At 47.7% G+C, this 70,951-nt stretch overlaps 1 protein-coding gene across 2 annotated transcripts; it reads left to right on the top strand.

The window, feature by feature from the left end:
• Positions 1 to 36,227: 36,227 nt before the first annotated feature.
• On the top strand, positions 36,228 to 63,271 carry LAPTM5 (lysosomal protein transmembrane 5). 2 transcript variants are annotated; one of them, XM_058040304.1, is made up of 8 exons: positions 36,228 to 36,352; positions 42,392 to 42,485; positions 49,987 to 50,063; positions 51,099 to 51,227; positions 53,756 to 53,878; positions 54,528 to 54,623; positions 59,127 to 59,219; positions 61,720 to 63,271. In XM_058040304.1, exons 1-8 carry the CDS (start codon positions 36,266 to 36,268, stop codon positions 61,792 to 61,794), a joined length of 774 nt encoding a protein of 257 aa, XP_057896287.1. In that variant the 5' UTR covers positions 36,228 to 36,265; the 3' UTR covers positions 61,795 to 63,271. The 2 variants fall into 2 exon arrangements, with proteins under 2 accessions (XP_057896287.1, XP_057896286.1); XM_058040303.1 differs by having other exon boundaries at positions 53,753 to 53,878.
• The last annotated feature ends 7,680 nt before the right edge of the window (positions 63,272 to 70,951 follow it).

The raw sequence follows: 70,951 nt of genomic DNA, 5'->3' as shown, positions 1-70,951 counted from the left end.
CCAGGCCATGAAATCCAAGGAATTGGGAATTCCTGAACTCTCTGGGCTGGATCTCGGGCTCTCCCACCAGCGCAGGGATTTTGGGGAGCTCTGCCCCGTGTCCCAGCCTGTCCCACACCCCAGCACCCGCATCCCACCCTGGGCTCCTCATCCCCGATCCCTCTCTCCCGCTGCCCCCGCGGCTCCAAGGAAGGCTCCAGGAGCCGTTTTGGGCTGAGATTCCAAAGATTTGGTGTTTCCCGGCTGGGATCCCTCCTACAGGAGCCTCCTTCCCCCTCTGCTGGTGAGGGGCTGCAGACACCGCCTCACCCTCCAGGCAGGAACATTCCCCTGAAAAGGGGAAAAAGCGCGTTTGAGAGCGGACTTTAGGGCAGGGACCCATCCCAAATAAATCCCCGCTGTAAAAATCCCAGGCGAGCAGCCTTAGGTCAAAATCCAAGGAAGAACAAAATCAAAGGAAGTGGAAAACCTGGATTTTGCTGGAGTCAGCTGAGATGGAACCAGGGGAATCTCTTCCAATCACTCTAATAATTGCGTCGTTAATTGCCCATTGATTTAATGAGCTCGTGCTGTCACCACTTGACTCCCACCGATTGTGTCACTGCCATTCCCGGGATCGGTGACACCAGAGCTGCTCCACGAGGGGATTTGGCCTTGCCAGGGGTGGCTCCAGGCTGGAATCCCTCACAATTCCCTGCAAACACAGGGCCCTGCAGCCTTGCCAAGGCTCATTAGGGCCCCTGGACAATTGGATATTTTGATCTGAGATAATTAAGTAATTATTGTGTGTAATGGAGAGAGCAGTCAGTTGGACCCAGGCTGCTTCTATTTCCGTTGTGGTAGGGAAAAGGAATATTTCCATGGATTTCCCTTCCCTTCCCTTCCCTTCCCTTCCCTTCCCTTCCCTTCCCTTCCCTTCCCTTCCCTTCCCTTCCCTTCCCTTCCCTTCCCTTCCCTTCCCTTCCCTTCCCTTCCCTTCCCTTCCCTTCCCTTCCCTTCCCTTCCCTTCCCTTCCCTTCCCTTCCCTTCCCTTCCCTTCCCTTCCCTTCCCTTCCCTTCCCTTCCCTTCCCTTCCCTTCCCTTCCCTTCCCTTCCCTTTCCCCTTTCCCCTTTCCCCTTTCCCTTTCCCCCCCCTTTTTCCCTCTGTCTATTTGGTGCCAAATTAACCTCGACCACACCAAAATCTCAGTGAAACAAAAGCAGCCAAAGCAGCCAAAGCAGCCCCTGAGCTGGGGTTTCACTCCCAGCCTGGCCCGAACTCTCCCCCGCCCCGGGAATGTTGAATCCACCTCCGGCCTCTCCCGGGGCCGTTCCCGGCTGTCCCGGGACGGGGAGGATGCTCAGCCCCGGTTCCCGCTCCCCGCCAAACCTTGGGAGCCTCCCGGTGCTTTCCAGAGCTTGGATCTCCCTCTTGTGGCTGCACCGGGTGGATTCGGGATGGACATTCCAGGCTGGGAGCCTCAGAGGTCTGGGGGGAGAGGGGCTGGAGTTCCCTGGGTGCTTGTGCCCTAATCCATGGGAAAGGGACTTGGAATTAGTTTAGTTCAAATTAATTTTAATTTTAATTATAGTTTTTAGTTTTAATATTTCTTTAATTTTAATTTTAATTTTAATTTTAATTTTAATTTTAATTTTAATTTTAATTTTAATTTTAATTTTAATTTTAATTTTAATTTTTAGATTTTCAATTTTTATTTAAAAATCTTTAATTTTAATTGGTTTGATTGGTTTAATTTTAAATTTTTTTAAATTATTTAAATTCTTTTTTTTTCTTGAATTCTTCAAATTCTTGCTTTTTCCCTGATGAAATTCTGCTCGGTTTCTGTCTTGCTGTATCCAGGTCCTGGCACAGGGAATATCCAGGGACCCAAACTCAGGCCTTTTCTGCATCACCCCCATTTCCACAGCCATTCCCTGCAGGAATGCAGAATGGTTTTTTTTGTATCATCAAAAAGCAGAGCTGTGAAGGCACATTCCCACTGTGGAGAAATCCAGGATATTCCCAAGAGAAGGGGAAAAAGGAGGAAAAAAAAAAAAGGCAGCAAATAAACCCAAACAATGGAAAAGAGCTATGAAATGTGAAGAATTAAAACACAAATCCTGGCTCAGGTTACCCAGAGCAGCTGTGGCAGCCGCTCAATCCCTGGAAGTGTCCAAGGCCAGTTTGGAATGGGATGATCCATAAATTCCCTCCCAGCCCAGCCAGCTCTGGGGTCTCTCAGGGGTTTCCAGGCCGGCCTCTCTGACACTGGTGGGATTCTGCTGCATCCCAGGAACATCTCCCATCCCCTCTGCCTCCCATCCCACTGAAATTCCCACATTTCCTTTGCACCTCAGATCCTTTCCCAGCCCCGCTTTTCCCATTCTGGTTCTCAGCTGGGAGCGGCTCCCGAATGGGCCAGACACAAAAATTCCTTTATTGGGGAGCGGGAACCTCCCACGACATCCCTGGCACTGGGCCGCCCTTCCCAGCCCCGAGGGGAGCCAGGATGGGAAAGGGCTGGGATGGGGAAGGGGCCAGGATAGGAATGGGGATGGGAATGGGGATCAGGATGGGGATGGGAATGGGGATGGGGATGAGGATGGGGAATGGGGATGGGAATGGGGATGGGGATGGGGATGGGGATGGGGATGGGAATGGGGATGGAAATGGGGATGGGGAATGGGGATCAGGATGGGGCCAGGCTGGGGAAGAAACTGGGATGGGGAAGCAGCTGGCATGGGGAAGGGGCCAGGATGGGGATCAGGAAGGAGCTGGGATGGGGATGGGCATCAGGAAGGGGCCAGGATCAGGATGGGAGTGGGGAAGGGGATCTGGATGGGGATCAGGAAGGGGCTGGGATGGGGATGGGGATTGGGAAGCGCCTGGGATCAGGAAGGGGCAAGGATGGGGAAGGGCCTGGGATGGGGATGGGAATTGGAAAGGGGCCAGGATGGGTAAGGGGAAGGGGCCGGGATCAGGAAGGGGCCAGGATTGGGAAGGGGCCGGGAAGGGGATGGGGATGGGGATGGGGATTGGGAAGAGGATCTGGATGGGGATGGGGATGCAGATGGGGATTGGGAAGGGGCAGGGATGGGGATGGGGAAGAGGATCTGGATGGGGATGGGGATGCAGATGGGGATTGGGAAGGGGCAGGGATGGGGAGGGGGAAGAGGATCTGGATGGGGATGGGGAAGGGGCTGGGATGAGGATTGGGATCGCGATGGGGATGGGGTTCTGGAAGGCGCCAGGATCTCAGGTGCCTCTACAAACACCTTTCCCCCTTTCCCGATGCCTGGACCAGCCGGGAGCGTTGCCAGGGTGACGCTCCTCGTTGCCATGGCTCTGTCACTGTCACCCCCTCCCGCTGCCACCTCCTCCCGAATGTCCCTTTGACGGCGGGGACATCAATGGGGCGATGGAACTGCGGCCCTGGATGGGATCTGTGGGACACAAACCAGGAATTCCCATTTCCTCGGGGTTTTCCCTCCCAGGATCCCTCTGCCGGGGGCTCTCAGGTGGCACCAGGGGTGGGTTTGGCCCTGGTCACCTCCAGTTCCTTCCAGGCACTTCCAGACTGCAGAAATTTGGGATAATCCTGGATATCCTTGGCTAAAAACATGGTTTGATGGATGATGGCCCTGCTCAGAGAATCGGGGAATTAGAGAATTAGGGAATCAGAGAATTAGAGAAAATAGAATAATAAAATTATAGAATCAAAATTATGGAACCATAGAATTATAGAATAATAGAATTTTGGAATTCTAGAATTAGAGAATAATGTAATTATAGAATCACAAAATTACAGAACCATGGAATTATAGAATCAGAGAATAATGAAATTATAGAATTACAGAATCATAGAAATATAGAATCATAAAATTATAGAATTGTAGAATCAGAGAATTACAGAATCATGGAATTACACAATCCCAGAATTATAGAACCACAGAATGACAGAATGATAGAATTACAGAATCACAGAATTACAGACTTGACAGAAGAACTAAAACTTCTTTTATTCCATGGACAAATGCCAATAATTTTAAAATATCCAAATCCCAAATCCAGTAATTTTAGGGCATTACAAGAATAAACAGAACAGGGGATCTCCTTGGCTCCACAGAATAGAAATCTTTCATTAAGGATAAATATTTTAATCCCTATAAAATAATTACATTAATAATGTCCTTAAAAGGGGTTTGTGGGGTGCTTTTGAGAAGACCAAGCCTGATTTAAACAAAATGAGCACTTTCCATCCTGCTGCAGCTTATTAAAAACATAGCAAAATAAAGAAACAAATGGAAATTCAGCTTTTCTAGGTAAATATTCCTTTAGTCCAAAAAAGAACCAACTTTGAGGAGCCCCCTCCTCTCAGGGAGCTGTGCAGAGCCACAAGGGCCCCCTGAGCCTCCTTTGCTCCAGGCTGAGCCCCTGCCCAGCTCCCTCAGCCTCTCCTGGGGCTCCAGACCCTTCCCAGCCCCTCCAGGTCTGTTTCTGATGGGCCCAAAATTGAGTTTTAGAGCTTGACCTCAGACTGAGGAGAGCCCAGAACAGCCCTAAACCTGTGATAATCCTGTCTCTGACTGGAATTTAGGAAAAGGATCAGGAAAAGCCTCATTTGATTCCAGTTATGTGGAAATCCAGAGCAGCGACTGATCCACAAAAGTTCAGGAGCCAGCGCAGCTCTGGACAAGCAGCAGGACTTCTGTCACCTCCAGAGGCTCACAAGAACTTTCCCAGGAAAACAAGGATTCCCATGGATTTCCATCTCAGACCCATCTCGAATTGCTGAGCACACCCTGGGATTTTTTTCCTTGCTCAGCTTGGGAGGAAGGGATGGAAAATTCAGTTCTCGGGATGGAAATTCCAGTTCTGAGCTTGTGAAATCCTGGGAATTCATTGAACCTCACCCCGTTTCCATGACTGGATTTCTCAGAGGCTCCCAGTGCATTTCCCATCCCAGGAAGCAGCAGTGGGATGAATTCTCCTGCTGGCCCAGGTGTCCTGGTTTAGGGCAAATCTGGGAGAAAACTTCCAAAGGGGCCCCTCCAGAAAGCAAACCCACACGGCCCCTCCCCACAACCGGGTCATGAAGGATTCCTTGGAGAGAAGTGGAAAGAACCTGTTTATTTAACAGGCACAGCACCCCCAGCACACAGAATGAACAATACCAGGTGCCACCACTCTGTCACCGCTCTGACAAAGATGACAAAGTCAGAAAGTCTCTCTGGGGGTGGTCGCTCTGTTCTCAGTCCCTCCTGCGCTGGGGCAGCTGCTGCCCAGAGTAGGCCCCACTAGGCCCAAGGTGCAAACTCTCGGTGTTCCCAGGGCCCAGCCCGGAGCAGGTTCAAGTGGGTCCACAAAAGGGAAAGGAGAAACAGCCCAGGGAAAATTTGGACTGCTGAGCTAAACTAACTAATGATCAGGAGCAAAAAGCAAGAGCAAAGCAGGAGCAAAGCAGGAGCAAGAGCAAAGGGAAAAGCAAAGCAAAAAGCAAAAGCAGCACCATGCACTGCCCTGTCTGTGTGTCCCACCAGCCGTGGGGGAGCGGCTGAGAGCAAAACCAAAACAAAACATTCGCTCTGCAGAGCCAGTCTGGAAGGCACAGAACATGATATCCAGCATGAACAGAACACAGGAATGGGGATACAGCATCAGAACATCACCCTAGGGCACCAGGGCTGGATTAGACCTGAGAGATTCAGAGCTGAGGGATCCAGATGTGGAGCACAGCTGGATCAGATCCAGGTGTGTTTGGGATCTCCTTGTGTCTATAATGAAACACTTTGGGATCAAGATGGGAATTTGCTCCATGATTTTCTGGCTCCCTACTCTGCTGGAATAAGTTCCTTTCCATCTGGAAAAGCTGGATTTGAAGTTGATTCACTCCTATCACAATAATTCTTTCTTTTTTTGAGGATCCTTTGTGTTCCTTCACTGTCCCTGAACTCGGCTGCCTGCAGGGATTGTGTTCAGCTCGTCCATACAAAACAATCTCTGAGCATGAAAAATTCACTCCAAAAGATGAAAGAGTGGGGAAATGTTCGGAGTTCATGGAAAAAGGGATTTCTGCAGGATTGCAGCCTCCCCTGGAGCTGCCCTGGGCTCCCTCACACTCACAGGGCCAAAGCTCCAGCAGCTTAATGGATCAAACTTGGAGCCTAAAGCCTTGGGAATAATCATCCCATGGGATCCTTCACCTCAGAGGAGCTGGGATAATTCCCCAGGAATGGGAAAGGCCTGATGTGCAACTCCCACTGAAAATCCCAATGGAGGAGTGGTGCCTTTCCCCCTCCGTGGCAGGGAGCAGAGCTCTGGATTTGAGGTGGATTTGGGGCTGATTTTGGGCTGCTTCACTTCAGAGGAGCTGCAAAGTCAGCAGGATAATTCCTTGAATGGCAAAAATAGGAATCTGGAATGGGAAAGGCCTGATGTGCAATTCCCACTGAAAACCAAATGGATGAGTGGTGCCTTTCCTTCTTCGTGGGAATGAGCAGAGCTCTGGGTTTGAAATGGATTTGAAGCTGATTTGAAGTGGATTTGAAGTGAATTTTAAGTTGTTTTGAAGCTGATTTGAATCTGATTTTTAGATGATTTTAAGCTGCATCCCCACCCCAGATCCTTCCAGATATCCTGGACAGGGATTCTGAGCTGCTTTCAGAGCTGATTTTGGGCAGCTTCACTTCAGAGGAGCTGCAAAGTCACGGGGCTAATTCCTTGAATGGCAGAAACAGGAATGTGGAATGGGAAAGGCCTGATGTGCAATTCCCACTGAAAATCCCCCTGGAAGACTGGTGCCTTTCCCCCTCCATGGCAGCTAGCAGAGCTCTGGATTTGAAGTGGATTTGAACCTGTTTGGATTTGAAGCTGATTTGAATTGGATTTTAGGTTAATTTGAAGTGGATTTGAAGTGAATTTTAGGTTGATTTGAATTTGCTTTTTAGATGATTTTATGCTGATTTTAAGTTGCATGCCCACCCCAGATACTTCTGGATATCCTGGACAGGGGTTCAGAGCTGCTTTTCAGGAAACCCTCAGAAAGAACCAGAGGCTCCAGCCATGAATAAATGTGATTTATGAAGCACTAAGAGCCTTTTGGGAGCAGCGTGAACGATTCAAATCCAATCCAATTAGAGCCCAATCCCAATTAAACAGCTCCTGGGGCTCAGGCAGCCCCTCCCATGGCCAGGGGAGGTTCAGCTCCTTTGTTTGTGGCATCAAACCCTCCCTGTGAGCAGATCCTGAGGCTGTGTGGGCTGAAGGATTTGGATTAATAGAAATAAGAATTATATAAATAATCAGAATAATAATTATATAATAATAATAATAATAATAATAATAATAATAACAACAACAACAACAATAATAATAATAATAATAATAATAATAATAATAATAATAATAATAATAATAATAATAATAATAATAATAAAAATAAAAAAATTAATAGGAATAATCAGCAGAGCAGCTGGGAGTGGAATGGGGGGCAGGGAGGGCTGATTCCTGTGGCATTCCAGTGCTGGTCCTGTCTTTGGCACACAGCTCCAAACCCTTTTATCAGAGTGTGGTTTAATTAATCAGGTTTAATTAATCACGTGACAGATTAGTTTTAGGGTGGCCCTGGGAGTGGCACTTTCAATTTTTGGGTTGGTTTTGTGAACAGAACAAACTCCTCAGCATTTAAACAACAATTCCCAAATGAGTGTGACCTCCTGAGGGAAAACCGGGGTTGTTTGGGGCTTTTCTTGCTGAAGTTTGCTCCAGGAATGGCAAAATGAGGATTGGGATCGATTTGTGTCCTTCAGGTCACCAGGGCTGGGCTGGAGTCCCAGGAACAGGTGGGACAGAGGGCAGGTCCTGCTGGGGCAGCACTGATACCACAGAGCTTGGGAATTCCCAATTCCTTGGATTTCATGGCCTGGCATGTCCCTGCCTGGAGCAAAGGGGGCTCAGGGGGCCCTTGTGGCTCTGCACAGCTCCTGCCAGGAGGGCACAGCCGGGGGGGTCGGGCTGTGCCCCAGGGAACAGGGACAGGAGCAGAGGGAACGGCCTCAGGCTGGGCCAGGGCAGCTCAGGGTGGGCACAGCAGGAATTTCCCCATGCAAAGGGGGCTCAGGCCTTGCCAGGGGCTGCCCAGGGAGCTCTGCAGTGCCCATCCCTGCAGGTGCCCCAGCAATTCCTGGAGGTGGCACTCAGAGCTCTGGGCTGGGGACAAGGTGGGATCAGCTGGGACTCGATGTCCTTGGAGCTCTTTTCCCACCTCATCTCTGCATCCTGAACACCAGAATCCCAAAGGCTTTTCCCACAAGGGAATATCCATCCAATGCAAGCCCAGCAGCAGAGGTGTCCCTGCCCCAGCCCCTTCTGGCAGGGAACATTTCCTGTTCCCCACAGCTCCAAACCCCTCACACCAACAACAGAAAAGGAGCCCTGAATGTCCTTAAAATCCCATTCAAAGTCCCATTTCCATTTTAGAACAATTAATGTCACCTGCTTAAAATAAACAGCTTAATTAGCAATGATCCTTATTAACATCTGCCTGGGCAAGGCCTGGGGGTTGGAGGTTGAGTGAGTGCTGCACATTTTTCATCCCCAAATGCTGTTTGGAGGACACTGGGTGAGCTCGTGTCCTCACTGATTATGCACAGGGCTGTGATTTGCATAGGGAAGTCAAATTTCATTTCTTTTTTCTTTTTTTTGGGGGGAACATTTCCTGGCAGGATGGAATTGCACAGGCAGCAGAGAAGGACTTGGGGAAGGAGAAGAAAAAAATTAAAAATTAGGACTGGGAGAGGTGGGGCTGCTTCAACCCGTGTTGGCAGGGCAGAATGAACTCCCCATCACATCCAGAATTTTGAGGGATGTGGGTTTTGAAGGGAATGTTAAGCAGGGATGGAGCCCCAGGAAATGAAGTGAAAATGTCCTGTTGTTGGAAAGAGACTGGGCTGAGCCTGGGTGGAGGTTTCAGTTTGGAGGTTTCAGTTTGAAACCAGGTGGAAACACCAATTTTGTGTAGGGGTCTTGGTTTGCCAATTTGAGATTTTACCAATTTGAGATTTCCTGGCCAATGCACCGAGTGTGTGCATACTGACAGCCTGCTCAGAGAGATAAAGCCAGATAAACTTTCCCAGGAATTGTTCTGAGGAGTTGTCACAATCTGCTAGAGCAAGTGAGGTCATGATGGTTCGTTTCCAGATCCCTAAAATGCAAAAGACAAAAAGCAGGGGACTGTCAGTTTAATCACAACAAATGCACTTTTATTGTAGGCCAACAGCAAATGCGATGGAGGGATCAGAAAAGGAAATAAAGGATAGAAAGAAAAAGAGGGGAAAGGGAATATAGCTACCAATGAGACAGAATCCTCAAGGTCCAGCCACACAGATTCACCATCATCCATCGGGGTTCACCAAAGTGATGTCAAAAGTTACAGTTTATACAGTCTCAATCCAAAGCGAGTGGCTGCAGCCACATTTCTCTTCACAGAGAAAAGCAAGGCACAATTCTTCCCAAGAATATTTCTGGGTTTCACATTCTCTGAACGTCAGAGAAAGAAAACACAATTCTTATCTCATTTGCTGTGCCTGTGTTTGTGCCAAAGTAGAATGCAATGTGGAGATTGTTCACCCACAGTGATGGTGTTTTGGTTCCTTGGCCTATCTGGGCCAGGTGTGTGAGTGTGTGTGTGTTGGGACTGTTGGGTGACAGTCATGAGATTCAGTGCAGTGTGTGCAGGGTTGAGTACTTGGCAGATTCAGTTTTAGATGTATAGAATAATATAGTATAATAAAGTAATTAATTAGCCTTCTGATATCCATGGAGTCCTCCTCATCATTCCCTCCCCTCGCTGGGGCCATCCCAGCATTGCTGTGTCCTCATGGTCCAGCCACACAGATTCACTGTCGTCCCTGGGCGTTCACCAAAGTCATCTCAAAAGTTACAGTTTATACAGTCTGTATAGTTTATATAGTCTCAATCCAAAGGAGTGGCATCTGGCCAAAAGGTGGGGAAGATTCATGGCCCATTGTATTGAGAGCCCTGGGTCTGTGAGGCAGGTGTGAGCATGTAAGGACAAACCACTACTTGCCAGAACTTGTGGGGCAGGTGCAAGTGTGTAAGGACAAACCACAATTTATCAGAACCTGTTCAAAGCAGTGTCCTGTGAAAGCACAGCGAGCACACCTGCAAACAATCAATCACTTGGAAATGCCCAGCTCAGCCAGACCAGAGCTCCTGTTGGGGTCTTCAGGGTCCTTGGACGATCGTGAGGCAAATGCAGGAAACCTCAGACTGTCTCTTACAGGAGTTTTGAGAAGGCTGAGAGAAAGAATTAAAGCAATCTTGCAGCTGGTGTTTTGAACAGTTGTTTTCTCATAAGATGTTTACCAAAGGGGGTCTTCTTAATTAGCCGACAATGACAGTATGTTGATTAAATGACCAATTAGGTCTGTACGACTCTGTCTGGACGGGCTGTTTGGGTCCAACCTGGCTAGCTACGGACCTTAGCCCACATGAGCTTACATGGATGAAAGCAAAGGACTGGAAGTGCTCTTCTCCATGTGGGGATGAATGTCCTCTGCTTATTGACTTGAGTACCACCAGATGGAAAAATCCACATGGAAAGAGGACAGCTAGGTGCCTGTAGGGGGCTTTTATACCTGGGGAATGGGGGTGGAGGAAGAGGACCATGGCCAATGGGATACCAGTGAGGAATGGTGAGGGGGCACTAAATGAGGGAAGAGACCACCAGGGCTGACACTGGGGTGGGGAAGAGGAAGACTGTGTGGTCATAGGATACAAATCATGTGAACACTGCAAATTACCAAACAGCCAGTGCAAACAACTAAATAACTAGTTAGTGCAACACAACAGAGGTCCACCTGTATTGGCGCAGTGTATAAAAAAGAATGAGTTTCTAATAAACTCAGTATTAGCCTCCTGAAGAGAGTTAGACTTTATGTGTCACCTGACTCCTGTTCCTGACCCAACATGACATGACTGTGGTGGTTTCAGTGCTGGCCAATACCCAGTGCCCTCACCAGGACACACTCACCCATTCCTGCTGTGAGCCAGGACCAGGAGAAAGGCAAAGCAGGCTCAAAACTCTAAAAGGGTATAAAGAAAAATTTATTAAGTGTAACTAAAAGAAAGAGTAACAAGAATCAGAACAAAACCTTCAGAGCACTTCTCCTCTCCCCACAACCTTTTCTTTCCCATTGACAATGTATAGAAATAAAATTTAAAATTTCAGTCAGTTTAGAATAGTCTAGAATAGTCTAGACCTCTAGAATAGTCTTTCTTCAGTTCACTTAGGGAGAGAAGTCCTTCTTGTTCCTGTTATGGAGACTTCTCCACAAGAAAAAAAAAATTCTCTCATGGCTCCCTCACAAATAGCAGCCATGTGGGGAAATCTGGAATTGTGAAATCCCTCCCATTCTCCACAAGCTTTTCCCACAGCTGTGTTTATGGGCCGTGTCAACTTCTGGGGTACCGTTTTAAAGATGAGCTGTTCAAAGGCAGAATTCTCATTATCTATCTCTAAAATCATCTTCATCCCTGGGAACAGAGATCTGCTTCTCATGGGGGCACAGCATTTTCATTACTCTTCTTCCTCTCTGCTCAAACTTCTCATAGATCACAAATACTTTAATAATATCTGCTCACTCTGGCATGGGGGGCCTTTGCTCGACGTCAATTTAAACCCTTCAACTCCCCAGGCTTTTGTGTATTACAGTGAAACAGAGCATCAACAGAATATCAGTGAAGTATCAATAGAGTAGCAACTGGGTTTCAACTGAGTATCAACTGAGTATCAAAGCCAGAGATGTATCCATTATATCTTTCTCCAAGGCTTTACAAGAGGATTTCAGCCTGCAGCTCTGGATCTTGGTTCTGGAGCGGAATTTGAGAGATTCTGGAGCTGAATTTGAGAGATTCTGGAACTGAATTTGGGTTTGAGGGCTGGCCCTGTGTGGTAACTCAGTCTGAACTCCTTCAGAACCCCATTAAAAAGGTGGGATTGCTCTACCCAGTGCTCCAAAGGTTTATCCCAAGCATTTCTCTCCACCTGAGCTACCACACAGCACAACTGAGAGTTAAAATCCCTTTTTTTTTTTTTTTTTTTTTTCCCCTGTGGAGCCAAGAATGGAGCTGATCCTACAAGTGGTTGGGCTGTTCACACTGAGGGAAAACCCCACAGCGTGATCAGCCAAATTTTAGGTGTCACATAATTTCATTGGAGCTCAAATTATTCTTACACAGGAGCTGGATAACCCAATCCAGCTGGAATTCTGCTCTCCTGTTCACCCAGGACCGGGGGGCATCACTTCAGTCCTTAAACCTTGGGTGCTGGAGGAATAAATCTTGAAAATCTGACCAAAAACAGCCATGAAAAATTCCCTCCTTCTCCCAAAACTCTGAAAGCTTTTGCAGCAGTGGAGAAATCAGGTGATTGATGATATCAGTGCTTCTGGAACTGGGGCAAGATAAATATGGAGAAAATGAGTGAGAGATGGACAATGGGGAATCCTAAAGCAAACAGGATTTAGGAGGGAAATTTATTGGGTGTTTGGAGCATTTCTGGGCTCTTACAGAGCACCTGTTGTTTTATTTCCTTGAAAATTAATATCCAGGGTTTGCTGCACTCCTCAAACAGAGCCTGGAGGAATTTTGAGACCTGAAACTTCATCAACAGGACTTGATTGAGAGCTGGGACTCTTCTATGTGGAAAAACTCATCCTAAACTTTATTTGGCTCATTCATCCCTATTTATTAATTGGCTTTGGGGATTTTCCTGCAGATTTAGGGAGTGATTCTTTCTAATGTTCCGCCCCAAAATGATGATTTTGCTGTGTCCATGAAGAGTTCCTTGGTCCAGTCAGCAGAGGGAATACTTCCCTCAGCAGAGAGGCTACAGGGATCAGGGCTCATGGAAAGGCTGGAATTATCTCTGCCCTTGGAATTTTGGGAGCTCTCCCCTTGGCTCCCTGCTCTGGCTGTGCTGGAGACCCCCAGGATTGGGGCAGGTTCAAAGGTTGTGGCATTTCCCAGATTTCCAACTCAAAACCAGATCTGGAAATTCTCCATGGAAATTCCTGCTCCCCCTGGAAGGGTGCAGAGCTGGCCTGTGGCCTTCAGGAATCCGACTGAAAGATTGGGAGGATTAAATTAAATTAAATTAAATTAATTGATTTTAAACAGATTTCTCCTGGATTTTCCAAATCCAGCTCTATTTAATGAACACAAGTTTGAGAGCTCCAGCTCCAAAGGCAGATAAAGGGAATGGGGATGGGAGAGGGATTGAGTGACATCAGAAATTGCAGTCTGAGCATTTTTCATGGATTGAAGGGTGCCTGGAATAACAGGGAGAGTCCTGGATACAGGAAACTTTTCCTGCAGGAAACAGGGATTTTGGAACTGTCGTTCCACAGCCACTTTTTATGCAGGGTTCTCATTTTTCTCCAGAAAAGCAAACACACAAAGAAGAATTTGGGTGTTTTGGTGAAATTTTCCTTATTCTGGTCCGGCCCTAGTTGCCCAGAGCAGCTGTGGCTGCCCCTGGAGCCCTGGCAGTGCCCAAGGCCAGGCTGGACATTGGGACAGTGGGAGGTGTCCCTGCCATGGCAGGGGTGGGTGGGATGGATGGATGGATGGATGGATGGATGGATGGATGGATGGATGGATGGATGGATGGATGATGGATGGATGGATGGATGGATGGATGGATGGATGGATGGATGGATGGATGGATGGATTTAAGGTCCATTCCAACCCAAACCATTCCAGCATTCTGGGATCTCCAGGACAACTCAGATTCCCAAAGGGATCTCTCAGGGCCTCCCAGTGCCCCTCCAGAGGAGAAGTGTTCTCCTGACATCCCCTCCTGCATTTCCCAGACACTGAGGCCTTGGGTGCCCTCAGGGTGCTCCAAATGAAATAAATTCTCAATAAATTGAATTGCACCCAGGATCTTTGGGGACTCTCATGGGAAGTTGGACACTTGTGGAACCATGGGCCTTAAATCCCCTTAATCTGCAGGTAAATCCTTTCCAAGTCCCATGGGATAAATGGGTTCTCCATGGAGAGGGACATTTTGTGTCCCTTTGAAACCTCTGACCCCACAGTGGCAGCTTTTTAGCAGAGGAGCTGCTTCCCAAATTCTCCCTTCACAAATCCTTTGGGGAGGGATCCCATCCAGGCATCACTGCTGCCATTCCTGCCTCACAGAATCCCAGAATGGATTGGGTTTGAGGGACCTGAAATCCCACCCAGTGCCACCCCTGCCATGTCAGGGACACCTCCCACTGTGCCAGGTGCTCCCAGCCCCAATGTCCAGCCTGGTCTTGGGCACTGCCAGGGCTGGGAACCCACAGTTCCTCCATGCCAGGGCTTCCCCATCCAGGTCTGGAGACTTTTCCTGGTCCCTGAAGTGCCCCCAGAGCTTGGATGCTGCAGAAACACAAACTGGTGCTTTCAGAGCTGGCCTAAAGCAATTCCTGCTTTTTAGGGCTTTTCCTGATGTTCAGCAGCATTTCCAGAGAGCCTGAGAAGGATCTGCCCTTGTTGTCTGCAAAGGGAAGTGATTTTGGGCAGCTTTGGTTGTTCCCATCTGAGATCTCCATGGAGGATGCCAAATATCGCCCATGGAAAAGCGGAATGTGCATCAGCCCAGGATGAGGGCAGAGCTTGGGGTTCAGAAAAGGTTTGAGCTCTTTGGGGAGCAGAACCAGCTCAGGATGAGAGCTTGGCCCCAGGAGAGGCTCAGCAGACATGTGGGAGCAGCTGTGGAGCAGCAAGGAGCCAAAAGAGAAGGAACCTTTCCCTGGAAAATGACAGGATCGAACCCATCTTTGACCTTTCCCCAGATCAGGAACATTTCCCTGGAAATACAAGGGGATTGAACTCTGTTTCTGACCTTTCCCCAGAGAAAAATGAGGGGATTTAACCCATTTAGACCTTTCGCTGGAAAAATTAGGGTATTGAACCCATCTTTGACCTTCCCTAGGAAAAGGAGGGGATTGAACTCATCTTAGACCTTTACCCAGATCAAGATCCTTTTCCTGGAAAAAAAAGGGGATTGAACCATGGCTCTGACCTTTGCCTAGGAAAATGAGGGGATTTAACCAATTTTGACCTTTCCCTGAGAAAAGGAGGGGATTGAATCCAGACTTCGACCTTTCCTGGATCAGGAGCATTCCTCAGGGATTGAATCCAGCCACAAGTCCCTGTGAGGTGACAAATTCCCCCGCTCCTTCACCATCCCAGCCTTCTGCAGTGTCCTCAGCCCCAAACTGGGGGATTTGGGCTCTCCAGATCCCAAATCCAGAGGCAGCTGGATCCAAACCCTCCCAGTGTGAGTTCGGGGCTGAACAAGAGGCTCCTTTTTCCTTTTTCAGCCAAACCTGGATGAGCTTCACCTTCATTCCCTGGGAGTCATTCAGGATTTGTTTTCCCAGATGTGTCCCATCCCTGTCCACACTTCCTTCCATTCCCAAGGAGGGGCTGGAATGAGAGCCCAGGCTCTGGGAGTGAGGTGGGAGCCAGCCAGAGCTTGTCCTCCTGCAGATTCCCAAAAAAACAACCCAGGGACAGCCTGTCCTCCCGGATCCAGGTATGCCATGTTTACATTTAGTCTGGAATTAATTCAGTCCTGTCTTTCAAATGCAAATATCCAGGGAAGAAATAACCCCAGATTTTTGGGGAATGTGTATAAATAACAGATATAAATATATGTATTTTTTCTCCCCTTCAGAAATGGGTTGTGCTGGAGCTGTTTGCAATCCCTCAACCCCACAGCATTCCCAGGTGAACAGGACATGGAAATGTTCCTTTTTCTCCTCTTTAATAAACATAAATAATTCAAAACTGGCACTGGCTGAAGCAAATTCTGCTTTAAAAGTTACTGCTTACTCGTGTTTTGATTTTTCCTGGTGACCTTCCCAAAAAACAGAAATGCTGAGACAGAAGGATTCAGGAATCAGCAGAGTGTTGGGAAAACCTTCCAAAAACAAGGAAAGATCTGTTAATTAGTGATTTTTGCACCAGGAGCTGAATGTCCTTGGCTCTTCCCACTGGAGCTCACCTGGAATTTTTGGAGGCTCAGCAGCATTTCCTCCCCATTGGATGTGATATTCCATTATAAACCCATTGATACATGGAATTCCTGGAGGCGCAGCAGCATTTCCTTTCTATTGGATTTGTGTCTTGGTTTGAACAGACAGGTGCCTGCTAAGGAAGGCAGGAGCCTCCCCTGAAATGGAGAATGTAACACCCCTCCCTCTAAATTGCTGTGAATTTTAAATTAAGGGTCTTTCAGGCAAAAAATAATATGGGAGCAGGAATAACAGTTCTTTAATAGGGAAGAAAAATAAAAGGATGAAATAAGCAATGCAGTGAGCTAAACCAACAGTGTCAGAGTCAGAACCCAGCCTGACACCCTGTGGGTCAGGCTGTTGGCAGCAGTGCCATTGGAATTGTGGCTCAGCCCTCCTGCAGTGTCAGGGCTGGTTCTGCTGGAGCAGGGATCCTGGAGAAAGGTGCAGTCTCTGCCTCTGAAGATCCAGGGCCAGAGGCAGCTGCTGTTCCTCTGGGCAATCCAGTGCAGAAGCCGTGCTGGTGTTGCAGAATCTCCAGATTCTATCCGGGTAGGAATGCTTGGCTCCTCCCTCTGGGCTCCCATCTCCCAATGGGATGCTGTAGTTCTTATCAGCCATGCAGGGACATTCCATAGCTGTTATCAGCAGGTGTCTGCCTGGAGGGAGGGGTGGGTGTGGAAGAGATAAGGCAAACTGCCCATGAACAGAAGCCAACTGCCATCCAGATGGCAAATAGAATCTGTATTGCCTTGCGATCTGGGACAATGTGATATTCCATTGTTGCATGGAACTCCTGGAGGCTCAACAGCACTTCCTTTCCATTGGTTGCTCCATTGTGGTATTTCACACCCTGATTCTGCCTGAGGATGTTCATATCCATGGAGAAAACTCTCCTTTCCTCCTGTAAAGTGGATTTATGTGGATTTCTCATCCCTGAACTTGTCCATCCTTCCCTCCACACTCATGGCAGGAGTTTATTTCCCGATTCTGCCTGAGGCTGTTCATGTCCATGGAGAACCCTCTCTTTTGCTCCTCTCTCCCTTATTTTGATGCTGTCTGGATCTCCCTTTGGATCAGGCAGTGGTTGATCCATTCCTGGGCAGTTTTCCCATGTTTTTTCCAATTCTCCCTGAGCAAAAGGAACAATGTGCTTGGTGTGGAGGGGGCTCTGGTGTGGGAACAATGGGATCAAGGCATGTCCCTGGGCAAAGCCAGATGGTTCTGTGAGGGTTCAGCAGAAATTCCAGAAGAATGGGGCTGGAATTGTCCCTGAGCCATCTCAGAATGTCCAGAGCAGCAGGAACGTGCTCCTGCCTTGCAGGCAGCAGCAGGAGGTGTTAATTCCCTCCTCAAACAGGTTTATTATGGAACAAGATGTCCCAAAGCCCCTTCCAGACATCCACAGGGACCAACACAAATCCCCCTTTGTGTGTCCTGGAGCTGCTTTTCCAAAATTTTCCCCCCCAGGAACCTCTATCCCTGGGAATGTGTTCTTGGACTTTTCTTTGCATTTCTAGGACCTTTACCTAGTGCCACAAATCCCTCTGGGAGCACAGCTGGGATCTGTTGGGATCAGAGTCAGAGGCACCACGGAGGAAAATCCACACTGAGGTTCCATTCATGGGCTCCAGAGGCCTGGGAATGAGCAGGGTTTTTAGGGAAGGGCTCTTGTCTTCCTGCCAGAGGCTGCTGATAAACACTGGCAGCTCATTCACGCCCAGGCCTGAGCCAGCAAACAGCTGGCACCTCTGAATGTGGGGCAGGAAAGTTTTGGGATTTGAGGGAAATGGCTTGGGGGAAAGCTGGAGTGACTGGGAAGGGCAGGAATTCCATCCCCGACAGGGATGAGACACGAGGAGAAGCCACTCAGGGGCTTGTGGTGGCCAAGAAGGTTTGGCTGGCGCAGTCAGAGCACAAATAAAATCCAAATATTCCTGGCTCAACCTTTTTGCCTGTTTGGATCCAAGGTGCTGATGGGGGAATTTTGCTGTGAACTCAGGGGGTGAAAGCAGAAGGAAAAAACAAAACCCCAAAACCTGTGGTGATTTCAGAACCCTCTGCCTCATTCTTGGCTGTGCTTAACCACAAACAAACTCCAGTAAATCCATTTTCACCCAGCTCGCTCCCACCCTCCGTGTCCTTGCTGGCTTCTGGGAATGCCAGGTGAATTCCCATCCCGAGCTGCAGAACCAAGAAAAGCTGTGAGAATTCATGGAGAGGCCAAGAGCTGATCTCCCACCCAAACCCTGCCGCTCCAAGCCTGGCCCTGCAGCCAAGGTTCTCACCTCACCTCTGTGAAAAGCAGAATTTCAGGCTGCAAATGAGGGGTTTTGGTGAAATGTCTGAGCAGGCTGGAAATTAAACCCCTTGCTACCCTCTCCAGTGCATTTTTCCAGTGGTTTTCCCAGCATGGGAGTGCTGCATTCCCATGGGATGACACAGGACAAGGGGTGACAGAGGAAATGTGAGGAAAGCCCCCAAAATCGGCAGAATTCCTGGCCTCAGCCTCATCCCCCATTCCTGAGACCTCAAATGCAGCTGGTTGGGAACCCAAAAATCCTGTGGCTGCCAGGCCTGGATGTGGAACTGATGGTGGGGAAGAGGGAGACCAGGGAAGGAGCAGGGGAAAGGTGTTTTAAGGTGATTTTATGTCTCATTATTATTTTCTTAGCAATAAATCCAATTAAAATCCCTAATTCCAGCATGGTTTCCCCATGATGGAGGGATCTCTCATGATCCTGAACTCGACCCACAACATTTTGTTCCATTTTCTCTCCCTGTCCAGCTCTGAGAAAGGCTTTGGTGGAGGTTTGGTGTCCCCAGGGTCACACCACCAAGGGAAGAGCTGGCACAGGATCTGATTCACTCCATCCTCAAAAAGAGTGGATTTGCTCTGGTTCTGTGCCAGAAAAACCTCAAATTCCTTAGGAATTAGGAGGAAAAGTCATTGATATTCCAGGCTTTTCTTCCCCAGAATAATTCCATATCTCCAGTGCTGGCCTGCAGCTGTGGGGGATAATGGAGGGACCTGCTCCGAGGTGACAAAATTGGATTTTCCAATGAAGAAACTAAAGACTGGAACCCCTTTTTGGAATGGAAAGGAACAACTTGAACTCTCTCCAAAAATAAATTAGCTTGGTAAAAAATTTGGGAAATAAATAGAGCCTGATTGCCCATGGAAAAGAAAATTAAATTGGATTTGGTTCCACTCAGGGGTTGTGGTTGTAGGGAGAATTCTTATAGGGAAAACCCCAAATAAAGCCATAAAGAATGATTTTACCACTCCAAATCCTTATTTTTTTGTGGATTTCTTGTTGTTTCCCTTTCTTCTCCCAGCAGAAAATTAAAGCAGATGAGATTTTGTTATGAAGGGAATTTTTGAGGTTCTAAATGGCCAAACCCAGCTTCATAAGAGGTAGAATTAGTCACAATTAATTACACCTGCAGAGAATGGCTTCACCTGTCCTCGTTAGCCCTTGAGAGATCCTGCAGGGAGGCCTGGCCATCACCTCTGCTCTGGGGAAAGGCACAAAATGTTGGGAACATTTCCCAGAGGGACAGAGCTCCCTCTTCCCCAGGGATGGGGTGGGTGCTGCAGGTCAGATCTCAGTGGAAAAAGTTCCAATTTATTTAAAACCTCAAATTTCCACATTTTCTTTAGTAATTTCCATTTCAATCTTGCCTTTTTATCAGTGCTGTGTTGAACTGCAGCCCCAGAACAGACCTGAGGCACCATGTAAGGCTTTGGGGAGAATTCCTAAATAGGAGAAATCCTAAATAGGATTCCCTACCCTGGGAGCACTGACTCCAGTGTGTTCCACACTGGTGGATATTCAGGATCCCCTTTCCCCAATCAAACATTGCCTTTTCTCCTTTGCCTACCTCCTCTTGTTGAGCAGCCTGGAAATCTCTGGGATTTGTGACAGCCAGGCTGGAAATGGGATTGGTGCCTTTGGAAAGTCAGAGTTGGGATCTCCCCATCATAATTTTCCCATTTGTAGGCAACTCCTTGTGTGGGGAGCTGGGCAAAGGAGTTGCCATGATCCAGGCTCCTATGGATCACAGGAGGTTCTTTTTGGGAAGAAGGGTGGGGAATTTTGTCACCCTTAGGTTCTTGGCTGCAGGAATGGGATTGAGGAACATCCCTGAATCCAAGTGTGTGGTTCCATTCTGGAGTGTCACAGCTGCTGTGGGGAGCACAGGCCAGTGAAACTCCACCTTTTCTTCAGAGTCACAGGAAAATTCTTGGATCTGCTGGAATAAAAGCCAGGAAGAAGAGGCAGGCAGGACACAAGTTCAGATTCTGCTGTGTCCTGGAGTTCAGGAATGTTCTGAGAGAGGAAAATCTCAGAGAACTCCTGTTCCAGGCTTCTTTGGCAGCTCTTGGCCTTATCTTGGGTGCACAACTCTGAGCACCCCAGAAATCCCCTTTTATTTCCTCCAACTCCCACAATTTGCATCTCATTACCCACCTTGGCACTCCTGCATCCCACGGATGCGCTCAGAGCCCACATTCCCTGCTCCAGATCCCACTGGGATCACCCGGACCTTGGCAGGAACATCAGAACCACCAAAAGCATCCCCTCAGAAATCCCAAACCTGTCCCAAATTGATGCTCCATCCCAGCCATGCTCCACTGGTGGCTCCTAAGGGACACTCACTGCTAAAATCGGGAATTATCTCCTCTCTGCATGCTCTCCATTCCCTGGCTCCCACAATTCCTCATTAACTCCTTCCATTTCTCTACAATGTTCATTGAAGCAAACGGGAAATTCTGATTTTTATTCTGTAGATACTGCTCAGGAATTTTAGGTTTGGAGAGGTCAATGGTTAATGCCAATGGCGCCGCCGCTTTTGTTTGGGCATCTTGGTTTGAACAGCCAGGTGTCTGCTGAGGAAGGCAGGAGCCTCCCTTGAAATGGAAAATGCAAACCCCCTCCCTCTGAATTATTATAAATTTGAAATTAAGGGGCTCTCAGGCAAAGATATGGGAGTAGGAATAATAGTTTTGCACTAGGAAATCAAAAATACAAATGCAATGGTACAAACAAAGCCCTGCCAGAGTGAGAGCAGGCCCTGGCACGCTGTGGCTCAGGCTGGTGGCACAGCCCCATCCCAGGGGGGCTCAGCCCTCCTGCAGTGCCAGCTGTGGCTCTGCTGCAGCAGGGATCCTGCACAAGGGGGGAGTTTTCCTCTGCAGCTCCAGGGCTGCTGCAGATGGGCCTGGGCTCCCTCTGGCCATGCAGAGCAGCAGAAAGCTGCTCCTCTGGCAGTGCAGGGGGCAAAGGCTGCTGTGCTGTGCCAGGCTCAGATTGCATCCAGGCAGGAATGCTTGGCTCCTGCCCTGGGCGCAGCATCTGCCCATGGGATGCTGGAATTGGATCAGCCCTGCAGGGACACTCAGTGGCCATGGACAGCAGAGATCTCCTGGAGGGAGGATTGGCTGTGGGAGAGATGAAGAAAACTGCCCCAAGCACAGCAGAGAACTGCCCCAGCTCTGACAGGTGGGCACAGAACACACAGCCCCAGGCACATCTTACAACTGAAGGCACTTGGAAAGACTTCATCCAAACAAGTCCCATTCTGTGAGCAGCACCATTAATGCTGGGATTCAGGGAATTTTGGGGAGGTGGAGATGGCACCAGGGCAGACTCTGCTCTGTGTTTTCCGGAGCAGAATCCCAGAGTGAGGCGCCAGAGGATGATGGAGCTCCAGCTGTGCCACACACACTTGGTGCTCATTCGCGGTTAAACCAGGACACGGGGAAGGGGGGAAAGATGAGATGCAGGGTTGAGATGTCTGGGATTGGAAGAGGAGAAGGAGGGAATTCATGGTTCAGATGTCTGGGATTGGAAAAGGGGTGCTTGTGTTCCCAATCCTGGATTTGATGGAGTACCAATAAAAGAACTGGGAGGACAACAATGGAAAATAATCAGAATTTGGCCCCCCAAAAGCAGTATTTAGATAAATTAGAGCCCTAAATAATGGCTGTGACAGCAGCAGGGCCCATCTCAGATTAGCAGGACTGGACAGCTCCTGTTGCCCTCCAGGATGTTTTGTCTGCGGGGAATGTGGTGGTGATTGGAAATGTCAGACCAAGGCTCCTCCCTGGACTCCTGTAATGTGGATTTGTATCCTCCCTTGGAAGTGTCAGTGGGGCTTTTCAGGAGTGTCCTCTTTGGGGCTTTGGTGCTCTCCAGGAATATCCTTTTTGGGTTTTTCCTGAAGTGTCCTCTGTGGGGTTTTGGGGCTTTCCAGGTGTCTCCTCTTTGGGGTTTGGAGCTCTACAGAAGTCTCTTCTTTGTAATTTTGTAGCTCTCCAGGCATTTGGGTTTTGGAGAGCAGCTTCTCCACCGGTGGCCTGGGAGTGAGGAGAGTTCAGATCAGGGATTCCCGGGATTCCCACCCTGACCCTTTGGCTTGGCAGGGGTGGAGCTCTCCCAGAAGAGGCTCCTCTGAGTGTAAATCAGAAATTCCTCCAGGGAAAACTGCCCCTGGCACCAAACCCTCCCTGCTGGAGCTGTGGAGCAGCTGTAGAGCTGAGCCAGGTTGGGAAAATCTGGCTCCCAAAATTTGGCTCCGATCCCAGGAGAGCACAGAGTCCCCTCCCTGCCCTGTCCATAATTCTTGCAGTCACTCCCTTGTGGGGATGGGGTTTTCCCTCAGCAGGAATTCCCTGTGCCTGTGGGATGGATGGATTTGTGCCCAGGGCCTGCACCACCAGAGCCAGCAGAGAATTGTCCTGTGGGCTCAGATTTCCAAGGTTCATCCCTGGAGACAAGAGAACCCAGGAATCCTGAGGCACTGTCCCAAAAAAGAGGCAGGTGGACACAGAGCTGGCACTGGAATCACTTAGGGAGTTTATTTTTGATCTAAGAGGTCAAATCATTGGGGGGAAAAATTCCTACCCATTCCCGTTTTATTACAGCTGCTTTAGAGGAACAAAACTTTTTCCCTGTAAAAACTCAATTCTAGCATTTTAAAATTAGGTTTGCCAAATTTTTCCTTCAGTGCATCCAGCAGGGAAAGGAGCAGCCCCAAAGGCTGGATTGGGATGCCAAGGTTGGGTTAACACCAGATCCCTCCTTGGGTTCAAAAGGCACCAGGAAATGAGGAATTGCCAGAATTAAATGCTTCCAAGGATTCTGGGCTGAGTTTCAACCTCTGAGGAGAAAACCTGTAAATCAAAGTAGGATTTTGGACAGGCACCAGCATCAGAGGACACTCCCAGCTGATGGGGCTCCTCCAGAGCTGCTCCCAAAGCTGTGGAACATTGAAAATCCACAGGAACATCCAATGGGTACGTGAAGAAGGGATATTTCTCTTCAAAAAACTTCCCATCAGCCCCACCTCTAGGCCCTCCCAACTGGATCCATAAAAACAGATGAAGTCATCAGTGAATTTCATGGAATCTCAACTCCTTTCTCCTGCTGGGTTTATAAAAACTCTGCTCAGATCACTTTTCTTGGAGTACAGAAAGGAGAGGAAGAGGCAGCTCTGTGTTTTGTTCTGGTTCAGGCTGTGCTGCTGCAGAAGAATGGGTCAGTAATTGCCAAATGTTTCCAGCTATTTTTCTCCCTTTCCTTCACTGAAATCTTCAAAAAGGTCCAATCAACTCCACAGTCCCACAACTGCATTGAGAAGCTCTCAGAGAAATTCCTTTCAATCGTTTTGAAGAACTCCTGATCACGGTTTTAAAATTATTGTTATAAATTCCACTCCTGGGGATGAAACTGCCTCTGATCATTGAGGAGCTTCACCCAAAGTCCATGGCAGTGAAACTCCCTGTGATCACGGAGGTTTTTAAGCCAAGGTCCATTTAATGAGGAATTGTTTAAATCTGAGGTAGTTCCAGTCTAAGCTGACATGTCCACTCTGCCTTACTCTAGCTGGAATTTATCTGAACAAGCCCCATCCCAAAATTCACCATCAAATTGGATTTTGTTCTCCATTCAGGTTTCTGCTTTAGGTTAAAGTACTAAAATGACTCAAATAAAGGTACTCATGTGAGGGCTGAGTGCTCCATTCCCAAAAGCAGGAATCAAACCTACATTAGAGGAATCAAAACTCTCCATACTTCCTTTATATTACTTTCTAGTAGAGTCAGCTGAACAAGCTATCGGGCCCATACCCTGAAAATGATGGTTCAACTCCTTCCCCTGCTAATGAACCCCCAGGCAAATCTAACCTTCATCACTAACCTACTCCTAGGAACAACCATTACTATCTCAAGTAACCACTGAATTATGGCCTGGACCGGCCTTGAAATCACTACACTCGCCATCCTCCCATTAATCTCAAAATCCCACCACTCACGAGCCATTGAAGCCACCACCAAATACTTCGTGACCCAAGCAGCAGCTTCTGCCCTTGTCTTGTTCTCCATCATAACCAACACATGACATACTGGACAATGGGACATTACCCACAATCTCCACACAGAACCCTCGATCTTGCTGGAAAAACTCCTATTGGAGTAACATTTCTCCTCAAAATTCCACCCAAATTGTGTTTTCCAGGCAGCAAAGCACCTTCAGAAATGAGTGTCAGAGTGGCCTTGGGGCTCTGGTGACCTGGGGCAGTGAGGGTGTCCCTGCCGTGGTGGCACTGGGAGCTCCATTCCCACATCACCCATCCCATGATCCTGTGAGGGATGTGGGACCTGCCCTGCATGGGGGCATCTCCAGCTGTCCCACTGAAATCCCTGCAGGATTTTGGGATGTGGATGTTTGGGATGAAGGATGAGAACAAAGGAGGGCTCTGTGCAAGATCTGCACCCGCTTCATTCAAAACCAAATCCAAGTCCCACCCCAAGGCCTCACTGACCCGATGGGAGCAGGAATTGGAATCTCAGCCCCTTCTCAAGGGGCTGCAGGATAAATTCCATTTGTTTCTACTCTAGATGGAATTAATCTCTGGCCAGGAAATCAGCTTAAGGCCTCTTCCCTCCTTCAATCCCTGCAAGGCCTCTGTGGCTCACTCGAGTAATCATTGATCGGGTTCTGGAGAGCTCTGGCTAATTACAGCTGAGAATGACTCAAGTGAGGCCTTGGGCAGTGCTGAAATTTGGAATTAAAAAAAGAAAGAAAATCAGCCTGAAAGGATTCAAAGCTGTGGTGTCCTGAAAAACCAGGCTGTCAAAATCTGGTCAAGTGAAACGTTTTGAGTTGATTGCTGCAGGGTTTTTTTCCCCATATATAACTCAGAGACATATTCCGAGGTCAAATGTTTTCTCAACCTGAGGAGGTGAAATGTTTCATTTGGAAAATGGCAAAACAAAATGTTCCCATTCTTGTATTTGTGGGTGGATGAATTTTCTTTTTAAAAACTCTGCAAAGTTTTAATGCTTTTGGAGAGAGCTTCAGCTTCTCCTCAGCTGAGGTTTGGGCTTCATATATTTTGGTTTAGACTTCAACATTTTGTGCGATCTATGCTAAAGGTGAGGCACCTGCGCAGGGGCTCTGTCACCAATAATTGTGGGAATATTTGGAGAACGTGGATTGCTCTTATCCTTGCAGAAAAGATGGACTTTGTGTGATCTGAGCACAAAACAGAATTCAAACAAGAATTTGGGATCAGTGTGAGTGAGGACATGTTGGGGAAGACGAAACAGGAAAGGCTTATAAATATGATTGCCTGGCAAAAGAATATGAAAATATGGAAACTATAAGCAAGATTTAAATGAAGGCAAGCTTTGAGATCCCTTATTTACTGAACAACTGGAAAACAATGGCATGGCCAGCTGAAGGTGATCCACTTTGGATCAAACAATCCCCTCTGCTTGCAGACAGGCCCAAGGCTCAGAGCAGACCCTGCCAGCTTGGCAGAAGGGCCCAAAGAGGAGTTTTTAGGGTTTAAAATGTAACCCAGTGTGGTAATATAATGATTCTTATAGGCTGTGTGGAAATGCTGTAGGATTTGTATCTTGTACTAGATTGGTCAGTGAGAATCAGAATATTCAGCACAGAAAAAGATTTATTGTATTGTAACAGGAACCTCACTCTCTTATGCTTTTGCTCTCTCACCCTTTTTACTCTCTTACCTTTTTTACTCCCTTATGCTCTTACTCTCTCACCCTCTCATCGTCTCTCCCCCTCTCTTCTCTCAGCCTGCTCTGAGCTGTGGCTGGCAGCTCCCAGCAGGGCCCTGCACCCAGGCCCTTTGCAATAACCCACAAGTTCCCAGCCCTGGCTGCAGAGATCTCTGCTCTCTGTCCATCCCCACCATCCTACCCCCCAACGCTCCTACAGGGACAGCCACAAGAACTTGCAGCTCAATGCAAGCATCGTAATGTTGATGTTTCCTTGTAGGAGTGGGTGAAACTGCTGGGGAGGTTTCTTCCAGGCAGACCCAGAGGGTTGGGATCAGCTGGGATCAGCTGTGCTGTGGGGACACCCAGAGCCACAGCTGTGCTGGGGACTCTGCCAGCTCCCAGAGCGGGAGGTGGAGACAGCAGTGCCACACTCAGGGACATCCCTGAGGCCAGGACACAGCCCAGGGTGACCCCGAGGTGCCACCTCCCAACCCTGACCTGGCCAGCACCCCCTGTACTGAGGCAGAACAGAGCAGGGATGGGGCTGTGCTGAGTAAATGCCCCAAAAATGGGATTTACTGGGAAGCCCCTGCAGGCCAGGATGAGCAGGAGCTGGAGCCCTGCAGAGGCACAGCAGGGTCTCCAGCCTTGGAGAAGGATTTCACACTGAGCTTTTGAGGGGAAGAAAAAGATGTTGTTTCTGAAAAATGCACAGCTGGGTCCTCTTCCCATTTCCCGGGAGAAAGCAGCGCAGGGATCAAATGGCGAAGTCTCCTCCTTCTCCTGTGGAATTTTACCCAGCTGCTCATGTCAGCACAGCAAAACTTCCCTTTCCACTCAGGATAGGGGGGATTTATTATCCCATTTTCCCTCCTTCCCTACGACTCCACCAACACAACAGCTCCAGGATCTTTTAGCTTTTCTGAGCTTGGCTTACAGCTCCTGCTGCTTGAAGAGGCTTCACTCTGCTGCCCAAAAATCCCTGTTTTCCTACATTTCCTGGCTGTTGCTGCTGGCTGTGGCTGGTTTGTTATAAAAACCTGTCAGGAATTTCTCTCCCTGCTGTGAATCTGTTTGGGAATGGGGGAAGGAGCAGGAGCAGGAGCAGCCTCCCTGCCCCAGGCTCAAGGAACGTGGAAACATTGGAGAGGTCACTGAGTTACCCACACAGGGTGTCCTGCCAAGCTTGGTGCAGGAACTCTCACCTTTTTTGGTGTCTCCTAATGAATATTTTGGGGTTTGCAGGCAGAGCAGCAGCCATGCTCCCTCTCCAGCTCAGTAACCCACTGGTTTCTTGTTTTCCCTTTTGCAGAGCAGATCAGGGATGGAGAGTTGGGAATGGGAGGGAATTGCAGATGGGACAGTGAGAGAGGAGGACAGGCTGGGCACAGAGCTCAGGAAGGGATAAGGTTTTCCCCTGGTGATTAAATCCCAGAAATATCTTGTTTTCCCACTGTGGGAAGAGCTAATGGAGCAAATGTCCTGTGGTTTGCAGCGGGCAGGGCCCAGCCCTGGGCTGCCCTTTGCCCTCAGATGAGGTGAGTTTGGCTCTGCATGTGAACCCTCCTGTGGAGTTTTGTCTCCTGGCCCGAGCTGATCCCTGTGCTGGAGCAGGACCAGCACTGCCCAGCATTCCCAGTGCTCTGGAGCTCAGTGGATGCTCCCAGGGATGACCTGGTGCTGCAGGAGCCTGGAGCTGGGTTCCAGGAGTGCTTTTTGGGGTTGTGGCTGCCCATGGGATCATGCCCCGTGTCCCAGCCCCTGCCAGGCACAGCCTCCCAGCCCTGGGGGCTCTGAGGGGTTGTGGGACACACTCAGAGCCCCAAATCCTCCCCGTTTTGGGGTGATCTGCTCAGGGTGTCTGGGGCACTGCAAAAGGGATCCCTCTCTGCCAGTGAGTTGTTTATGAGCAAGGTGCTGCTCTAGGCTCCTCATCCAGGGAGAAATCATCCCAAAGATCTCAGACTGGACACTGAGAGTGGGAATCAGCTCCAGGTGAAGGAACAGCATTTTGGAACAACATGGGACAGTGGAAAGTGCCCCTGTCCATAGCACAGGAATGGGATGAGTTTCAAATCCCTTCCCTCCCAACCATCCCATGATCCTGTGTGGGAAGCTGAACCCAGCATTTAATTTTTTAAGGTTTATCAGTGTGGGAGGGATCTCTGCATGAATCCTCCATTAATAAAAATTAAACAGCAGCAGTGGTTAATTGATTTATCCTTGCTGGGTGAATCTTGCAGGGAAGCTGCTGCCTCCCTTCAAACCAAAGTATCATCCTGTCCTCGCAGAGCTGTGTGAGGAAAAGGCAGAGCAGCAGCTCCCTCCATCCAGCTGAATGACAACAATGGACTTTCACCTCTGTGAGCACTTAAATATCCTCCAGATTATGATTTTTTATCTCTGAGTGAGGCAGGAGCCGTGCAAGGTAATGGATAAATCCAGGAAGGTGGATCCACGGGGAGGCTGCGTGGACATCAAGCATAGCAAAGCTGCTATAAAATATAATGAAGGAATAAAGCAGGGAAGAGGCTGCCATAAATCCTAAAGCAGGGCCCAGCGTGAGGAGAAAAGGAATAATAAATGGCCAAACACACATCAGCACAGGCATAAAGCATAATGAGCTGCTGGCTGAAAGTCACATTAATGGAGAGGTTCTGTTGTCACTCCCAATAAGCAAAATGATAATTTTGTCTTTGGAGCCCTCAGAGAGCTCCTGGCTGCTGTGAGAGGGGTTGGGATTTCTCACTCAGCAATGAATGATTTCTGACACCTGCAAATCCTTCTTCTGGATGTTAGGAGCAGCCCCAAACCCCTGCCAGGCTGGGAACGTTTGGTGTGGGTCTCAGGGGGGGTTGGACACAGCAGGACAGGCTGGGGACACAGGGCAGGGACAGGACAGCAACTCCAGCTCCTGGGAGGAGGGGCTAAATGTCAGATTGAGCCCTTTTCTGACCCAGAGATGGGGTAATTGAGAGGTGTTTTAAAAACTTTTATTCCATTTTCATTCTCATGGGAAGGGTGAGACAATACAGATGTTATAATTCATGCTATTACAATCAGAAGCCAATTATTTCCTAATTACTGTACACTAAAAGTGTTTCTTGGCCTATCAGCTTTAGCACACCATGCTGTAAATGCGCAGGTAAAACTGAGAATGTTGGAAAGTCCAGGCTGTGCACAGCCCCCTCCCCATGGGAATCACTCGGGTTTAACAAGGCCAAGTCAGGCACTGACCCTGAGATGGAGAAACTCCTGGGATGGATCCAGATGGAGCAGCCCTGGGAGAAGGATTTGGGGGTGGTGGTGGGTGAAACTGGACATGACCCAGTCCAGAACCCCCCAGCCCTGGGCTGATCCCAGGGGGCAGCAGGAAAAGGGGGATCGTGCCTCTGTGGCCCCCTCAGGTGATTCCCCACCTGCAGAGCTCAGAATTCCAACCTCAGCAGCACCTGGAGCTGCTGGAGAGAGCCCAGAGGAGCCCACGGAGCTGCTGCAGGGCTGGAGCCCCTCTGGAGCCAGGCTGGGAGAGCTGGGGGTGCTGCCCTGGAGAGGAGAAGGCTCCAGGCAGAGCTCAGAGCCCTTGCAGGGCCTGAAGGGGCTCCAGGAGAGCTGCAGAGGGACTGGGGACAAGGATGGAGGGACAGGAGGCAGGGAATGGCTGCCAGTGCCAGAGGGCAGGGCTGGATGGGATCTTGGCAATTGGGAATTGTTCCCTGGCAGGGTGGGCAGGGGCTGGGCTGGAATTGCCAGAGCAGCTGTGGCTGCCCCTGGAGCCCTGGCAGTGCCCAAGGCCAGGCTGGAGAGTGGGAGGTGTCCCTGCCATGGGATGGGATTTAAGGTTCCTTCCCAGTCAAACCATTCCATGATCTCATAATTCTGTGACTTCTGGAGAAAGCCCCACCTGCCCCCCTGTCCCCCCAACACTTCCAGCTGGGATCTGGCAGATCCTGTGATTCCATCACCGCACAGTTCCTCACCTCCATCCCACCCTTTGGACCAACCTCCCTGTGCAAATCCATTTGGGATTTTAAAACATCCATTTCATTTAATTAGGGCACTCAAGAAGCAGAACCCATTTCCCTGCCACTCAACCTTTTCTCTGGCAGCAGCAGAGCCTTAGTCTGCCTCAAATGGGAGCAGAAATTTGTGGTGGCAGCCCCAGTGCCAAGCTCTGGCAGGGATTTATTGCATTTATTGCTGGCAACAAATGCAACATTCCCCTCGTTAGGGCTCTTATGTTGTTTGGCTTCTTGTGGAGGGAGGGTGAATCCACCATGCAAAACCTTGGGAGAAGCCAATCAGGAATGGTATGAATAACTATATTTGTATATAATAAATATATTATATATAATGCTATATAATAAATATATTTGTGATAAATATACATATTGATATAAATTAAAATATAATAGAAATAATTATATATAGAATAAAAGTATATAATATGTATGTTGAAATTATTTATAATAATAAATAATTATATAATAATTATGTATTATAGATATTATATATATTGATGTATAATATAAATATATATAACAAATATCAAATATACAAAATATATTATCTATTTTATATATAATATATTAAATACATATTATATATTATAGATTTGTTATTTGTTATATATATTTATATTATACATAAATATTTATAATATATAAATATATATCGAATATATAGTATTATAATATATATAATGTCAATATAGTTATTGGCTATCACCAATATATAAATATTAATTTGTATATTAACTTTTGTTTTGCAAGTTATTATTGATCACAAAAATCCTGTTATAGTACAATTTGTAATTTCTGCTTTTGATATAATCCGTCAGTTTATCTATGCACTGTATAGCTTTTATAAATAGTAGTGTAATACAGTGTAATATATACTATTATATGGTGTAATAATATTATACAGTGTAAATATAGTGTAATATATACTATTATATGGTGTATTATGATTATATAGTGTAAATATAGTGTCATTTGTATTATATGGTGTAATAGTATTATACAGTGTAAATATAGTGTAATGGATATTACTACATGGTGTAATGCTATTATATAAAGTAAATATAGTGTAATATATAGTTATATGGTGTTATACTACTATATAGTGTAAATACAGTGTAATACATAATATTTTTGACTGTAGCATAGTAGAGACTGTGAAATGTTGAAATGCTTTTTCATATAACTAACTCAGGAAATGGTGTAAGGGAATTAGGTGATTTCCCACGTTTGGGGACTATCTTATCTGAAAGACAAGATAACGGAAACAAAAACCAGAATACTGAAAAAGAAGAATTTGTTGACCCTCGTTATCAGGGAGTGAAAATACAACAGGGTGGAACCACAAGAAGAAATAAGATATATTAGTTTAATCTACAGGATGGCATGAAAACAAGTAAAAGTTTAAAACCAAACAAAAAACCTCAGAAACTAAACTAAAACTAATCTAAACTCAAAGGAATGTTTGAATATGTATAAACTTTATGAATATGCATGTCCCCCTGAAATGTAACAGCATATAAAGAAATGGATTAAGTTAAGGTGTACTTCTAGCAAAGAGCCATGCACCCCAGCACTAGATTTTGTCCCTTTTACCCCTTAATAATCTTTTATTTATAAAATTTTCAACAGTGAGCTGTGTTTCTCACAGGAAGGACAGAGGAAATGTTTCCCAGGGCTGGTGGGGACTGAAAGCTGGACAGGAGATTTGGGCAGGAGCTGAGCCCAGCTTGGATCTGGGACAAACTCGGGAATTTCTTCATGCTCTCTTTGCCCACCCGTGATGGCAGCACAGACCCAAAGCTTTATGTCCCAACCCCACCTCTTGCCCCTTCCACAGAGCAACGAGTGCCCCAAAACACCTCTGAAATGGACACAAAGGTTCGGCAGGGAAATTTCCTGAGTGCCTGCCAAACCCCAAAATTTCCCCAGTCTCCCTAAATTTTCTGCCAACCCCACCCAAATCCCCTCTAAATATCTCAAATCTGCGCTAAACCCCCAATCCCTCCCACATTCCCCCAAACTCCCCCAAACCACCTTAATCCCCTCTAAACCTCCCCATGCCCCCCAAATCCCCCCTAAATCCCCAATTATTCCCATATCCTCCCCAAATTCCCCCAAAACTCTTTAAATCCCCTCTAAACATCCCCATGCCCCCCAAATCCCTCCTTAACCCTCCCAGTTTTCCCCAATCCTTCTCAAATCCTCAGCCTTCCCAAAACTTCAGAAATCTTCCCAAACTTCCACAAATGCCTCTCAACCCCCGTCAAATCCCCCTGAACCCCCCAATCCACCCCAAATCTCCCTCAAATCCCCCCATGGATTTAATAGTTCTCTACTTTTTTGGCATAGATATTTATTTGTATTTTTATATTTAGGTATCTTTAAATAATATAATAAATATATCTATCAAAATGCATTATTATATTGTCTTAGGGTGACTTTATGACACTTGTATCCCCAGTCTGTTCTGTTTATGCTGGATATCAAGTTTAACCTTTAAGCCTGATTCCAAGAGTAAAGCGGGGAGAACTAGTTAGAGGAGAGCCAGCTTGAATTTATTTTCTAAAGAAAACCACTTCAAAAGTTTCCTCCTAAATTTTTCCTAAACCAAGACATATATTTATATCTATTTATATTTATTTTATATGACATTTTTATATTTACCTATATTTATATAATATAAATATTCAGATATTAATATTATATAAATAGAAAATATTAACATATTTCAATAATATCATATTGTATATATTATATCTATTATGTCCATTATATTTTATTTATTTTTGTATATTTATATAATTACATTGTTATATTGTTATGATTATATTTATATTGCTATATTTATATAGAAAATATTATGTCACATATATTCTATCATATAATGATATTATATTTATTTTTATTCTTATTTATTTTATTTTTATTTATTATTGGCATGTTTATGTTTATTTACTTATTTATTTATTATTAGATTTATTCCCAATGGCTGCCCCACTGTCCAGCCCAGCTTTCCTGGAGGAGCAGCTCACACAGGGCTGGAATTCTTCCCTCCTCTGGGGACAAGGGACAGGGCCTGGTCCCAGCCTCTCCTGGTGGGAGATGCTCTGATGACCTCTCCAAGGAGAAATTCCAGCTGGAATTGCTTCCAGGAAGGAGTCACAGACAAAGCACCACAAAACACCTCAAATCCATGTCCAAGGCTGTGGCCATTTGCGTAGAGTAACCTCCTAAAACCTGGACTCCCCAGAGGTGACACAAGGGTGGCACTGCCAGGCCTCAGTGGCCTCCAGGCTCCAGCAGCACCCCAGGCCCAGCTTTTGCCAGTTTTCATCATTCATAAAAACACTTCTGATTCCTGGAAATTGCTCCATGGCCTGAGGAACATCAATGAGGTCACAGAGGACACTGGGCCTCTGCAGCCTGGACTTCCCTCTTTTTCAAAGAGAGATGTGCATGTGACAGGCTGGTCAGAGAGAGAGAAAGCCAGATAAGCTTTTCCAGAATCAGCCTGGGAAGCTTTAGGGAGCTGGAGATAAACAATGATAGCCAAATATTACAACAGCCTGTAGGTGGTGTTTTTCTAATATCTGTTTTCCTATTATTCTCATAAGATTGTTCACAAATGGGTGTCTTGTTCATTAGCTAATCATGTGAAATGTATTGATTAAATGACCAATCAGATCCGCCTGTACCAGACCAGTTTATAAAAGAAGCAGCTTCAGTGAAAACAGCATGCTCATGCAACTCAGCCTTCTGACTAACTCTGTGTCATTTCTGACTTAACAGTGCCAAGAGACTGGCCACCTGTTCTCATCAACTTAAAAGATTGTGTTCTCAACATTCTACTGCATGCAGAGGATGCTCCTGGATTTGCCTTTTTGGTCCCAGCCACCAACAGAGGAGAACTGCTGCAAAGGTTTTACCTCGAGGTTTTACCACTGGACAGTTTTGCCTCAAGGGATGAAAAGTTTGCCTACTATTTGTCAATATTTCATGGCAAAAGCTTTGTCTCCATCCCGACAAAAACACCCATGGTCAAGGATTTCACACTACATGGATGATTTGCTCATTGCAGCACCAACTCGAAAAGAAATGGAACAGACTTGTGTCTGTTTGTGTTTGTTTTTCCACAGCCAGAGCTCAGTTTGGGTCTGGAATGCTTGGGCACACAAGGAGAGCTCTGTGTGCCCCTGAGGGGGCAAGGGGCAGAAGCAGATCATAAACCAGCTTTTCAGATCTGCAGGAAATGCTTCATCCTCCTGCACCTCCTTCCACAAACCGGCTTGGAGGGGAGGCAGCCCCTAAAGAAAACACATTTCATGTGGGGAAGGCAAAGCCAAGCCTGTTGTAAAGGAAAGATGCTCAAAATTATCTATTTTTTTAAAAAACCCCTTATTTTTAGCCCTATTTATGAGGGGGTGGAGACAACCCCTAAAGAAAACACTTTTCATGTGGGAAAGGCAAAACCAAGCCCGTGTTTGCATCTGGTTTGTAAAGGAAAGATGCTCAAAATGATCTATTTGTAAAAATAAACCTGATTTTTAAGCCTATTTTGCACGGGTGGATGCAGCTCCAGGGGTGCTGGTGGATGTGGTGCCCTCAGTCTGCACCTGCAGCTTTGTACTTTCCCTGCTGGTAAAGAGATTTCACCCTCCTGCTCCACCAAGGATTCATCAAGGAGCATTTGCAGCTGGATTATATTTGTGAAGCACCCAGGTGGAGTCTCTGCATTTAATTCCGTAAAAAACACCAAGAAGCCCCTCTGCTGCATCACTGCAGGGATGCTGTGCTGGGAATGCTCCTGGAGGCATCAAACAGCAAATCCAGGGCGCGTTTTTGGGATCTGACACCCACAAGAGCTCATGTGAGCCCAATTCTCATTTATTTACCTGCATTTCCCTCCTGGAGAGCTGTCCCCTGCTGGGACACATCAAACCTTTGTCAGAAAGCCCAAAACTCTGAGCAATCCACTCACAGTGGGGTCTAAAGAGGGAATTTCTATCCCATGGGGTGGGGGAAGAGGAAAATAGACTTAAAAATGGGGGTTTTAATGAGAACAGTAAAAAATCTCTGTCAAAGAGCACATTTTGGTTTGTTCAGGCAGGGGGACACCCCGATGTCCTGCACAGTGACAAAGCCACCACGCTCAGATCCTGCTGGTTTCATTTCCAGGAGATGAGGACACAAATCACATCCCCAGGAGCTGGGACCAGAGCTGCAGATTCCCCAGCCAACACTGATGCCTTAGGATTTTAGCTTTTATATTTTTCATACATTTGTAATCCTGCAGTTCCTTAGTGCGTAACTCTAAGCTCCATGTACAGTGGGAGCTGCTGCTTCCCCATTTTGGGCAGACACAACAATTCCTCTCCAGGCCTGGCAATCAAGGACACCTCACTGCCTCAGTGAGAGATGGAAACAAAAGTGAGTTCGGGGCAGCATAGTTGGGGTCAATAATTTCATTAGCTGAAGTAATTGGAACAGTAACCCCCAATATGCAAATGGACCAAAATTATTAAAGTGTGAAAACCAGTGACCCCTGGTCCATTTTTGGGTGTAGCCTCTGGGGAGCTTTGTCTGCCCTAAGTGTACCTGAAGGCCCTTCGATAAATAGAACTGCTTTTTATTCCCTTAATTTTGTCTGGCCTGTGTTTTTAGGTAGCCCCAAAGAAGCACCAACAGCCTCTGCCATCCTCCTCCTCCTCACAGAGCCCAGGGCTGCTCCAGCAGCAGCTCCAGAGAACGGAGCCTTTGCTGGCCGGGAACGCCAGCTCCAAAGGGAGGAACTTGGATGCTTCACTGCAAAAACAGCAGGGTGAGTTTGAGGTGAAATTCCTGGCCCCTGTTTTGTTCCTGAGGATTTTTGTAGGACAAAGCCCCATCCTGCTCCTGATGGTTCTCTCCTGACACCCCGTGCTGGACACAGCCCTGGGGCTCTGATTTCCCAGCTGGATGTGCTGAAAAAGCCCCCCAGTTTTGCTTTCTTTGTGATTGAGAAACCCTCATGTGACTTTGTAGATGACTTCACACATTCAGAGAGCAGGAAGGAAGCCGAGCTGCTCTCACTTCGTGTTCCGTGGGGCAGCTGCAAATCCGACCTCATTATCTCAGGAGCGCCCAGAGGGACCCGAAAATGAGCCCCCAAACCCCCCCTGAGCCCCCCAAATGCTGCTGCTTCAACATCAAGACAGCAACAGTGGCCCTGGGGATCTTCCACATGGTGAGTCCTGCATGGGGGACAGGGAGGCAGGAAAACAGAGGCGGAACCTCTCCAGGAGGTGCCTTGTTGTGGTTCACAGGGTTCCTGACGCTGGAATGTTCTCTGTTCCCAAGAGGAAAACCCAATGAGTTAAGAGGGATGAACAAAAGGTGGTGGGGGACAGGGAGAAGCAGAATTCGCTGCACTGGGAGGAGTTTTGAAGAATTTTTTTCCTGTCTCTGCCAATTGGAGCTCAGGGAAACTCGCTCTGCTTCCTGTTTTTCTGCTCAGTGCAGGAGCTCCTACCTGAGTGTACCCAGAGCCTGCTGGGTGGGAATGGGCAGCACTGGCAGTGGGAATGTGGGAATGGGGTGTTGGAGGGATTTGGGAGCTGGATAAGCAGAGGGTGATGGGCAGAGCTGCCTCCTCTGGGCCTCTTTTGGTTTCCATTGGGATCATGGCCGTGTCTAGAAGCTGCTCAGGGCAGGGATGGCAGAGCAGGACAGCCTGGAGGCCCCTCTCTCCCACGCTCCTGGTGGCACTGAGGAGTTTTAGGTGTTTTCAACCGTCCTGAGGATGTGGTTTCTTGCATGGCTGGGTTATTAAAATAATCCCTGTGCTGCCCTGGTTGTGCACAGTCATGGTTTGGGAGCCCCTGGGGTGGTAACAGGGCTGTCACAGGTTCCTGGGACAACAGAGGGGGGCCTGGGGACCTGCAGCCTGCAGGAATCCTGTGGGACCAGCAGCTGTGGCACAGGAAGGACATTCCGTGATCCCCCCACAGCTCTGGCTGTGCACAGTCAGGGTTTTGGGCCCTTGAGGTGATAATGGGGCTCTCAGCACTCCTTGCCCAGCAGAGGGGCTCTGGGGAGAGCTGCAGCCTGCAGGAATCCCATGGGAATGGCAGCTGTGGCACAGGAAGGACATTCCAAGGTCCCCCCTCTTCCCTGGAGCAGCAGGAGCTGTGCCATCCCTCTGGCCCTTGGAAAACAGGGTCATTTTTGGATAGATCTTGTCTTGCTTTAAGAGCTGTCACACAATACCCATTATTTCTCCCCCTGCCTCTTCTCTCCCTTTCTGATGGTGCAGCTGGGCAGGGAGAGGGAAAGGGAAAAGGGGATTTCTGCCTTGGCTGATTTGCTCCAGCAGTGCTGTGGCTTTGGGTCAGGATAAATTCCTGCTGCAGGTGCCAGGGATGAATCCCAGCCATGCTGGGTGACAGCAGTGCCACCAAAGAGCTCTCAGGCTCTGTGGCAAGGTCTTCTCCTCCCGTAAATCAGCTCTGCCTCGCTGCTGATCTCTGCAGAGACAACTGGAATAAATCCTGGGCGTTCCGGAGCAGACAGGGAGGGAGGAGGGGAGTGAGGAGAGGATGGGGGTGTATGATCAGCAAAGCTCTGTGGTGTGGGGAGGTGACCTGCAGGTGACTTTCAAAGACAGCACTGGGGAGTTTGTCCTGCTCCTCAGGCCTCGAGGTACTTGACAGAGAGATTTGAGGTCAGGGCTGGAAACCTGCTCCAGTGCAGGAACAGAATTCCCTTCCTGCTGCTCCTTGATTGGAACCAGAGGAGCCTTGGGAAGCAGCATCTGCACCATGTCTGGCCTCAGCTGCACTCCAGCCCCTCTTTTGGCAGCTCTGTATCTCACTGAGCAGAAATTCAGCTCTGGAACCCTCCCAGGCCCTGTCATCACCTCTGGATGTGACTCAGGTGAGCTCAGAGGGATTCACTGAGCTCTCACCAGGCTGGGCTGACCCAGGTGTCCCACAGAGCCCGAGCTGCTTCCCCTGGAGCAGCTCAACCAAGGAGGCAGCAGGAGGAGATGAAATGTGAAAGGAAAGAAAATGAGAAGTCCAAGCTCTCCTCACTTCACCCGCGGCTGCCACAAGAACCACTCAGAAATTCAAGGGAGAAAAGGAGAAGCTGTGACAGGGCAGCGTTTTTGGGTGGTGCTCTTTGTGCTGGTGTCCCCAGAACCCCCCAGGACCCAGAGCACCCTGTCCCTGTCCTTTTCCCTGTCCGTATCTCTGTTCCTGTCCCTGTCCCTATTCCTGTCCCTGTCCCTGTCCCTGGCCCTGGCCCTGGCCCTGGCCCTGTCCCTATTCCTGTCTCTGTCCCTTTCCTTGTCCCTATTCCTGTCCCTGTCTCTGTCCCTGTCCCTGTCCCTTTCCTTGTCCCTATTCCTGTCCCTGTCCCTATTCCTGTTCCTGTCCCTGTCTCTGTCCCTGGCCCTGGCCCTGTCCCGAGGGGCTCCTGTTCCCCACAGCCTCAAGCTCCCCTGGCAAAAACCCCTCCTGTGAAGCAGCAGAGGAGCAGCCTCGCACCAGGGCCATGTGCACGAAGATAAATCACCTGGAGATCAGTCAAGCTGCAAATATTTCAGAAAAAAACCTGGCACCACGTGACCTCAAAGAGCAGTTGAACCCCACTGCAGCTGCAGCAGGATTGTCCCCAGGGAATGGGGGCTCTGTGTGTCAGACTCTGCCTTCAAGATTCCCTTATTTATCTCCCGCAATTTAATGACTGGATTTATCTCAGTCCTACATTATTTCAGCATATCATGGAATCCCAGAATGTCCCGAGCTGGAAGGAACCCACAGGGATCATCCAGTCCAGCTCCTGTCCCTGTTCAGGCCCCCAACAACCCCATCCTGGGCATCCTGGGCTGGAATATCCACAGGGATCACTGATCCAGCTCCTGAACCCCCAAACAACCCCATCCTGGCATCCTGGGCTGGAATATCCACAGGATCACTGATCCAGCTCCTGGACCCCTCAGTGATCCCATCCTGGGCTGGAATATCCACAGGGATCACTGATCCAGCTCCTGGACCCACCAAGCCCAGCCTGGGCATCCCTGGAGCTCTGGCAGCCTCGGGGCCGTGCCCATTGCCTGGGCAGCCTGGGCAGTGCCAGCACCCTCTGGGGGAAGAGCCTTGCCCTGAGCTCCAGCCTGAGCTGCCCTGGCCCAGCTCCAGCTGTTCATTTCCTGGGGGTTCAAATTTCTTCCACCAAGAAATGTGAAGCTCCTTTTACAGACAGGCAGCAACAAAAGTTGTTCCAGCTCGAGGAGATCAGGGAGGAAGGGCTGGAGAGGGGCTGGGAATGGAGTACCTGGAAGTGAAATCCTCCATTTTAAACCTGCATTTGTCCTGCTGTGGCATTGCAAAGGGAAAGGAAACTGGGGTGTTTTTCTGTGTGAAATGAGAAGTTTTTGGTTTGTGCTGAAGCTGAGCAGCGGATCTGCAGTGGGAGCAGCTGAGCAAGGAGAGCAGGGCAGGCACCACATCCATCTTTCTCTGCCTTTCCCCAAAAGGCCCCTCTGCAGAGGGTTCACCCCTTGGATGTGCATTCCCTGCAGGAATAAGGAAGGCTCCACATCCCAGCTGCTGGAGAGGTGTCCTGTGCCAGCCTGGCTCTCCATGCCAGGAGAAAGACCTGGAGGTCTCTGCCTGCTTGCAGCTCAGTGCTTCTTTCTTTCTACACAAAATGGAAAATTTTAAACCCACACTTGCCTTAAAATTCTCCTGAATCTCTCAGGCTGGGCTGGGGTTTCCTGCCATGTCCTTATCTTGTGTGACTGCCTTGGTCTGGGCTGTGTGGCTCACTTCCCCCAGAAAGGAAACCAGGGCCTCGTTTTTCTCTGGCACACATCAGAGAGGGTTCTTCACACTCAACTTCAGCCTCCAGATCTGCTGGAGGGGATGGGGGAATTTGGGGTTTGCTGTCCTGCTCTCAGCCACTCCTCCTTCAGAGCAAAACTGATATTTAGGGCCCAGCTCATCCATTTTGCTCAGGCCTCTTTTAAGTGGAACCTGAAAAAGCAATTTCTGCCCGTATTTCCCAAGCTGGCAATTGAGGGGTTGGACCAACAGCAGAAATAAAGGAAGCAGAATGTGTTTGGGAGCCTGAGCACAAAACCTCTCAGCCACCTTGCAGTCAGGTGTGATCTCCATGTGTCTTCATTAAGAGATCCCTCTCCTCCCAAGGGGCACCAGCAGCTGCAAAGACACTTTGGATCGATGCAATTTCATCCTTGACAGGGTTCAGAGCTGCCCTGGGAGCTGAAATGCTGTTCCATTAAGCTGAACTCGTGTTAACTTTGTCGTGTCCTCGTGTAATGAGATCTGGATATTCCTCCTTTTCCTGCCAGCTCATGAGCAAATTGCAAAGTTCATTTACTTAATTGGAAAAAAGGGAAGACAGCAGAGTGACTCTTGAACCAGCTGGTATCAGACAGGCCCAGGGAAAGCCTGACACATCCTTCCTTCTCACTCAGACTCTGGACAGGATTTTAAATTGGGAGAGACAGGGTGGACAGCTGCAGCTGGGGGCTCAGAAAGTTGATGAATTCGGTTTGAAATTATTTCTAGGTCTTCTGCAGCTGACACAGAGGCAGAGGGAGGGGCTGTGCTCAGCTCCTGTGACCTCCCAGCCTCCCTTCCCCTTTCTGGGCAAGGCAGAGCCTTCCCCCATAGCTCCTTTGCAAGCTCAGCTCCCCAGGCTTTTGCATCCAGCTGCCCAAAGTGTGTCTGGATCCCTCTGAAATGCCAGCCCCATGCTCTGCCCAGCCCAACCCGTGCAGCAGCTGGCTCTGAGCTGCTCCAGCAGCCCCAGTTTGCAAACACAAGCTCAGACCACAGCGGTGCCACTTCCTCCTCACCCACGGCACTGCTCAGGCTGTGGTTGAAGCAAAAGGTTGGTGCAGCTCTGGTGGAAAAATTGTTTTATCTCTGCCCGAGCTGGTGCTGATGTGGGTGGCAGATAGGGCCTGGCTCCTGCATCACTGAGGGGCAGAGGGCTCGGGGTCATGGAGAGGGGCAGCTGGAGGGACCCCAGGGTCACTGGTGGCACTCCCTGCTCCAGCAGGGCCATCCCAGAGCTCAGGGCACAGCACAGTGTCCCTGTGCCTCTGGAATGTCCCAGGGAGGAGACTCCAGCCCCTCTCTGGGCTCTGCTCAGGGCTGGCACTGCCCAGGGCAGTTCCTGGGCTCAGGCCCTGCCTGTGGCTCTGGGGCCATGGCTGGGCCTGGAGCAGAGCCTGGGGTGGCTCTGAGCTCTGCACACAGGGACAGACACACAGGGACAGACAGACAGGGACACACAGGGATGGACAGAGCAGCTTTGGCTGCCCCTGCATCCCTGGCAGTGCCCAAGGCCAGGTTGGACAGGCCAGGAGCAGCCTGGGACTGTGGGAGATGTCCCTGTCCATGGCAGAGATGGGATGGGATGAGCTTCCCAATCCCTTCCAACCCAAGGGCAAATCCCTTCCAATGTGGGCAATGGTTCCCAGGTTTCCCATGGAGCAATATTCCCATGGATGGGTTGGAGGCTGCTCTGCTCAGCTCAGCCCCAGTGCAGGGTGCAGAGCCCTTCCTGCAGAGCTTTCCCAGGAAATGATCCAGCCAGGGAATGACCCAGCTAGTTCCGTCCTTTCTGGGATTCCCTGATTCCACAGAGATCTCCTAAGCTGGGCTCAGACATCCCTGGCTGAGTGCAGAAGCTGAGGACCAGGACTGAGCCCACAGCTCTGGACCTTCCTCCATCTCCCAGCTCATTAAACTCCACACAGAATGAGGCTGGGGTTTGATGGTCTGCTTGGAAAACTTGGGGAAAATCATTCCAGTTCAATATGAAAAAAGAACATTTGGAGATTTTCCTCAAATAATAAAAGAAGGAAAGTGATGGTTTTGTCAGTGGAGTGGCACAGCTGCATTTACAGGGAGATCTTTCATCTCTTTTGTGTTTCTTTTTACACTTTGGAATACTGGTATTGCATTTTCCTCAACTCTGGAGCAAAAGGCAATTTCAAAACATAAAACCAGGATAAAAACCATTGAAACAAAACTCACTACCTCTGTTATTTCTCCATCTTCCTTCTGCTGGCAGCTAAATCCAAAATATTAACAAACTGATAACTTGTCTCAGAATTTCCTGGGATTTAAACCCTTTGTGTTTGGCTCACTTGGAGACTCATCCATCCAGCATCCCGTGAAAATAAATTCACTGCTGGGAATTTGGGCCAAGGCCCCTGAATTTTGTTTTTTGCTTTGTTCTCCAGGTCATGAGCATCCTGCTGCTGATCGAGTATTCCCTGGAGGTGGCCAATGGGAAGGGCTTCTGCAAAGACCTGGAGAAGGATTACTACAGAATTGGTGGGTCCTGAGAAGCAGCTGTGGGGCAGGGAGGGATCTCTCAGTCCTGCAGTGCTCCCTCTGCCTTTTCCATCAGAGTTTGGAATTCTGGGTCAAAAGCTCAGGAAGGAATTTAGACTCTGTTTGGGATTTGCTTTAGGCCAGGGCTGTGTTGGAGATCAACGTGGAGCCCAGAGAAGTTTTTATTTCAGAGGATCAGCCCAAACTCTGTAGCACCCGCAGAGTCCTTCAGCTCCCTCTGGAACGTCCTGTGGATTCCCCTGGCAATCCCGATTTGCCTTCCTCTCCCTTTCCCCAGCTGTGCGTCATTCCAGCCTCACACACACTCCTGACTTCCTTCACCTTCTGGACATTTCCAGGGAAACACTGAAATGTCCCAGAACTCCTCAATGGACAGAGGGGACAAATCCCACCCCACACTGATCCCATGGATGTATGGCCTGTGGGACACTGCCACCAACACACCAAAACCCCTCCATGGCATGGAGCCATTCCATAGAGCCATTCCCATGGAACCATTGCCATGGAGCCATTAGCATTGAGCCATTCCCATGGAACCATGCCTGTAGAACCATTGCCATGGAGCCATTCCCATGGAACCATTCCTGTAGAACCATTGCCATGGAGCCATTGCCATGGGAGCCATTCCCTTGGAGCCATTGCCATGGGACCATTGCCATGGAGTGATTGCCATGAAACCATTGCCATGGAGCCATTCCCATAGAACCATTGCCATGGAGCCATTGCCATGGAACTGTTGCCATGGAGCCATTGCCATGGAGCCATTCCCATGGAACCATTGCTATAGAGCCATTGCCATGGGATCATTGCCATGGAGCCATTCCCTCAGAGCCACTCCCATAGAACCATTGCCATGGAGCCATTGCCATGGAACCGTTGCCATGGAGCCATTGCCATGGAGCCATTGCCATGGAACCGTTGCCATGGAGCCATTGCCATGGAGCCATTGCCATGGGATCATTGCCATGGAGCCATTGCCATGGAGCCACTCCCATGGAGCCATTGCCATGGGGCCATTTGCATGGGAGCCATTGCCATAGGAGCCACTCCCATAGAACCATTGCCATGGAGCCATTCCCGTGGAACCATTGCCATGGAGCCATTGCCATGGAACCGTTGCCATGGAGCCACTCCCATGGAGCTATTTCCATGGGGCCATTTGCATGGAGCCATTCCCATGGGAGCCATTGCCATGAAACCATTGCCATGGGAGCCATTCCCATGGGAGCCATTGCCATGGAGCCATTGCCATGGAACCATTCCCTTGGAGGCATTCCCATGGGAGCCATTGCCTTGGAGCCATTGCCATGAAACCATTGCCATGGAACCATTGCCATGGAGCCATTCTCATGGAACAATTGTCATGGAGCCATTGCCATGGAGCCATTCCCTTGGAGCCATTCCCATGGGAGCCATTCCCATGGGGCCATTGCCATGGGATCATTGCCATGGAGCCATTCCCATGGGGCCATTGCCATGGAGCCATTTCCATGGGGCCATTGCCATGGAGCCATTGCCATGGAACCATTGCCACGGAACCAATCCCATGGAACCATTGCCATGGAGCCACTCACATGGAACTATCTCATGGAGCCATTTGCATGGAGCCATTCCCATCAAACAATTCCCATGGAGCCATTCCCATGGGATCATTGCCATGGAGCTATTGCCATGGAACCATTCCCTTGGAGCCATTGCCATGGGAGCCATTCCCATGGGATCATTGCCATGGAGCCATTGCCGTGGAGCCATTGCCATTGAACCAATCTCACAGAGCCATTCCCATGGATCTCCTGCCTCTCAACTGGACAGCTCCACCACCCCGCCCTCCCGCTGTGACCCCCATTCCCAGATTTTCCCAGCCCCTGGTGTATTTTTCCCGAGCATTGGTGGCTGGAAGAGGCAGCCAAGCTGTCCCATAGCTCACAATTCCTGAAGGATTGAATTCCTCCAGAAGGATCCAGCTCAGATCCTCGCAAAGACCCAGAGCTGACTCATGAGGTGCCTTCTAAAAAACCAAAGCCCTCAAATATTGCCCAACCAGGATGTTCTGCCAGAGCTGTCTGGAAACAAGTGCAGGGGAGTGTTCCTTTCTTGAGTCATTTTCTATGAAAAACCACAAGCTGAGAGAACCCTGGGAGCAAAGCAGGAACCCAGGCCCCCTCCCTGTCCTGTCCATGCCCACGGAGAGAAAACACAAACCCTGGCAGCCAGGAATTGCTGTTCCCTGTTTTTCCAGAGGCTGTTCCTGGGCTCAAAATTCTTTGTACATGGAGGAAAAGGAGGATGAGTACAGATCCCTGCACATTCCAAACCTTCCTGTCCACAGGACAGGAGTCAGAAATAGGGAAAAGTGCCACACCAGGAATAGGCACTGCCTGGTGAAGTTATAAAAGCTGGCTTCAGGTTTTTCCAAGGAAAAATGCACCCTGGGATCCCCCAGGGCTGTTTGACATCAGCACTCAGAGGTTTGGTTCAAGAGAATCATGGAGTGTCTGGATTGGAAGGGACATAAATCACCTGGTTCCAAGGGGAATGGCATCAGCAGTGAGCAAAAAATGGGAATTTGGGTGAGTCCTGCTGATAGGAACCCGAGCAAGGGGCAGTGCAGTGGTTCCCAGGTTTCCCATGGAGCAATAATCCCAAATATTCCTGTGGATGGGTTGGAGGCTGCTCTGCTCAACTCAGCAGGGTGGAAATCCCTTCCTGAAGAGCTTTCCCAGGAAATGACCCAGCAAGGAATGATCCAGCAGGCTCCAGAGGCAGGGCTGGTAACAGCACAAGGAAACCAGGAGCATCCATCCATCCATCCATCCATCCATCCATCCATCCATCCATCCATCCATCCATCCATCCATCCATCATCCATCCATCATCCATCCATCCATCCATCCATCCATCCATCCATCCATCCATCATCCATCCATCCATCCATCCATCCATCCATCCATCCATCCATCATCCATCCATCCATCCATCCATCCATCCATCCATCCATCCATCCATCCATCCATCATCCATCCATCCATCCACCATCCATCCATCCATCCATCATCCATCCATCCATCCATCCATCCATCCATCCATCCATCCATCCATCCATCCATCCATTCCTGTAAAACGTGTTCCCTTCCCACTTCTAGTTTTTGATGGGAATTGAAGAACTTGATGCAAGTGTAACCTCAAGGGTTTCCTTCCTCTTTCAGGGTTTTGTTGTTTTGCTGTTTCATGGGAGGTTTTTGGGTTGGTTTTTTGTTTGGTTTGGGTTGGTGTTTTCATTTTTTTTTGTTTGTGGGCTTGGGAGTTCTGTTTGTTTGGTTGGTTTTCTGGTTTTTTTTTGTTTGGTTTTTTGTTTATTTGGGGTTTTTGTTTTTTTGTGCATTTGGGTTTTTTATTTGCTTGGATTTTTTTGTTTCTTTTTGGTTTTTTTGTTTGTTGGTTTGGGGTTATGTTTGTTTGTGTATTTGGTTTTTTTCTTGGGGTTTTTGTTTGCTTGAATTTTTTTGTTTTGTTTTTTGTTTGGGGTTTTGTTTGTTTACAATTTTTGTTTGTTTGGGATTTTTGGTTTTGTTTTTTGGTTGTTTTTTTTTTGTTTGTTTGTTTGGATTCTTGTTTGTTTGGGGTTTTTCTTTGTGTTTTGTTTGGCTTTTTGTTTGTCTGGGGGTTTTTGTGTTGTTTGTTTGGAGGGGGTTGGGGACTTTTTTTTTTTGTTGTTGCATTTTTTGGGTTTTTGTCCATGGCACCAAGCCACCCCTGCTGCCAGCAGGGAGGATGACTCTGTTGCCTGGGAACAAACAGGAGGCAGCCAGCTCATGGGAAGTTGTTTTCCCTTGGTTTTCCTTTTCTTTCCATCCCTTTGTGTTTGTGGGGGTTTTGTTTGGAGGGGTTTGATCCAGGTTCTGCTTGGAAAATCCAGCTGGGCAATTAGCTGGCAATGGCCGCTTCCCAATTAATTAGGGATCCTGCCAGAGAGCTGGAGCAGGAGCCCATGGAGAGAGAGAGAGGCAGGAAAATGTGGCTGTGCTGGACCCCAGAAAATCCTGGGATAAGGAGAGAAATCCTCTCTGGGCAAACTCCTGAGTGCTGGTGCTGGGCAAAACCCAGGGAAAAACCTTGGGAGATTGGGCTTTAATGGAATTGGGATTGGCTCCTTTAGGAAAAAGGCTTTGGGAGTTTGGGCTTTAATGGGATTGGGATTGACTCCTTTAGGGAAAAGGCTTTGGGAGTTTGGGCTTTAATGGGATTGGGATTGACTCCTTTAGGGAAAAGGTTTTGGCAGATTGGGCTTTAATGGGATTGGCTCCTTTAGGGAATAGATTTTTGGGAATTTGGACTCTAATGGGATTGGGACTGGCTCCTTTAGGGAAAAGGCTTTGGGAATTTAGGCTTTAATGGGATTGGAATTGGCTCCTTTAGGGAAAAAGCTTTGGGAGTTTGGGTTTTAATGGGATTGGGATTGACTCCTTTAGGCAAAAGGCTTTGGGAGTTTGGGTTTTAATGGGATTGACTCCTTTAGGGAAAAGGATTTGGCAGATTGGGCTTTAATGGGATTGGTTCCTTTAGGGAAAAGGCATTGGGAGCCTGGCTTTTAATAAGATTGGGATTAGCTCCTTCAGGGTTGGTCCCACAAAGGCTGAGTCTGGCTCCTTTTTTAAGATCTGTTTTGGATTTAGGCCGCTCCTTGGTAATCTTTGGCTCTTTGTGCACCACATCCCAGCCTTGGTTCCACTGCCCTGCTCCTCAAAGCTGGGCTTGTTGTTCTGCCTTGGAATTCCAATTGGAATTCTCTTTCCCACACCCGTGGGAGCAGAAGGAAAGCAGCAGTGGCTGCCTTTGGAGGGAGCTGCCCTTTGTGTTTCTGATTTTCTCCAGGGGACAAAGCTCTTTCCCCCTCTTCCTCAGGGTTTGCTGGGTTTGGGGTTCTCCCTTCATTGTTTAAGGAGATTTCTTCCTCCTCTGGGTCTCAATTCCCAAGGCCTGAGAAGGAGCAGCATCAAAGAGCAGCCATCAGAGCCATGATTTCCTTTCCTACCTGGGCATATTGTGATCTCAGAGGTCACAATGTTGTGTTTTAATGGATTTTATGTTTAATCATTTTATATTTACTGGATTGTTGATCCCAGTCCCATCCCAGCATTGTTCTGAATTCATGGAATGGATCACTTTAATAAATTTATATCTATATTAATTAATCACTTCATATTACTTTTATCGTTCTTGAATTAATGGAATCCAGACTTTATAACCTGCTCTGGAAAATGACATCAAGGCCACGCTTCCCTTTCCTGCTCAGGATATTGTACTCTCAGAGCTCTCAGCGCTGAGTTTAATGGGGTTTGTGTTTAATCACTTCATATTTACTGAACTATTGATCCCAGTCCCACCCAGTGCCGTTCTGAACTCACTGGGGTTTTAGCAAGTAATGAGGAAAATCCTTTTCCTTGCTTTGCACCATTGCAGCCCTCCTTTCCTGGGGCAGGGTGGGTGGATAATTTGGATCATTCCTGTATCCCACCCCTCCAGATGGCTCCAGTCCCGCTCAAATCAGCTTTTTTTTTTTTTGTTCCTGGGGGGTTGCAGCCTCCCCAGAGGGTTTTTTCCCCAAGCCTGAGGAAGGAAGAGGCTCCTCATGCTGGGGGAGGAAGTGCTGGGCAGGGCTTTGCTCACTGAAAGTTTCCCATCAGCAAAGCTCATTTCTGGAGGAGATTTAAAGAGGAGACAGTAGAATTGAAAATCTCTTTTGTATCAATTGAAATGAATTTAAATTGCATTTAAATGGACTCTGTCAGCAGAGGGAGGATGGGAGGGGTGGCGCTGCTGATGCCACCTGCCCAGATGTGGCTCAGGAAGGTTTTCAACAAACCTAGAATTGTTCCAGATCTTTTCAGTGACATTTTTGGTCCTTACTGGAGCTGGGGGAAGATTTGAGTCACTTTACCATAGGGAGAATCTTTGCATTTTCCCCTAAACACAGCAAATGTCCAAATTCTGATAAAGTTATCATTGTTGGGGTCATTTGCCTGAAAAACAGGGACAGGTTTCTCTGCCTTGATGTCTTTAGGAAGGACTTTATCCTCTTGGCACCAAAAAAACCCCAACCAAAACAAACAACAAAAAAACACCAAAAAAAAAAACCTGCAAAAAAACAAAACCCAAAACCAAAACAAAACAAAGAAAAAAAACCCACAAAAAACCAAACCCAAAAAATACCAAAAAAACCCTTCCAAACCAACCAACCAAACAAAAAGAAATATATTTAATTAAGAAATATTCACTGAGATAAAGATTATCCACTTCTAGAAAGGGAATAAAAAATTATTTGAGATCTGCCCAAGCACTGAAATCTTCCCTCACCAAAGCTCCAGGTGAACACTCAGAACTGGGGGAGATGGAGATGAATTTTCCTGGGAGAAAAATGGTGACATGGAGCAGTTAAGGATTTCAGAGCAGCTGGAATGTGGCAGGGATTCTACAGGCACAATTCCCAGAGCTCTTTATGGAAACAGTGAGGGCATCATGGATAAAACAGAGTTTGGCACTGGATTTATTCATGGCTGTGTGGAATCCTCAGCTGAAAGGGACCCCCAAGAACCATCAGTCCTGTGCACTTATGGGAAGGATCAGCTGCTTTAAAAAAAAAAAAAAAAAAAAAAAAAAAAGAAGTAGTAAAACTTTGGCTCATTTCTAGCAGAATTAAACCCCTTCTTGAAGCACTTAGGAATTGAAGAACCCAAACTGGCCAATGCTGATTTAAACTGTAGAACCCCTGTCACATTCCAGCTGCTCTGAAAGGTGAAACAAAAGGAAAGGAGTTGGAGGAACCTCTGGGAAAGGTTGTGCAGAGACAGATTTAAAAAAAGCAACAGAGTTTTGCCTCTGGAGAAGTGAATCAGCAGCAGGGCAGGCTGTGATTCCAGGAGGGAAAGCTGCTTCCAGGCAAAGGTCGAGCAGGAACTCTGTGGATACAAAACATCACCCTCACATGCAAAGCAGCTGCCAAAAATCACCCTAAACCCCCTCACGTGGCATTTTTGAGGTGTCCCTTGCATCCCAAAGCTGCAGAGTTGGGGGACAGATCCCCCCCAACCCTCTCTGGGGTGAAAATTTCTGTCTTTCTCTGAGAGATCCTTCACTGCTGGTTCCTTTATCTGCCTTTCAGCCTCTAAATAATTTCCAGCTCAGAGCTATGAGCCAAAAGCCCTCTGGGTTTTTTAAATTCTTCATTTTGTAGCCTGGGGTATTTAACACTTCAGGCCTTGGTTCCCCCAAGCTCACAACCCACAGTTCCTGGATAGAGGAACTGCAAAGAGAGATAAAAATGGGTGTAAAAAGGGAAAAGAGAGTTAATTCCAGCTGTGTGCAATAATTCCTGCACAGACACAATTCTTTGTGCCAGGTTGAACCCTCCCTTAGGGGTGTGATGGAGTTGGGACATCTTTTGATGATGTGTGATTCCTTTTATCATTTTTATCCTTTTCAGCTGATATCACCACCAGTTTCCTGCTGATCCTCATGTTGTTTGTCATCAGCTTCCACCTCCTGCTCGGGGTGCTCAAGGTACGTTCCTCACAAATGATACTCAGGGTTTGGGTGGTGATCACTGGAATTGTGGTCAAAAAAAGCAGGAAAACCTCCCAGAATCACAAAATCACACAGGGAAAAAGGCAGATAAAAATCCCAGAATCACAGAATCACATAGGAAAAAAAGGTAGATAGAAATCCCAGAATCACAAAATCACACAGGGATTAAAGGCAGATAGAAAACTCAGAATCACAGAATCACACAGGAAAAAAAGGCAGATAAAAATCCCAGAATCATATGGGGAAAAAAAGGATAAAATTCCCAGAATCACACAGGGAAAAAAAGACAGATAAAAATCCCAAAATCACAGAATCACACAGGAAAAAAGGCAGATAAAAATCCCAGAATCCCAGAATCACATGGGGAAAAAAGGCAGATAAAAATCCCAGAATTACACAGGGACAAAAGGCAGATAAAAATGTCTCTGTTGCAGTGGGGGAGAGGGACTGGTTTGAATCTTCAGGTTCCTGGGAAAAGCTTTGAACACCCAGATATACCAAATCTGGGCAGCATTTCCATCAGGGCTATGTTTGGTGTCAAATGAAGGAGATTTTATGATTTAGAAAGGTTTTCTTGCCTCATTTCCTTGCCCTGTTGCAAGTCAGGTCTGTGAGAGAGCTGTCACTGCCCTGCTGCAGCAGGGACTCATTCCCCAGGGTAGGAGGAGGAATGGCCAAGCCTGGAAACCCCAGGAATGTGAACCCAGTTCTCCCTCTGCAGAAGTGAATTTCAGGGACAGTGGGATGACAGCTCTGATGGGAAGTGCCAATGCCACAGAGTGAGAATTCACAGGAATTTTCAAAAGGGGTGAAAAAAAATCATCTTTGATGGTTTTCTCTGGATCCGTTGTCACTGAAATCAGAAATTCCAGGGAAGTGTTAATTCTTGGAGCGCCATCTAAGGTGCTCCATTCCAGGTATTGCCAGCTGGTCTCGTTTCCCAGTTGGAATGAAAATAACCATTAAATATAATGGTTATATTAAATAACCAGCACTGCTTTTCCTCCTCAGATGAGGGAGCGGTTCCTGATCCCCTTCCTGGCTCTGCAAGTCATCGATTTCCTCCTGAGCCTCCTGACCATGTTCAGCTCCTACATCCAGGTGCCAGCGATCATCTCCGTGTCCTCCCTGGGCCACACGGTGGGTGACAGCTCCTCCTCCTGGGGGCTCTGGGTGGGTGACATCTCCTCCTCCTTGTTGGAGCTCTGGTCACTGAGAATTTGAGACTTTCTGTGCTGCCAGGCACTGACCCCCAGGAGAACACTGCACTGAACTGAGGCCGTGGAGAAGCTTCCAGAATGGAATGACAGAACTGGGGTTGTGGGTGTGGAGTTTGAGTAGAAGTGTGTGAGATCACAGGGAGGGAAACTCAGAGTTTGGGGTTTAGAATGTAGTAATAGATATAGAGCAAGATGGAGGCTTTGGGGTGGAGTCTCCTTCTCCTTCTCCTTCTCCTTCTCCTTCTCCTTCTCCTTCTCCTTCTCCTTCTCCTTCTCCTTCTCCTTCTCCTTCTCCTTCTCCTTCTCCTTCTCCTTCTCCTTCTCCTTCTCCTTCTCCTTCTCCTTCTCCTTCTCCTTCTCCTTCTCCTTCTCCTTCTCCTTCTCCTTCTCCTTCTCCTTCTCCTTCTCCTTCTCCTTCTCCTTCTTCTCCTTCCCCTTCCCCTTCCCCTTCTCCTTCTCCTTCTCCTTCTCCTCCTTCTCCTCCATGGGTTTGGGTGGTTTTGTGTAATTGGATAAAAAGTCCCCATTGCAGATCACAGGTGGTTGGTTATTGGGTTAAAGGTAAAAATAATTTAGGTGTCATTTCTTAATTGGACAGTTTATCCTTAAAAGGCCTTGTAGAGAGAGAGATGGGGCTCCATTTTCAGTGTGTGAGAGTGAAGTGCTGCAGAACTCAGGGTTTGTGAAACTCTGACAGAGATAAGAACTAACAAACATCTGAGTCCAAATGAGAAATACCATCTCACGATTTAGCCCTGACCTTGGCAGAAAAGAAGCAAAGATTCCCCACCTCCTGGAGGCTCCTGGCTTTCCTGAGGTGGGGAGTGCATGGAATGGAGCATCCTTCCCTTGGGGTGTGGGGAATGATTCCATTCTTCATGGAATCATTGAGGTTGGAATGAAGGATCTTTACCCCAGGCTGTGGTTTGTCATGGAATCCTTTAGTTTGGAAAATATGTTTAGGGTCCTGGAAGGTTAGAATAAAGGATTATTATCTTGGGCTGTGGTTCTTCATGGAACCCTTTAGGTCAGAGTAAAGGATCGTTATCTTGGGCTGCAAATCTTCATGGAATCCTTTAGGATGGAAAAGACCTTGAGGATTCTGGAAGGTTGGAATGAAGGATCACCACCCTGTGCTGTGGTTCTTCATGAAATCATTTCGTTTGGAATAAAGGATCATTATCTTGGGCTGCAATTCTTTATGGAATCATTTAGAGTAAAAAAGACCTTTAGGATCCTGAAAGGTTGGAATGAAGGATCATTACTTTGGGCAGTGGTTTGTCACAGAATCCTTTAGGAAGGAAAATACATTTAGGGTGCTGGAAGGTTGGAGTAAAGGATGGTTACCCTGGGGCTGTGGCTCTTCACGGAATCCTTTAGGATGCAAAAGACCTTTAGGATCTTGGAAGGTTGGAATGAAGGGTCATTCCCTTGGGCTGGGGTTCTGCATGAAATCCTTTAGGCTGGAGTAAAGGATCATTATCTTGGGCTGCAATTCTTCATGGAATTATTTAGGGTGGAAAAGACCTTCAGGAACCTGGAAGGTTGGAATAAAGGATCGTTATCTTGGGAATTTTGTCATAGAATCCTTTAGTTTGGAAAAGACCGTCAGGATCCTGAATCCAGATGTGAGATGGTTTCTCCTGGCCAGACAGGATGCAATCTTGGAGGCTGAAGGAAACCAGTGGCAGCTGGGATATTCATCATCCCCTGTCTTGAAATGTTGATTTCCTCCTGGCTTTGAGGGAGGTGGCTCTGCATGTGCCCCTGACAGGAGGGGTTTGCTGGTGATGCCTCAGTGTTTAAATTTTATATTTTCAAGTTCTGTGCTGCTTTAGTGTGTGGGTCTGGGCTTCACATTATGGGATGGTGAGCTGTGTGCACAGAGCAGGGAGACAAAACAATTCCTGCTCCAGCTGGGCACCAAGGACAAATGATCCAAATCTCAGGCCCAAGAGCACAAACACCGTGGGCTGGAGAGAGAAAAACAAGCAGGGTGGGACTGCATGGGCTAACTCCAATTAACTCCAATATGCAAATGGATTAGAACTTATAAAAGTGAGAGACCCCGTGAGCTCATCCATTTTTGTGGGCATTTTGGGTTGTGCTGCCCAAGGTAGATCCATTGAGGCCTTTTAATGAATCCCTGCTTTATTCTGGAGCTCTGTCCAGCCTCTGTTCCAGGTCAGCCTTCACATGGCATCACTGGAGATAAACTGAGATTGTCACTGCCCTGGCCAGAGGCTTCTGTGCAGCTCCGATAAAGCCCCACAAACAGTTTGCTCACTCTCTGGGCCAGCAGAAGGGGAGGTTTGGGCTGAATTCAGAGGAATTTAGTGGTTTAGACTCCCTGTGAACCAGCCGCAGCTCTGTGTAAAGTGTGAATGATCTGCAGAGCAGAAGTGACCCAATGCTGTGATTGTAACCCAATTCCTGTCTCCTCAGCAGGGCCACTCCAGGACTCCCCTGCTGGCGCTGCAGCTGCTGGATTTCTGCCTGAGCATCCTCACCCTGTGCAGCTCCTACATGGAGGTGCCAACCTTCCTCAGCCTCAAGCCTGTGGAGAGTGGGGTAGGTCTGGAGCCAGCTCTGCTCATATCCCACCCTGGAACTCCTATAAATTCTCATTGCATGGCTGTGCAGCTCCTCTGGAGCATCCAGAACTGCTCAGTCTGACAACAAAGAGGATTTTCTGTGTTCTCCCAGCATTACTCCTGACTGACAGCTCCCATGTTCCTTAAAAATACACCTTGTTTCTCCTTGTAAGAATCTGATGGACACAAATTGTGGAGCTGCTGGCATGGAAAATGCCTCAAATTTCATCTTTATTAAACAGTCACATTTAATAAGTCCCACCTCAGTGTTGTTATGAACAGATGGAATCATCACATTCCCAGGGAAGGATGGAGATACTGATTTAAGGCTCTGGGATCATGGTCCCAAGTTTCTCCCTCCAGAGAAAAGAGCAGGGAAATCCCAGGCTGGTGGCAAAAGTGGAAATTAAAATTTTTAAAGTTCATTTAAACAGGGCTTTGCCCAAGGAGTGGAAACAGCAGGTGGAAAACAATATCCCTGTGATCCTGCTGCCGGTGAAAATCCCTCATTCCTTGCTCTGCCTGAACCTTGAACCCCTCTCTGTGGGTGCCCCTGGCAGAGGGAACGAATGTTTTGGGTTGAGACCTGAGTGGTTTGGGCTGAGACCTTCTCTCTTTTCCCCCAGGGCTCTCTGCCAGCCCTGGAGAAGCTGCCAGCAGAGGAATATGTCAAAGTGATGATCACCTTCACCATCGCCTTCGTGGCTGTGCTCGCCCTCAAGGTAAAAGGCTCTGAAGTGAGGCTTCCCCAGGAAATTCAGCTTTTATTCTCTTCCAGATCTGCCCTGTTGGGCTCTCCTTGGATATGGGAAACTTTGAGATAAAAGAGGCTGACGTAGAAATGCCATGGAATATGGCAGACACTGTTGAGTGAGAAATGGAACTAGGAGCAAGTTTCAAAGGATGGCCTTGCAAATAAGGCTGGATACTTTGGAGAAACAGAACTGTGAAAGACGCATTGTAGTGGGACCCACGAGGGGTAATTTTAGATGATTGGCTTTAAGGCATTTACAGCATGGTGTGGCTAAAGCTGAGAAGCCAAGAAACACTTTTATTTATTAATTAGGAAATAGTTGGCTTCTGATTTGATGGTGTGAATTATAACATCTGTATTGTCACACCCTTCACATGAGACTGAAAATAGAATGAAATTTTTAGAACACTTCTCAGTTACCCCATCTCTGGGTCAGAAAAAAGCTTAATCCGACACTCAGGCACAGTGGGAGCTGTGCCTCTGTATGGTTTATCCAAATCCCTGCCTTTGCTCCTCTGTGTGAGTTACCAAGGAAAATCCCTCTCATATCCTCAAATTAGCCCTGTCCATTCCTGTCTAGAAGGACAAAAAGGGTGAAAAACCCACAGCAAAGTGCTCTGCTGTAAAGTGCCCAAATAAATGAGATTATTGAGCAGCAGGTGAGATCTTTCATGGGGTGAGTGGCTGTGTCCTCTCTGATGGGAGCAGAATTCTCCACCCTGACACTCCCAAAGTTCATTAAAATTGGGGTCTAAACCCTGCTGGTGCCTCAGGAAGCTCCACTAGAGAGGGATTTTATTCTTTTATTGCTTCAGTGGCTCAGAGAACTGATTTTTCACCTTCAGCCCCATGAAGAAAACCAGAATCTTGCAGGTGCTTGGACAGAAAGTGCTGCTTGTGAGCTGGAAACCATTTTATATTCCGAGCCCTCCAGGTGGGCCAGATAAGCCAGTGGGGAGTGGAGAGTTTTGTGTGGATGCATTTAAAGCTTTAAAATCTCTTTTTAATATTTGCATGGAGTGTGCAGCTGGAGCGAAGATAACCCCGAGCCCCAGCTGGCAGGAATCTCCCTGACCTGGCACATGGATTAATTGGAATTTTCCACAGCTCTACCCACAAAATGCTGGAATTTCAGCGGGTTTTTGTGCTGGGGTTGTAACAGGAGGGATGGAGTAGGATAATAAAACCCTAAAAAGCCATCAGGACCCCCATCCTTTAATCCTAGTGCCACTCCCTCTCCTTTTCCACGGGTAAAATCCCATGGAATTCTCTCCCCGCAGCCTCCCAGCTCAGGGCAGCATGGGGCTGGCCCTGCATTACTTGTGGGGGCAGAACCAGTTCAAAATTCTATGAAAAATTATTCCAAGGGCGGTGTGTGGCTGGGGCTGTGGGACTCCAGTGGAAATGGGATCAGTTGTTTGAAATTCCTTGGAAAAAATATTCCAAGGGCAGTGTGGGGCTGGGTTTTTGCTGCCCGTAGGGCTCTGACAGGATCTGTTATTCAAAATTCCTTGGAAAAAATCTTCCAAGGCCAGTGTGGGACTGGGTGTGTGGGACTCCAGTAGGAACAGGATCAGCTGTTCGAAATTCCTTGGAAAAAATATTCCAAGGGCAGGGTGATGCTGCCATTGCACCATTAGGGCAATTCCACTCTGCACCCATGAGTGATCCTAAATCCATGGGGTGAGGTGGGCTGGAGGCACCTTTGGGTTCATCTCACTTCCACTGTGCCAGGAGTTCCAGCCTGGCCTTGGACACTGCCAGGGGTGGCAGGTGGGCAAATATTCCAATAATCTTTACCTCACTTTGGAGTCATAAAGGTCTCCAGCACCACAGGGATAAGAAAGCAGAAATTAAGGGGAAAAAATAGTCCTTGTGATTTTGATTTATTTCAAAACCAAAATCGGGAAGTACATTCCTTGTTGTATGATTTTAATTTATTTCAAAAACAAAATGGAGGAATGCTTTCCTTTGTTGTATGATTTTGACGTATTTTAAAACCAAAATCAAGGAATGCAGCCCTTCATTGAATGATTTTTATTTATGTCAAAGCCAAAATTGAGGAATGCATTCCTTTGTTGTATGATTTTACTTCAAAACAAAAATCAGAGAATTAAGTCCTTTGTATGATTTTATTTCAAAACTAAAATCAAGGAGTGCATTCCTTCATGAGTGATTTTTATTTATATCAAAACCAAAACTGAGAAATGCATTCCTCTGTTGTATGATTTTATTTCAAAACCAAGATCAGGGAATGCATTCCTCAATTTTGCTTTTGAAATAAATTAAAACCACTCAACAAAGGAATGCATTCCTCTGTTGTAAGATTTTATTTCAAAGCCAAAATCAGGGAATAATGAAGTCCTTTGTATGATTTTATTTCAAAATCAAAATTAGAGAGTGCATTATTTTGCTGGGTAGTTTTTATTTCAAAACCAAAATCAGGGAGGGCATTCCTTCATGAGTGATTTTTATTTATGTCAAAAGCAAAATTGAGGAATACATTCCTTTTTTGTATGATTTTATTTTCAAAACCAAAATCAGGGAATGAAATCCTTTGTATGATTTTATTTCAAAATCAAAATCAGGGAATGAAATCCTTTGTTGAGCGATTTTAATTTATTTCAAAAGCAAAATTTAAGAATGCGTTCCTCTGTTGTACAATTTTATTTCAAAGCCAAAAACAGGGAATAATGAAGTCCTTTGTATGATTTTATTTCAAAACCAAAATTAGAGAGCGCATTATTTTGCTGGGTAGTTTTCATTTGAAAACCAAAATCAGGGAGTGCATTCCTTTGTTGTGTAGTTTTCATTTCAAAACCAAAATCAGGGAGTGCATTCCTTTGTTGTGTAGTTTTCATTTCAAAACCAAAATCAGGGAGTGCATTCCTTTGCTGTGTAGTTTTTATTAATTTCTTAGATTTACTTTTTAGATTTTTCAGATTTCTAGGTTTTTTCCCCATGGATGAGTGGAGGTTCTACCCAACCCTAACCTGGAGTTTCTATGGCAGCTCCAGGTTTGCTCTCTGGATGAAGAGGCGTTGGAAGCAGGAAGGGTTTTGCAACATTCCCAAAAGATGCTCAAAGTTTGGATTTACCTCCGAACTCTGGAATGTTGAGATGGATTTTTTCACCTCAGATATTTCATTCATTTTTTTTTTCTCCTCTTTCTCTTGGCTTGCTGCCCACACAAAGAGCCCTCATTGTCCTGGGCATGCTCAGCTGCACAACCCTGCTGTGGGATCTGTGGCTCCCTGTGTTCCCTGAAAATCCCAACTGCTCCCAGCCCCTTCCCGGGCCAACACAAACACCAGGCACACGACTGGAGCTGCTCAGAGCAGGGAAAATATTGATTTAACAGGGCCAGCCCCACAGACCCCGCTTATTTCCCTGGGCCACAGCCCCTCAATCAGCCCTTTTTCCTCAGCAAATGGATAAATATCCATTTATTGCATGGATAAATATCCATTTATTGCATGGATAAATCCGGGGGGTGCCAGGAGGTCCTGTCAGGGAGGTGCAAAAATGGGATTTTGCTGAATGAAGGGATTTTTGGGGCAGTCCTTGGATCTCTGTGGTGCCACTGGTGCTTTCCTGAGGCATCCAGGCTTTGTAACCTGCTCTGAAAAATGGCATCAACGCCACGATTTCCTTTCCTACTTTGGGATGTTGTTATCTCAGAGGTGTCCAATGTTGAGTTTTTAATGGATTTTATGTTTAATCCCTCTATATTTACTGGATTATTTATCCCAGTCCCATTATTTTCTGTTTAATCATTTTATATTTACTGGATTTCCAGTCCCATCTCAGCGTTTTCAATTCATGGAATCCAGACTTCATAATCTACTCTGAAAAATGACATCAAAGCCATGATTTTCCTTCCTAACCTGGGATATTGTGATCTCAGAGGTCTCAATGTTGTGTTGAATGGATTTTATGTTTAATCACTTTTTATTTACTAGATTGTTGATCCCAGTCCCATCCCAGCATTGTCCTGAATTAATGGAATGGATCACTTTAATAATTTATATTTTTATAAATTTATATTTATATTAATGAACCACTTTATATTATTTTTATTGTTCTGAATTCATGGAACAATACAGACTTTATAACCTGCTCTGAAAAATTACATCAAGGCCATGATTTCCTTTTCTACTCAGGATATCGTGCTCTCAGAGTTCTCAGAGCTCTCAGTGCTGTCTTTAATGGGGTTTGTGTTTAATCACTTCATATTTACTGAATTATTGATCCCAGTCCCACCCAGTGCTGTTCTGAATCCATGGAATTATCACATTCCCAGAGAAGGATGGACACACTGATTTAAGGCCCTGGGATCGTGGTCCCAAACTTCTCCCTCCAGAGAAAAGAGCAGGAAAATCCCAGGCTGGTGGCAAAAGGGGAAATGCCTTTTTTGCCCTGTGGTGCCATAGGAAAATGTCCTTTTCCTTCCCTTTTCCCTCTTTTCCAGGCCTACATGTTCAAGTGTGTCCTGAGCTGCTTCAAGTTCATCAAAGCCAGCAGGAGGGAGGAGGCGAAAGTGGAGTCACACGCAGTGGAAAAGGTGAGGAAAAGTGAATTTACCCCTGAAAGTGGACCCAAAACAGAGGAAAAGGTGAGGAAAAGTGAATTTACCCCTGAAAGTCAACCCAAAACAGAGGAAAAGGTGAGGAAAAGTGAATTTACCCCTGAAAGTGGAGCCAAAACAGTGGAAAAGGTGAGGAAAAGTGAATTTACCCCTGAAAGTGGAGCCAAAACAGTGGAAAAGGTGAGGAAAAGTGAATTACCCCAAAAGTGGAGACAAAAGAGTGGAAAAGGTGAGGAAAAGTGAATTTACTCCTGAAAGTGGACCCAAAACAGTGGAAAAAGTGAGGAAAAATTAATTTTTTCCTGGAATTGGAGCCACAGGCAGTGGAAAAGTGAATTTTCTCTGGGATAACCCAGCCCTGCAGCTCTGCCAGCGGAATTCCTACACCAATGGGATCAGCCAAAAATCCCCCAGGAACTGCACTTCCACTTCCACAAGAAGTGGAAAAGGGGCATAAAAGTGAATTTATTCCTGAAAATGGACTCAAAAGCAGTGGGAGAGGTGAGGAAAAGTGAATTTATTCCATGAGCAGGAATCCTTTAGATTGGTGATCTTTATCTCTGCTTTTTTGGGATCTGAGAGAATTTCCAACCCTTCAAATCGCCAGTAGCAAGTGGTAATAATCAGCTTTTAATTACAATATATCCACTTAATTTCACTTCTTTATTTTCTGCATAAAATCTTTAAAGTCAATGTGCAAGGAAGGTGAAACTCAGGCACAGCAGATAGATGGGAATGGATTCCCTATAATCCCTGATTCAGGAATTTAGGGGCAATTCCAGCTGGACTTTGGTTTCCATGGCTAAAAGTGTTTAAAATCAGCTTTTTCTTCACTTTTCTTATGAGAGGTTGGGCTTTTCAGTGTTGTAAGGATGCGTGGGACATGGAATGCTGAGGGATGGGGAATGCTGAGGGGATGGAATGGTGAGGGAATGGAATGATCAAAGAAGGGAATCTGAAGGATGGGGAATGCTGAGGGGATGGAATGGTGAGGGAATGGAATGATCAGAGAAGGGAATGCTGAGGGGATAGAATACTGAGAGTGTGGAATTCTGAGGGTATGGAATGCTGGGGGATAGGGAATGCTGAGGGGATGGGGAATGGTGAGGGATGGAATGCTGAGGAATAGGGAATGCTGAGGGGATGGAATGATGGGGGATGTGGAATGCTGAAGATAGGGAATGCTGAGGGATAGGGAATGCTGAGGGGATGTTCCAAACCTTGCTGAAGGGGATGGAATATTGAGGGATGTGGAATGCTGAAGATAGGGAATGCTGAGGGGATTCAATACTGAGAAACAGGGAATGCTGGGGGATGTGGAATGCTGAGGGTATGGAATGTTGTGGTTTGGCTTTTATCTCCACCAATCTGCTGGGCCCTCCCTTGCCAGCAGCAGTGCCCCAGCTGGGCCCCTGTGCAAAATTCCTCAGCTTTCCTTGGGAATGAGGCTGGGATTCCGCACATTCAGGAGCCCTGGGCCATTCATTGTCCAGGGAATGGGGGAGGCACTGGCACAAGGTGCATCCAAACCCTGCTGGATTTCTGCCCTTTGTGCCCTAAAGCCCAAGTGGTTCTTTGTCCCTGCTTGGAACCCGACAGAGGTGTTGTATTCATATGTTGTTATCTGATTTCTAGAGTCCCATACCTTCTGGGTGGTTTTCTCACACGCAGCTCTTCACAGCAGTGCTGTTCCTGCTGCTTCATCAGGACTCCTCCAAGGCTCCCCCTGACCAGCCAACCCACCCCCTTTTATCCCAGTTATCTTCATTAGCCACAGCTGCCACCCAATTAAGGACATCACAGCTGCAGCCCATTTAGAACAACTAGGATCAGGGCAAGGCCACTTATACAATACATAGATTTCACTATGACTCCTACTATGTAGAGGAGCTCTGATTTGTGGAAAAAACCAACTCTACAATGTGTAAAATTGTTAAGTTGGTCTGATTTCTTTCAGGGTTGGACACATGTGGGATAGCTCCCCCAAAGGACAGGTGTACCTCTGAGAATTCCTGAGTCTGTTTTATCCCCTAACCTGTTGCATATGCATGAAGTTTCACAATAGGTTCATGCATATTTATTTCCTAGTCCCATTTCATATTAAAACTGTTTCATCAGTTTTTATGAGCCTGTGCAGCTCTCTAATAACGTCGTCGTTGTAACGTTGCTGTGTCTGCAACTCAGCTTTAGTTTTCTTTTTAAGGTCAGTGGGGCCCCTCCTTATCTCTCTTTAGTTTAGAAACTTGTGGTTTTTAAAGTAACTTTAACTTTTTTTTTGTTTTTTTCTGTAGGTTTTTTATGAGCACAGTAAGTTAGTCGATTAAATAGGTTTAGCAAGCTATAGACTAAAAAAGTTGAAACAGCACTCTTCAGCTAAATCTAAAAGTAGTTTCTACTTTAAGTTCAATTTCTAACTCTTTGTCTCAATTCTCCAGGATGAAATCCCTGTGATCCCATAACCTTTGATCTCTTCCAGGCTGTGCTGCCATCCTATGAGGAAGCCCTGGAATTGCCTTCCAAGGATTGTCCCCCTCCCTACGTGGCCATCTGAGCCCAGCCTGGGGGAGCTGACCCTGGGTGCTGCTGGTGCCTCCCCCAGCCGAGCCCCAGTGCTCACCCAGAGCAGTTCCCTGGCTTTTCCAGCCACATCCTGCCAGGGAACGGCTGGAGTCTTGTCCTGCTCTGGCACCCCAAATTCCTGACTCTGGCATTCCAAATTCCCCATCCTGGTACCCCAATTTCCTGACTCTGGCACCTTGATTTCCTGACACTGGCACCTCAATTTCCTGGTTCTGGCACCCCAAATTCCTGACTCTGTCACCTCCACTTCCTGACTTTTGCACCTCAATTTCCTGGTTCTGACACCTTAATTTTCTGATCCAGGCACCCCAAATTCCTGACTATGGCGTCCCAATTTCCTGACTCTGGCACCCAAATTCATGACTCTGGAACCCCAAGTTCCTGACTCTGGCACCTCCATTTCCTGACTCTGACACCCCAAGCTCCTGACTCTGGCACCCCAAGTTCCTGATTCTGGTACCTCAATTTCCTGAGTCTGGAACCAAAATCTCCTGTCTCTGGTATCCCAAATTCCTGACTCTGGCACTTCAATTTCCATACTCTGGCACCCCAAATTCCTGACTCTGGCTCTGGTTGCCATCCCTGGAATCTTGGATTTGGCTGCTGTGGGTGCAGGGCTGGCCTGAGCCCTGCCAGTTTTGCCCTGTGCCATGGTGGCTCTCCTCTGGCTCAGCAGGGAGACCTTTAGGAATTAAAGGATGATCCTGGTTGAGGGTAACTTTGAGAGAAAAACTTCTAAAGGGATTTCTTCTAGAAAAACAAATTCAAGTGGTTCCTCCCCTAACTGATTCGGGAAAAAGATTTCCTTGGAGACAAATGGAAAAAACTGTTTATTTAATAAGCAAAGCATTCATCAGCATAAAAAATGAACAATATTAAACAACAAAACCTCTTACCACTCCAAAAGAGATGACAAACTCAGAAAAGTCCCCTTGGTGGGCTGTAGCTCAGCTCACTCAGCGTCTTATCAGTCCCTCTGACCAAAATGGAAAATGGAAATGTTCCATGGAAATGGAAATGTTCCATGGGACATGGAAGGAAAATGGAAATGTTTCTATGGGACGTGGAAGGAAAATGGAAATATTCCATGGAAATGGAAATGTTCTATGGGACATGGAAGGAAAATGGAAATTTTACATGGAAATGGAAATGTTGCATGGGACATGGAAATCCCATGTCAAACTGTGACAGGGATGAACAGGGAAGGAATTTTCTCTGGGATAACCCAGCCCTGCAGCTCCTCCAGCAGAATTCCTACAGCAAAGGGATCAGCCAAAAATTCCGCAGGAACTGCAGCCCTCACCCTGTCTGCTTGTGGTGATTGACACAACCCAGAATATCCAGCTCTGCAGTTTCATACCTGAGTGGGTGCATTTTTCTCTGCTTTTATATCACTTGGAAGACGAGTTTCAATTAAAATAAAAATGTTAATGGCTTCCAAACTGTGAGTCTGGTTTCTGAGGGTGTCTGATTGCTGAGTAAGGAAGAAATAATTTGATTTCTAAAAAAAAATTAGTGAGCAAAAAATGGTGCTTTGACCTTGTCCTCATCTTTCTCATGCTTGTGCTGCCTGCAAAGGAAAAGCTGATATTTCTGCTTCAATTTCCTCTCAAAACCTGCCTCTCTGCCTTATCAGCAGTGATAAGGATCTGTGGCCTGTTCACCAGTGACTCTGCACAGCTCAGACCCTGTAGATGTCACCAATGGCACTGCTGATGTCCCTGGAATTCCACATCTGCTCCCCATTTGGGATAATTTCCTGCTCTTTTCAAACATCACAGTGGGAAAAATGTGGGGTTTTCTCAGTCTTAAATAAAGTCTCCATTCCAGCCTCATGCAGAAGTCAGATCACAGCCCAGAGGGGGCTGCTCCACTCTGAACCAGCACAAACCAGGCATCAATGGAATATTTATCAGCAAACTTCAATGGAATATTTGCAGAGGATGAATAAGAAATGTGTTGCTGCCCCTGCTCTTTTCACTCGATGTGCGTTTCTGTAATGGGGATGAAGAAGATAATGTTGGTTGTATATTTTCCAGCTGATTTTCCCATTAAGGGGGGATAATTTCATTCTTCTGTGCTCCATCTCCTTGTTTTGGGTACCAGGATGCTCCACAGAAGACCTGTGGTGAATCTAGGGTGCCCTAGATGACGTCTCAGTAGTTCCAGTGCTTTTAAACATGCTCAGAAATCCTCCCAAAAGCTCAAACAACTCCAATTCTCCTAGCAGAAAATCAATTTTATGCCCCCACATCTGCCAATTGTTTAACTGTAACCAAAGAGCAAGAGAGCAACTGGAAATTCCACCAGGAAACTTCACAGGAAGGCCCAGATTGTTGCAGCAAGGCCCAGGCTGATCTCCTGTTTTATTCTGTGGAGAGATTAAATGTGATCTTTGAATTATTAATTGGTTACTGAGCACCCACACATCTCTTGTTCACAGCCACAGGACCAAGCTGGGTGCTGGAGCTGTTCTCATTTCCCTCCATGGCTGCTCCAGGACAGGCCTGGAGGAGGCCTCAGGATGGGCCTTTGCTTTGGAAAAGCACTAAATATTCCATATCAGAGCCTGGGATGCTGTGGGACAGAATATTTCACACTTCTGCTCTTGCTCACAGCCACAAGACCTGGCTGGGTGCTGGAACTCTTCTTATTTCTTACCATGGCTGCTCCAAGCCAGGCCTGGAGGAGGCCTGGGGATGGGGCTTCCCTTTGGAAAAGCACATCCTGCCCTAAATATTCCTTATTAGAGCCTGGGGGCAGCTCTGGGACAGAACATTCCACACTTCTGCTCTTGCTCACAGCCAGGAGTCGGCTGGATGCTGGAGTTGTTCTCACTTCCCTCCTTGGCTGCTACAAGCCTGGGGGAGGCCTCAGGATGGGCTGCCAGGGTGGAGATTCCCTTTGGAATTCCCACATGCTGCCCTAAACATCCTTTATCAGAGCTTGGGATGTTTTGGGACACCTCTGGGATAGAACATTCCACACTTCTGCTCTTGGTCACAGGCACAGGACCAGGCTGGGTGCTGGAGCCATTCTCATTTCCCTCCTCAGCTGCTGCAAGCCGGGCCTGGAGGAGGCCTCAGGGTGGGCCTTCCCTTTGGAAAAGCACTAAGTACTCCATATCAGAGCCTGGGGCAGCTCTGGGACAGAACATTTCACACTTCTGCTCTTGCTCACAGCCACAGGACCAGGCTGGGTGCTGGTTGCTGGAGCTGTTCTCATTTGCCTTCTTGGCTGCTCCAAGCAAGGCTTGGAGGAGACCTTGGGATGGGCTTCCCTTTGAAAAAGCACATCCTGCCCTAAATATTCCTTATCAGAGCCTGGGGCAGCTCTGGGACAGAACATTTCACACTTCTGCTCTTGCTCACAGCCATGGGACCAGGCTGGGTGCTGGAGCTCTTCATATTTCTTACCATGGCTATTCCAAGCCAGGCCTGGAGGAGGCCTGGGGATGGGGCTTCCCTTTGGAAAAGCACATCCTGCCCTAAATATTCCTTATTAGAGCCTGGGATGCTGTGGGACAGCTCTGGGACATCTAACCAGGCTCCTCCCACCAAAACCCCATTAACTGCGGCTGCCCAAATGAGAAATGTTGGGAATTCTCTTGGTTTCCAAACCAGAGGAGGGCTCCTCAATGTGGTCCTGCTAAATCCTGTTAAAACCCCTCCTCTGCCTCTTTCAGTGGTTCAGATGCTCTCTCTAATTAAATTCCTGCTAATAATGGGAAATGTTCCTGGCTGTTGAGTGGCTGCAGCAGGGTAAATCAGTCCCTGGGCCTCTTGCTTTAATTGGCTTTGATAACAGAGCTGCTGTAGCTGAGATATGGTCAGGACGTGTCTGGCAGAGCTGGGGTTGGTTTCAGTGTGGGTTCACACCTGGTCTAACTGAGCCTGGCTCTAACCAAGCCAGCCCATCTCCTGCCTGGGCTCTGCTTTCCCTCCAGGGCTCAGCATTCCAGCATTCCAGCATTCCAGTTTCCCCAGCCCTGATAAAATGTGTGGATTTATTGTGAGTTCCCAGCCAGGCTGAGCTGCAGACAGGACGTGGGGTTGGGTTTCTGAAATGCCACAGGGCTCGGCCAACACAAACTGAGCCCAGCCTGGCCCAGGCTGCTCCTGAGCCCCACCAGGGCTGGGCTGGAGACTCAGAAAAGACCCTTTTAATGTCCCTGTTATTCTGGTTTGGCTTCTCCAAACTGATTTATGGATGTGTCCCCAGCCCAGACCCAGCTCACACAAAGATCCCAGCGCTGCTCCAAGCTGGATTTTGGTCAGGGCAGAGGAGAAATGAGCAGTAGTTCCCTGGTGGAGGGGAAGATTGAGCTGATGATTGAGCTGAGGATCTCAGCACAGATAAATGAGAGGGTCTTGACTGAACCAACAACATCTCCTGGAGTCTGAGATGTTCCTGGACTCCAGGGATGACCATTAAATTCCCTGGCTGCCTGTGGCTTTTCCACCCAGCAAAAGCTCCAGTGGAAAAGGGGATTTGGTAGAACATTCCTGCCAATGGAAGTATTTCACTTCTGATTTTGGATGGGCTTGGAGCAGCCTGGGAGGGTGGAACATGACCCTAACCATGGCAGGAGGTGGCACTGGATGGGCTTTAAGATCCCTTCCAGCCTAAACTCCCCAGGATTCTGGGATCCTCTAATTTCTGGGGTTTTTATGTGCCTTGCCTTGATCCATCAGGTGTTTGGGGTCATTACCCTTGGAGAAAAGGTGTTGCCCACACAGTGACCACATTTGCAACTGGTGAATCTTATCCTGCTGTTCTTTCATAGGATCATCAAATCATGGAGTATCCTCAGCTGGAGGGACCCACAGGATCATGGATCCAACCCTGGCCCTGCCCAGACCCCCCACCAACCCCACCCTGGCCATCCCTGCAACGCTGCCCAAATTTCTCCCCCATCCTTCATCTCCCCCATCCCTCACTCTCACACAATCATGGAATGTGCTGAGCTGGAAGGGACCCACAGGGATGATCAATCCCAAAGCCAAACCCTGCCCAGAGCCCCCAGCAAGCCCAGCCTGGGCATCCCTGGAGCTCTGGCAGCCTCGGGGCCGTGCCCATTGCCTGGGCAGCCTGGGCAGTGCCAGCACCCTCTGGGGGAAGAGCCTTGCCCTGAGCTCAGCCTGAGCTGCCCTGGCCCAGCCCCAGCCGTGCCCTGGCTGCTGTCCATGTCCCAGAGCAGGGATGGGAGCTGCCCCTCGGGAGGAGCTGCAGATCTCTTTGCTCCAGCTGGACACTCCAAGTGCCCTCAGCTGCTCCTCCAAACCCTTTCCCACCTCCATGTCCCTTCTTGGCTGCTCTTTAACACCTTTAGACCTTTTTTCAATTGTGCCACCCAAAATTGCACAAAGTTCTGGTGCCATCCCAGCCGTTTTTAGCACAGAAACAACCTCAGAGCCTCCTGGTCCAGGCCAGAAAGGAGGAATTGCACAGGTGGAGAAATGCAGGCAGGGATGGAGGAGCAGAGCCCTGCAGGTGGCCAGCAGGAGAGGCAGGAACCGTGCCCAGGAGGCAGCTCAGTCCCAGGGGAAGCTGTGGGCACGGGGGAACAAACAAAAAGTGATCCCCGTGAAATAAGTGTGACCCATAAAACACACAAACAACGCCCAGGCATAAACAGCATTTGCTATTTCCAGCAGCAGCCCCAGGGATATTTGCCAGCTCTTTGCAGCTGGAAGGATAAACAGAAATTCCTTTGATCCTGACTCGGTGCAGGGGTTATTTTCAAAGCCACTCCTGCCTCCCCAGCCTTTCCTTTGCATCATTTGTTGGATGCTTTGCTCTGCCCCCGCTGCTGTAATTCCTCATGTCCAGGGTGGGAAATGGGGATGCAGGAGGTTGGGAGGGGTCCCTCCATCCCCCAAACCAAAATAGAAACATTATGGGGGTAAAACACAAGAATTGGAGCTTTTGTCATCATTTCTCTGCAGGGTGAAAAGTGGAGCTGGGAATTCAGCTTGGAACACTCACCTGGGACATCAAAGGAAACCAGAAATAGGCAGAAATTACAGAGCATTTGTAAAACCTTGGAACTTCCTGGAGGCTGGAGGGCAGCAGAGCTGTGTTTACTACAAATCCTGGGTTTGTTTAGAATGAAATAAAAACCAACAGCAAACAACTCGGAATTTGGCTGCTGCTCCCTTCCCAGCCTTTTCATTCTGCCTCATCTGTGGGACTCAGGCACCCTCCAGATCCCTTTGGAGAAGAATTTCTGGTCCAGGGCTACAAAAAAATAAAGAAAAATCCAATGTTTAACTATGGCATTGTTAAGGTTGGGAAAAACCTTTAGGATCTTCATGTCCAGTCATGGTCACCACTAAACCACATCTTAAAATGCCCAATCCACAGATTTTTTTGAGCAATTCCAGGGATTTGATTCCACCACTACCCTGGGCAGCCTGTGCCAATTCCTGACCATAATGAAAATTTCATTCTTTCCATGATGAAAATTTTCTCAATATCAATTCAAAACCTCTCCTGGGCCCAACCTGAGGTGATTTCCTTATCCTGCCTTCTGCTGGAACTCCACTGGAAGTTTGGGAACATCTTGAGATCCCTGATTTCCTTTTTCCTCCCCCAGAAAACCTTCCCATTTTTCTGGGTCATTTCCATAGCAGTGCCTCAGGGACTGCTGCTGCATTTTGATTTTAACACTTGGGCTCGCTGCAGGGTGAAATTTACAGCAAGATATTAAATGCAGTCAGGGGTGTCTACTGGAAATAGGGAAATCCAAAGCTAAAATGCAGTTTTGAACTAAAACCTGAGCAGAACAAATGGCGTGAGTGCAATGCTGCTTTTAAACAAGAATTTCCAGTCCAATGGAAAATCTAGTGGTGTTTTTCCTGGCTTTTCCCAGCTGATCAGCATTCCTGGGAAGGGCTGTGATGGAGGAAGATCTGCATTTACATAATTTATTCCATCAGTTATTTGTGTGATGACAAATGAGGAGTCGCCACCTCCCCCAACTTTAATTTTGCTTGAATGTTTTCATTTTATTGCTTTCAGGACTTATACTTAAGCTGGACTTCGCTTTCCCTGCTCCAAGACTGGCAGATTTGGCACTTTAAAGGTGAAGGGGTCCAGCAGAGTGGAATTCTGCCACGGGGAATTGGCAAATCAGGGATGTGCAAACCAGGAAATTTGTCTGGAGAATAACAGAGGAGCTGAAGGACAACAAGAACCACGAGGAAACCACGAGGAATTTGGGGAATCTTGCAGAGCTTTGGAAGTGAGGGGAACCCAAAGCTCTGTCCTGCCTGGGCGCAGATGATGATTCCCAGTTGTCTGTGCTGGGGAGGACAAACTGCAGCTCCTAAGCTCACACTGGAATATTGGAATCACAGAATTCCTCAGGCTGGAAAGGACCTCTGGGATCACCAAGTCCTTCTGTCCCTCAACACCACCACTGACACCACTGACCGTGTCCCCAAGGGCCACCTCCACACCCTCTTAGGACATTGCTGGGATGGGGACTCCAGCACTTCTTGATTCCACCTGAGCCAATGCTTCACAACCCTTCCCTGAGAAAATGTTCCCAAATACCCAAACCCTGCCCTGGCCCAGCCTGAGGCCGTTCCCTCTGCTCCTGTCCCTGTTCCCTGGGGCACAGCCCGACCCCCCCGGCTGTGCCCTCCTGGCAGGAGCTGTGCAGAGCCACAAGGGCCCCCTGAGCCTCCTTTGCTCCAGGCTGAGCCCCTTCCCAGCTCCCTCAGCCCCTCCTGGGGCTCCAGACCCTTCCCCAGCTCTGTTCCCTTCCCTGGACAGGCTCCAGCCCCTCCATGTCCTTCTTTTCCAAACCTGCCCCCAAAATTTGAGATGTCACCTCACCAATACCCAGCATGGGGGACTCTGAACCTTTTGCCTCCAGCAGGAGCAAGGTGGCACCAAAATTTTTGGGTTCTCCATCAGTGGAAGGAAAGGGAGCATTTAGTGTTTCAGAGTATCGGGTCACCAGCTGTGGGTTTCTCTGGGTCTGGATTGAAGGTACTTGAGACAGTAGTTCATGTTGGGGCTCAGGTGTTCATTATTTCTTACCAGTAAAACAATCTCACTACTGTGAGTTTGGCAGCTTTTCATTAGAAGGCACAAAATGGCCAACAATCTCTGGTTACAAGGTCTTTTAAGACTAAATTATCCACTTAAGAACTGACACCTGGGTTCTTTTCCTTTTAACCTAATAACTGATCCCAAAGAGCCCCCAATGCAGACTTTTCCACCCAATTACAAAATGCCACCCAAACCCATGAAGAAGGAGGAAGAAGTGTCGGAACTCAGCACATCCCTCCGGGTGTCCAGAGTTGCCAAGGACCCCGTCAGGAGGCTTGGAGAGATTGGCATGCTGCCCAAAGCACCTCAGGATTTGATTGTGACCCCTGGAGAAAGTTGCCAGCTTTGTATGAAGACATGAAAGTCACACAGGTTTGAATAGAGTAATGATAAAATGATCACAGGGTGAAAATGTAGATTTTAGGATTTTTGGTATGGGGGTTATGAGGACAAGATGGAGGAACTTGGGCGTGTCCAGCCTTTCTTCTTCTTCTTTTTGTTCTCCATTTTCTGCAGTGATGTTGGCACTTTGGGATTGGTTTAGAGTAGAAGTGCACTGTCTAACACAGGTGATAGGTATTGGGAATTAAGTGTAAATATGTTATATGTAGTTTGTAGTATAAAAGGACAACACAGAGTGCCTGTGGCTGCCCTGCTAAGCAGACCTCAGCTGGGCAGAAAGAAAATTTTATAGATAAGAATTAATACACAACTTCAAGACCGAAAACTGAAGAGCTCTGACTCGTTCTTCGGATGCACGGGCTGAAACAGAGACATCCTGCACATCTCGGGGCAGAAAATATCAACAGCAACCTGAGAAAGAAGCATGAAGAAGAGACCCAGGACAGCACCCTGTGCCCTCCATCTTGCCTCCATCCACAACACACTAAAAATCCCAAAACCTCAATTTCTCACCAAATTATGCACCTACACTGCTCTCTAGAATCTATTTCACACTTTTGTGGATTCCAGCATATTCTGGAGTTTAGGAAACTTTAGGAAACTTCTCCATGAATCAAGGTCAAAGTCAGAGCTCCCCTGGGAGTCAGGACAGAGCAGACAGA

The sequence above is a fragment of the Melospiza georgiana genome, chromosome 24 (assembly GCF_028018845.1).
Source record: "Melospiza georgiana isolate bMelGeo1 chromosome 24, bMelGeo1.pri, whole genome shotgun sequence".
In the NCBI taxonomy this organism is placed as follows: Eukaryota; Metazoa; Chordata; class Aves; order Passeriformes; family Passerellidae; genus Melospiza; species Melospiza georgiana.
This window is presented reverse-complemented; position numbering and strand designations above follow the sequence as displayed.

What these genes read in the sequence shown, in the direction of transcription:
- LAPTM5 (XM_058040303.1), top strand. Translation starts at nt 36,266, where the DNA reads ATGAGCCCCCAAACCCCCCCTGAGCCCCCCAAATGCTGCTGCTTCAAC. An exon ending in TCCTGCTCGGGGTGCTCAAG is followed by an intron (nt 50,064 to 51,098) that starts GTACGTTCCTCA and finishes TTTCCTCCTCAG; the next exon opens with ATGAGGGAGCGGTTCCTGAT. An exon ending in AGTCACACGCAGTGGAAAAG is followed by an intron (nt 59,220 to 61,719) that starts GTGAGGAAAAGT and finishes GATCTCTTCCAG; the next exon opens with GCTGTGCTGCCATCCTATGA.